General features: G+C 37.9%; 1 pseudogene; it reads left to right on the top strand.

Moving 5' to 3' along the window:
• The first annotated feature begins 36,023 nt into the window (after positions 1–36,023).
• Positions 36,024–47,004, top strand: LOC123833244 (annotated as a pseudogene).
• Positions 47,005–72,089: the final 25,085 nt, after the last annotated feature.

The raw sequence follows: 72,089 nt of genomic DNA, 5'->3' as shown, positions 1-72,089 counted from the left end.
CTTTGCTAAAATTAGGCTCCAAACAATTCATGGGCAGGCGGGCTTGGACTGCATCATCATGGGATGAATGGCAAGGCCATTGAGGGGAGGCAGGGAGACTGAGTAATATGACCTGACACTCGGCCCAAAGCACCTGATACCTCTTCCCTGATCCCACTGGCCCATATCACATGGGCACTGTCTGCCTGCCTCCCGTGACATCTGAGAACATTTGTTGGCAGTGCCTCCAGGATCCACCAACTCCAGCTTGTCAGATGAACCTTGTCATCCCTTGGCCTAGGCTCTCCCTGCTTCAGACTGTTCCTTTCTTCCTGCCCCATGCACATCTAAAATACCATTAAATACTCTATGTTCTATAATGGGTCAGTGAAATCCATTTCCTACTACTCAGCTCGCATTCTTGGAATCCCAGAGTTAAACAATCCTGAAGGGAAGGAAGGTCAGACACAAAGCCTGGGATACCTAACAGCAAGAGTGAAACTTTCCATTCCTCTCAGAAGTAAGAAAGGCCTGTCACCTACTTTATTCACCTCAGCATCCTCAGGGAAGAATCCTAGGAAACATCAAGAATCAGCACATTGGTGTTCTACATGAAGGCTAAGGAAGGCAAAACAAATGCCAAGCACAACTGAGAGGGAAAATCCAAATGCACTACAAACACCAGCAGAGACCGTCATAGCTGGCTGTCCTTGTGCCTCTTAGAACATTCTCTTTTTCCACCTTAACTTCCTGCAAATTAAAAATATTGTAAGTATCAAGACAACTTTAAAGTAGCCTGGTATAGCCATTTGAGACATTTGGGTTCTTGAGAGATTTTTAACTCCAAAGGCTTGTGGAAGGAATTTTAACTCCCTGGATCTCCTGAGACCACTGGGTTGGGGGGTTGAGGAGGTAGGGCAGGCATTTCTATGGCACAAGTTCCAAGGAACATAGTACATCCCAGAAAAAGAGAGGCTGTGGCTAACTACTTTGGAGTTACTCCATTAAAACCATAGAAGATGGTTTTTCCTTTTTGTGTTGCCTCTGCTTATGGGAGGCAGAGTTTCAAGGCAGAAGGCCTGTCTATAAATTAAGAAGATGATTTTTGGTGGGAGCATTTACCATGCTGCCTCTTTGGGGTCTAACACCATGAAAGGGACATTGGTCAGGGGCACTACAGCACTTCAATAGTTTCCATGAAAATACTTGACAGGGAGTTAAGAGAGGGAAATTATCTCCACCATAAATAATGAAAATGCTTCTTTTCAAGGCCCAGGAGAGACATAGAATGGCAAACTTACAATTCATCACAGCCTCTCAGAGTGTCATGAAATGTGAGTCTAAACAAGTTTATAGTATAAACAAAGTCATGTCAATAAAAAATATAATATAGAATATTAGTTAGTGGCTATTAATCTGATAACTCTTTGAACTCTCAAACAAACCAGCTTCCCAAATATCACACTTGAAGTTAGAATCCTCATAAAAGAGGATGGTGATGATGACTTGAAAATGTTGTTATAAACATTAACTGAGATAATACAGTGCCTGGCACATAGAAAATAACTAAATAAATGCTTTTTGATTTTCTATTAACATCTATTTCCTATCATCTTGACTTATCCTTTTTCCCCCGCTGCCTTAAAGTCCTGAAAACCCCTGATTTCATCAAAAACCAATGTTAGAAGGACCCATCACCAGATAACTAGAGATAGAGGCTGCTGTGGTGCCATTAACATTGTGGATGTGGGGTACAGATCAGCTGCAGTTACACTTGAATAGAAATAGAGATTCAGAGCACAGATTTAATAGCAAGTTAAGGAATGTCTAAAAAAGCAGCTTGTTAATTACATGTACCAAACGCTATAATAGCACAGCATCTATCCATCCAGGAAACATTCCTTTACTTGCTATTTGAAAGCAACGATTTCCATAGTTGACTTGTGTACAATTATTCCTTCAGTGACTGAATGTCTGCTTAAAGTAGCTCAAGAGCTCAGAAAATTCTTTCTGATGTGACTATAAGCAGGCATAATACTGAGGATATTATAAAATTGTCTTTAGAATTAAGATTAGAAAACATTTAACACGTGCCCTATTCACTGTCAGACACTACTAGTTACTATGAAAATAAATACAAATAGGACAGGGTAGAGTATGTCTTCAAGGTACTCAGAGAGACAGACAAACAAGCAGCCAACTTCAGCACCATGTGAATTCAAGTGTTGTGATGGAGAAGGGGCACCAGATCCAGTCATCCTGGGAGTGAGAGGCTGGAGAGGTGACTGCCTGAAAGAGGTGATGTATGAGGAGAGTTTAGACAGCTAATGACAAAAGCCAACCAAAACAGTCTGGAGCAAAATAGAGGGTCTGTGTCAGGAGTGGAGTAGACATTGGAGATTGGTGGAGATCATCATTGGCAGTCAGAGTGTGGAGAACCTTGCTGATATGATGTATAAGAATTAAGAACTCAAATAAGATAAACAGGGAGCTGCTGAGCAGCTTATTCAGAGGAATGTCATGGTTGAAGTTGTCCTTTACAGAGATGACAAGTAATCCATTTAATCAGATGTGGTGTTGCACTTTGGAGATTATTACAGCAACCCAAACAAAAGATGATAAAGGTCAAATCTCAGATGGGAGCTATAGGTTTGCAGAAGAGAATAAGAATTGGAAGTGTCCCAGGTTCGATTCCCAGCCAGGGTACATTCCTGGGTTGCAGGCCATAACCCCCAGCAACCGCACATTGATGTTTCTCTCTCTCTCTCTCTCTATCTTCCTCCCTTCCCTCTCTAAAAAAAAATAAATAAATAAAATATTTAAAAAAAAAGAATTGGAAACATAGGAAGTAAAAAGCATGGTACTTGGTCACTCGATGCATGGAAGACAAGGTAGAGAATGAGTTCCAGGTTCTTCACTTGAGTGGAATAGTGAAACCAACAAATATGACAGGAATACAAGATAATTCTCCACACTAATAAGCTGTCATGTAATACCAAGGACACTACAATGTATTGATAAATAGCAGGATCCTTGAGCCAGAGCTGCTGGGTTCAAATTCCATCTCCATTGTTCAGAACCTAGGTTAACTTTGGCAATGACCTTGATCTTCACATGCCAATTTCCTCATCTATATAAAGGAGATGATAACAGTAGTATGTGTCTTACAAGATTATTATGAGGAATATGCAAGTAAATACATTTAATATTCTTAGAACAGTTTCTGGGACACAGAAAACAATAAACAACATGTGTACACTCAAGGTGACAAGATGTGTGGTACAAAATCTGAACTTCAGGGAACACCAAAATTCAAGAACAGAGAATTAGGGGAGGAAGAGATAAATCAAATAGGAAAGAAGGAAGATACACAATGTGGTACCAGAAAACCCAAAGGAATGGACTTTTAAGGAGGAGTAGTGATACAGGTGAGACATCTAGCAAAATGAAGGTTATAGAGGATTTTAAGGTGGCATATACAATGAAATATAACTTCTCATATTCTTTATATGAAGTATAATTGTATTTTTGAAAGCATTAATTGTGACTGCTTCTCTCTCAGATATTGTCAGTTCTATTTCACTGAACCAATAAAGACATAAGAGTAAACATTTTTTGCCACAACTGGCTAGCTATTTAGGAAAAATAAAACACAACCAAACTGGATCTGTACATCACTCCTCATATCAAAATAAATCCAAGTTATGTCAAAGATTGATATCTAAAATATTAGGTCAAAATATATGAGAATAAAGACATGAACATTTTTTAATCTAGGGGTAAAAAAGTACTATTTTTAAACATGACAAAATGTGCAGACACTAATAAGAAACTGATTTATAACTTTTCTATAAAATAAAAAAGAAAAGAAAAGAAAAGAAAACCACAATATAAGTACCTATTAAGACTTATTTGAGTAAGTATATGGCCAAGATATCTAATATATAGAAAAATGTAACAATTTTTTTTAAAAATCTAATATCCCAGTTTAAAAAATGGATAAAGGACATAGTTACTCACAAGAAATAAAAAACAAATGAATAATATCTCTTTGAAAATATTCTTAATGTAAATGTAAATTAAATTCATGAAGCAACTTTATTTATCACCATCCAGGAAGGCAAAATTAACAAGAGATATAAATTTCTAGTGTCAAGGTTATTAGAAAATATTACTCACTAATATTCACTAGTATTTGGAATGTAGATTAAAACATTTGGGGACGATTTAGTAAAGACTATGAAATTTTAAGTGCAAATTTTAATTAATTCATCCTACAACATACTTGGTCAGTAATCTTTGGAACTGTCAAGGTCATAGGGAATAGTGAAAAATACTCCCAGGTCAGAAGAAACAGGAAAGTGATGAAATACAATTGTTATCCTCAATTGGATTCTAGAACAATAACAAAATACATTAGTATTAACATTAGTAATAATGTACAAAATTATTTGTTTACTTTTGACAACTAAGTGTAGTTTATACTACCATGATAATGGAAGATGTTAATTTTAGTGGAATGTGGGTAAGGGGAGTATTATCTTTGCAATTATTCTGTAAATCTAAAATAGTTTCAAAATTAAAAGTTTGTTGAAAATTCAATTAACCAGTGATTTCATTTCTGAGAATTGTATCCTATGGAAATATTGCAACCAGTATGGAAAACATGTACATAAGAAACTTCTGACCAAGACTGAGGCATAGGTAGATACACTTTGCCTCCTTGTACAACCAAAAGGAAGACAACAACAAATTTAAAAACAAAAAAATAACCAGAACTGCCAGAAAATCATACTGTATGAAGTCTGACAACCAAGGAGTTAAAGAAGAAACATTCATCCAGAACCAGTAGGAGGGGCAAAGAGTACTTGTGGCAAGGTGGTGACTGGAGGACCATGGGAAGTGAGGCAACAACTGGCAGACCAAGCAGTTTATCCACATGTGCATGTGGATAAACCAGAAAGAATAACTGGGGAGCAAGACAGATCACGCAACCCAGGGATCCAGTGAGGGGAAATAAAGCCTCAAAACCTCTGACTGGAAAAACCTGTGGGGGTTGAGGCAGTAGGAGAAATGCCCAACCTCACAGGAGAGTTTGTTGGAGAGACCCACAGGGTCCTAGAACATACACAAACCCCCCCACCTGGGAATCAACACCAGAAGGGCCCAATTTGCTTATGGGTAGTAGAGGAAGGGATTGAAAGTAGGGCAAGAGCCAAACAAGCTGCATTGTTCCCTCTAGGACCCCTCCCCCATATACAGTGCCACAGTGCAGGGACGTGGGTTGCCCCACCCTGACAAATACCTAAGTCTCCACCCCTTACAATGTAACAGGAGTATTGAGAGGAAAAAAATTTGGCCCAAATTTAAAGTACAGATCAAAGCTCCAAAAATAGAACTAAGCAATGAAGAGATAGTCAATATATCAGACGCAGAGTTCAAAATACTGGTAATCAGGATGCTCACAGAAATGGTTGACTATGGTCATAAAACAGGAAAAAGTGAAGGCTATGAAAATCAAAATAAAGGAAAATGTACAGGGAACCAGCAGTGAAGGAAAGGAAAGCAGGACTCAAATCAACGATTTGGAGCAGAAGAAAAATAAACATTAAATCAGAACAGGATGAAGAAACAAGAATTCAGAAAAATGAGGAGAGGCTTAGGAACCTTCAGAACAACTTTAAACTTTCCAAAATCGAATCATAGGGATGCCAGAGGAGAAGAGGGAGAGCAAGAAATTGAAAACTTATTTGAAAAAAGAACGAAGGAGAATTTTCCTAATCTGGGAAAGGAAATAGACTTCCAGGAAGCCCAGAAAGCTCAGAGAGTCTCAAAGAAGTTGAACCCAAGGAAGCACTCACCAAGGCATATCATAATTACATTACCCCAAGATGAAAGATAAGGAGAGAATCTTAAAAGCAGCAAGAGAAAAGGAGTTACCTAGAAAGGAGTTCCCATAAGGCTATCAGCTGATTTCTCAAAAGAAATCTTATAGGCAAGAGACTAGAAGTATTCAAAGTCATGAAAGGCAAGGACTTACAACCTAGATTACTCTATCCAGCAAAGCTATCATTTGGAATGGAAGGGCAGATAAAGTGCTTCCCAGACAAGGTCAAGTTAAAGGAGTTCATCATCACCAAGCCCTTATTACATGAAATATTAAAGGGACTTATCTAAGTAAAAGATAAAAAATACAAACAGTAAAATGACAACAAACTCACAACTATCAATAACTGAACCTAAAAAAAACAAAAACAAACTAAGCAAACAACTAGAACAGAAATAGAATCACAGAAATGGAGATCACATGGAGGGTTATCAGCAGGGAGAGGGTAGAGAGAAAATGGGGGAAAATGTATAGGGAATAAGAAGTATAATGGTAGGTACAAAATAGACAGGAGGAGGTTAAAAATAGCATGGGAAATGGAGAAGCCAAAGAACTTATATATATGACCCATGAACATGAACTAAGATGAGTAATGCTGGTGGGTGGGTACAGGGTGGAAAGGAATTAAGGGGGAAAAATGGGACAACTGTAATGGTATAATCAATAAAATATATTAAAAAGAAAAATATGTATATAAGGATATCCATTGCACACTGTAATTTGGAAAAAAAACATGTTGTAGGAAAGGAGATTAAATAAGTGAGGCTATAACTATAAAATGGAATTTTATGTATCCATTAGAGAGGTTGTGTTTTACTGGCAAAAAGTTGTTATGGTATATTACTAAAAGAAAAATTTAAGTTGCTATATACAGATAGAGATAGAAATAGATATTTATGGCTAGAGCATACATGTACGTGTGTATATATATATATGAAATCTGAAAAAAAATACATATTATTGATTTTTGAAGGATAGGAAAATAGACCTTCACTTTCCAAGTTTTTTCAAAAATTTCCCTCAAATATTTCTTCAGTTGTGGGAATTGTATAATAGATATGTTTTCTTTTCAAATATTATATTGTAATGGAAAGAATAATGGGCAAGTAAGAGAAAATTAGGAAAGTTGCAGCTTTGTAATTAGCTATATAATCTTGTGCACATGTTCTAATTCATCTGGACCCAGCATTTCCCCAGATAATAAGAAGAAGATGTTTAAAGGGGAATATGACCCCGTCTAAACATTTTCTCAGATGTAACTTTCTATTGTACAGCGATTTTCAACTGGTGTGCTACAGGAATTTTTAAAACATACAACACCTATTTAGTCAGAGACACTGACCTCTTTTCCCTTAGATTGTCAAATTAAAAAAGGACAACAGGCAACACAACAATAGCTGTCCAGTGTGAATGAATCAAAATTATACCTCTTTTGTCAGATCTGTAAAAAATATATTTTGGGATGTGCAGCAGAATTTTGGTAATTAGTTTGTGTGTGCCGTGAGGTGAAAAAGGTTGAAAATCTCTGTTAGTCTATTGTCCTGAAGGTTGAGCAATTCCCCCACTCTAACATCTGCAGAAATTTGTGTATTTGGTCTCACAGTATTTCTGTTCAGAGGTAATAAATACTATCTTTTAGCTGATGGAGGAGAAGGTGTGAGGTAAAAATGGGATATGTTACCTCATTCATTCAAGGTTTATGAAAAACGATTGGGGCTCTTCTGTCCAATTCATAATGAACACAGCTGGTTTGTAGAAAGTGAATTAGATTATTTGGAACATTATTCTTTTAGAAAATGGTTTTGACCAAATTACTGGACAGCATCAGCCCTGTAGACTACACATACTGTACTCTCTGAGGAGAGGGGACATTTCAAAGGCACCATGATTCAAACTTTTTTTAAACTCTTTTATGCACTTTAATGAGTTGCTCCTAGTCAACCTTGGACACATTTATTACTAAGAAGAATTCAAACACATACTTTCAATTCCTAACCATTATATATTTTTCTAAAATCTATTCAGTTATTGTAGGCAATGTAAGTTTATCAATTACCTCTCCAAGCTGTCCATTATCTATTCTGAGAGTATAATTTGTTTCCCGCATAGAATGTGTGTTAACAGCATGATGCGTTTTACATTTGTAATTAATTTTGAACTGACAATGAAGGTAGGAAAAATTCTCCCATAAATAAAAGTAATGAATGCAAGTATTTAAACAAAAGATCCTAGTAATTTCCAGCAACTTAGAAAGGGAAAAAAACTCAATCTGCTCTCTCTTGTAAACTAAAAATACCAAGATATCCTTTGTTCCTTTTTCAGGACACTGTAGAGATTTTGAAAGTCTGATGCTAAAAAGGATAATAAATGACAGATAGGTACACTATATTGAATCTGTGAATGAGAAAATGTTTACTTTTCAATAAAATTAATAATACCATTTTACCATACATGACTAATTGGCTAGTCCACACAAAGTTTTATCAGAAATCCATTTTTGTAGACATAAATTCCAACCCACAATGAAACTAAATATTTAGCTACACATAGCACTTTTAAAATGATAGAGAGCTTGAAATTAAATTACACTAAATGCCTTTATATTATTCCGCATTAAACCTTATTTTCCTTACTGTCATTCTGCCAGCGTGATATCATCGGTGTTGAAGAGGGATGCTAATGCTGTTTCTATTACACTGCACTGTCCTATAATTGACCTTGTTTGTGCGATGGAATGGCTGCTTTTCTTAAGCTGCCAGCCCTTTATTGCAGCATTTTGACCATGCACTAGTGGCTCTTTGTGCTGCTGCTGAGTTCAAGAATCAATACTACATTCCCCACAGCCAATAAAGGCAGCTGACAGCATGAATTAACTGAGTGTGGCCAGTTGCATGGAGGGCCATTGTCTTTAAGGAAAAGCTGGACGTGATTACCAACCTCCATCTCTGAGTGAAGGTTTTAATGCAAAGTGCGAGGTTGCTGTAATTTAATTTTGGCCTGCTGCTCTGACACGCTCCCCTTTGCCACAGCCTCATGGAATCCAAGCTATTAATGGCTGCAAACCAAAACACGTATGGAGACAAAGGCAAATACTCACAGTCATACCATAGCAAAGGTTTCACCTGTCTTGGCCATTCCTTTCAGATACTATTCTTATAACATATCTTATTTCTTTAAACCAGTATTCCTGACACAGTAATAGCCAAGCCAAACTCAAAAATTGGAGTTGTTATGACCTCCATTCCTAAAGGAAGTTTTCATTTATGGTACAGTTGAAAAATCTGCATAAATAACTCATGGCTTTCAAATACAATGTCAAATTATAGGGAAAAATTTTGTCTATAGTTCTTTATCTCCCACCTTACCAGGACAATTTTCATGTGCCCTGCTCCACTGAACCTATTTTTTCTGGAATAAAATCAAATTGATTCTTTTCAGCCCTTACCTTGCCAGCCACATTCCACATGAAACACTTCCACTTTCATAAAACAGTCTCATCTCTGGGATTCTGGTTCCCTTGACCTGGTGTCCTAGGCATTGGTGTTCCTCTCTTTTTGCCCCAGGCTGTCTTCTCTTCTCATTTGTTGCCCTTCCATGGAAGATCTCACCTTTTTTCATACCTGTAATTATTTTTTATTTCCACATATTGACTTCCTAATCTGTATCCCCACCCCAGGCCTCTTAATAAGTTTGGTTGTCCCGTTGGTGTGTTGAACTCCACGTACCTCAAACTGAATGATTCATCTACTGTTCGGTTTTCCAGTTCAGTAGATGACCATCTGTTACACACTCAAGACTAAGGACTTATTTTTTAATCCTTTTTTTTCCTTCACTTTCCACACCCAATTAGCTATCAAGCCCTCCTAATCTACGCCTTAATTCTTGTCTAGCCATCCCCTAATCACCATCATTCCCTCTGTCTCTGTAGGAGTTAGATACTTCTTTAGGGCCTTCCCAGCCCTTCTCCCTGATGCCAGGCTTGTCCCTGCCCCCACAATGGAACATCTCTACAACCAACCTGATCTTTCTGTTCACACTGCTGCTCCTGAAAACATTTCAACATCTTCACACTGACACTTCATTTACCTCTTTAGCTTTAAGTTTTACAGTCTTTTGCCTTTTGCCTCTCCCCAATGGCATATAGGTTGATTCAACTGGAATAACTCAAAGCTTTAAATATAAAAGCCTGGACCATGGCAGAGACTCAGTTTGTAACCAGAACAAAGGGAAACACCTATTGGGCACTCGACTGCAATCATTATGCTCCATGGCTGCAGTTACTGCCTAAGTTCCCACAAGTATCTTAGACAAAGAGAAAATCCGCAGAATAACAAAGTGGGATTTATATAAGCCTCTAAAAGAGGAAATGACATGTCATTTCTTGCTTTATCAAAAGACCTATATTTCTGAGAGAAGTTTGGTATTGAAAACATCAGTTCTGTTTATAACAGCAATGCTCTTGGTTGAAATTAATTCAAGCAGAGTTATTTAAGGGACAGTGTATTATACACAAACCATTTAACTTGAGCTTTAAAACCATTTTTCATGTCTGAGAATTATCAAGAAGATACCATTTGGATCAACACTTGCCATAAACTGGGATAAAACCTGTGGTTTTAAAGTCTTTTATTTCATTTTTTATTTATTTTTCTTTTCTTTTTATTAAATGCACTGGGGTAACACTGGTTAGTAAAATTATACAGGTTTCGGGTATGCAATTCTATAATACATCATCTGTATATCATATATTTTAAATGCAAGCACTTGTGAGACTCTTAAAAGCACTGTATCTGATCTATTCCTACTCAAAAATTTTGTTGCTACCAATTTTTTCAGGAAAGTTTTACTTCCATTATCCTGAAACATCATACCACTAAAAAACAAATTACAGTGTGTGATTCTTACATTTTCAACGCCAGAAAGGCTGAACTGGAGATAGTAATGCTACAGCTACCTGAGTTGCCTCTTTCTCTCCAGAACATATAATCATAAGCTAAGAAATAAGTGTGTTCCACTGAAATCAGAAGGTGATGCTCTTCCCAGGGCACCTAAGAAAAGATGTTTGTTCCTTTCCTACCCTTTCTCCCAACAGCTCTTCCATATTTCACATGCTGCACTTTCCTGGCCAGAGAAACTTCAAGGGTTAATGGTTTGGTAGCTCAACAACTTTTGATGCTGAGTCCAAGAGGCAGTTGAAAGGAAAGCATGCACAATTCTCCATCCTGCTCCCTATCTGTCAGGGTTATAGCACGGAAGGAGACTCAGGCTTCTCCACAGAGATGAGGTTACTGCTCTTTGTGATATATGATGAGATATTGCACAGAAGTGGGAGGGAGGTTCTATTTTAGATAGATACATTCATTCTGCCATTAAGAGAAGAGGAAACTCAGTCCAAGAAAGCCCAAGATGGAATTACCGAGCGCACATCTCTAGTTTACTCTCCTTTATTCGATCAGGAGCCTCTTGGCATTGAAACATTGTTACTAGTTTCTTCAAAGACATGAAGAAGGAAAAAATGTCTCATTTCCTGGATACTTGGAAAGGTACATTTTTGTAGCTGCTTCCCACACTTCAAAGTGACTAATTAAACTCATTAAGTATCTTTGCTCTTGATTTATTTTTACCTAAAAGGATTCTTTGGAGTAGCAAGGTGATTTTTACCAAGTTCCCTTAATCAAAGGCAACACTCCCCAGATTAGGTCTGCCTAAAAATATATTTCATAGGATTTAGCATACTTTACACCTCCCTGAAATAAACCTAAGTTTTTAACAACAATCGTGGTTGTCCAGCCTCTCGACCCAATATAAGAGCCATAGCAGCCCAGTTCTTTGGCACTCTGCCAGTCTGGATGGAGTCTGGGGAGGTGCAGAGCCGTCCATCAGAGTCCTCACTATGGGCATGTCCACAAGAATTGCTGTATGTCAAAGCCTGAAAATATACCGTTTTCTCTCTCTCTCTCTCTCTCTCTCTCTCTCTTTGGTCATGGACCACACCATGTTTATTTGTTAATATGTTCTTTACTCCATTCCCACTGCCATACAAAAAATAAAAAAGATGTCTCCATTAATAAGAAAATTTGCCTGCTTTTTGATTTTCAATATAATCCTCTGAGTGAATTATCTGGCCAAAGCAAAAGGCCAGGGGCCTCCTCAATGCTCTTGATGATATATGAGAAGCTGTATGGCATCAGCTGGGAAAACCGCAGCCAACATTGAAATAATCAAAAGTGACCTACATGCAATAATAGCCTGTGTGACAGTGAAGAGGGGACACCAGGAAGCAGGTGGTCTATATGACAGAGGATCAATACTCCCGGAGAGGGGCTACAATAGATTCCAAATGGAAAACAAACTCGTGGAGAATACGTACAGAAAGATGGGGGAGGGGAAATAAGGCAAACCTGCAGGAAACAACACAACAAAGAGAATGTGAGTGTGGGGAGGGGGCCCACTGATGGCACCAGAGTGCGGGAGAAGACAGTCCGTACGAATTCGCCTCCACAGCAAAGACAGGGGGCAACACAAGCACGCAGAAGTGTGAGCTCCCAACACCAGCCAGGATCTTCTCTATTCTATTTTACCATGGTTTAAAAATGTCATCATTTGTAAGAAGTGTTGACAGCCTCAAAAACTTGGTTCTATTTTGTGAGGCCTAGTTTGTAGTAAGAAAACAAGGGCAACCCATATTTCATTTCTTTTGAAAATATATTTCAATGAAATGGGAGATGGGGAGAGGTAAATCTAATTTGCATTATTTAGTTCAAAAGAAATGTTGCTTTGATGCCACTGTGTGCATCTGCAGCACTTCCTCGCTCTCTTGGGAGCTGGTGTGTATTAACATTCTGTTCCTCTTTTTCATTACTGCTATCACATACATTAAAATAGGCGCGCGCACATGCACACTCACAGTATTAGTTGATAAAACCATAACAGCAACCTCCAATATGAAAACTTTCTCTAGAATTCAATGCCAAACAGAAATAAACTAAAAACTCTGACAAATGTTGGTAAGATTTTATTACATTAAGGAAATCAACAGCATTGGCATTTCATGACGCTGTGTACCTATCATGACTTGTGGGAATCTGTGCCATAGTCAGGCCTGGAGAATGTTTCCAATCACATTCAAACAGAGGAAGGGTGCATTATCAATGGCATCATCTTGATTTCTTCTTTTATTTGTTAGAATGGAAATTCACCATGCGTCGTTGCTCCTATGCCAGGGGAGTAGTGAGGCATCCCATTCCCCAACTGCTTGCTCATTCTCAGGGAGCATTTTCTCCCAAACACTAAAGCCTATGTGGAAATCAGAAGTCAGGACTGTGATCTTTCCAAGGAAACAGCTTTAAAAACCTCTAGCTATGCCTGCAATGCAGCAGATGTGTGGGCTGCTGCCAAGCTCCGGCTAGCTCTCGAAAAATGCTGACATGAAGGCTGAGACTCTGCAAGGACCAAAGTAATGTTTACACAGAGCCGGCAGGTCCAGGCGCTGCCTTCCTGGGCATGCCCTTCAGCACTGCTTTCCACGCCTGCGCCTCCTCGTAGCTTCAAAAGGTCTTGCTTTCCATGTCTCTCCCCTGACTCTGCCTCAAGTCCAAGCTCCGTGGGGGGAGGTCTGTGTGCTCCTTTCACAGGGTTCCCAGAGTCTGGCACACAGTAGGAACTCTACAATGATTTGCTGGGCCGGTAAATAAAATGAGTAACCTTGAAGGAGCCTCCTAAAAGCGGAATCACTTCCTGAACCTGGCAGATAGCTCTCTTTCCCTACAGGAAGATGGATGATTGAGAATAGCTGACCTAGCTTCTGCCTAGAAGGAGAAAAAAGCCAAATGTGCCCTGGAGGCCGAGGACATGCTCCCTCTTTCCCTTTCCTTGAACTGCCCAGAACCTCAGCCTGTGGTTCTCAGCACAGCCCTCAGTTGTACATGCTGCCCTGTGCTGGTCTTTGTTTTCTGACTGAAAGTCCTTTGTCCTGAGGATGAATTTCAGCCATGGTCTGAGCCACTTGCAGGGCTCAAACTCAGCAGGTGAGTGTGATGTTGGTTACCAGTTTCAAATCAGGGACTTTTCCCTCTTGAGCCTATTATTTGAATTTTAACTAAGTAATAAAAAGCAGAGATAATACCTGGATGATTGGGGCTCCCCCTCAGCTCCAGCTCCAGCTTTAGTGCAGAGCTAAGCCCCATATGTATCATGACAGGCCTGGAGAGACTGTGGCTTCTCCTGCTTCCTGACCTCCCAGCTCCACCGGCCAAGCTTCCCCGCTTGCCCAAGGTGATGATGTGTGATTCATGGCTGTCTGCATGGGAGCGAGCAGGGCTTTTGCTGTAGTCTGCACATCTACTATATCCCAAGAAGAGCCCACATTTTATCAAGTCTCTCCCTTAGGAAGATCACAAACCACTCTATGCACAATTGTCTCTTCATCTGGCCCCATCACTTGGGAAGTGAACACTACAGGGAACCTCAGATAAAGAGGCTGTAATAACTCGAACTAAAATTTGACTGGTACATGGAGGGTTACTCTGTCCTCCTACAGAATATGCCATATGCTGTTCTGTAAGCACAAGTGACTGAATCCTCGAATTTATTCTTTATCTGAAAGATAGTTAAAATGAGTTGGCAAACACTTTCAGTTCCATACCATATTCAAGACTTCTTTTTTCAAATGGCTTTTTGGATAATTAAGACATTTTTAAATATATAAAAAAGATCTTTAGTCTGTTTACTTATGAGCCAATCAAGGTAGATATATACCACAGAAGTGACTTTTATAATTATTAAACAATGTGTTTAATCCCCAGCATAGATAGATCAATATTTTAGTCAGGGGCAGGTGCATGATGCTAGCAGCCCTTCCCACAATGCACAGACATGCACACAAATATATATACACACATATATGAACACATGCACACACATACTTTTTTCTTTCTGAGAACTGCTGTAAGCTCTCTTTTATGCTACAGCCTATAGGATATATAAAAGTAAGAATTAAAGTCCTTTCTAGTTTAATAATGAGTTAAAAGAAAAGAACCAGAGTTTTGCTATTGCTGAAACCCCAGCCTCTATTTATTCATCTTATGTGGGTTTTAAAAGGCCCCACTTCCCAGAGACTTACTTATGTAATCTCATTCTCTGTGAGCCACCTGCGAGAACCTCACCATGGGGACTCAAAGACTTGTGAGAAGTGTCAAATGTGTTTTACAAGAAAAACTGTTTTTTACTCTTTTGAGGCTATCAAACACAGAAAGGAGTGCTTTTCTGCATCATTTTAATGTATGAACCTAGGGATAAATCCCTTAGCCAAATAAGGGAGTTTGTCTGACTTGATTTCTGTGTATGTTTGAACCCATCCACCTGCTGTCAAATACAAATGGGTAACTTGGGAAATGTTCTGTTCATCAGAGTCTAACCTGATTCCTGAAAGAAATACATATTCTAAGGAAAAAATTTGAGGAAATGTCTGCAGAAATCCCTGTTTTAAATAGAGAACAAAAGACAGCACGAATGAAGAACTGACACAATAAAATTGTGGCTTTATAACAAGTTATTCACAACTGAGTAACAAAAGTGATCCCTAGTGAAATCTATTCTTTAGAAAAGTGGATGATTTCACTGATCCTGTAAACTCAAATTATATGAAGATATTCATGTGCTTTGTCTAGCCACCTGGATTAACTTTTGGATTCTGTAAAATTTATTTTTATTCACTCCTAAAACATCACTTATTTGTCTTTTATATCTTTAAAGGGAAAAAGAAACTAACAAAAATAAAAACTACTAAAGACAGAACATAACATCACATCCATAAATAGTAATGGTTCAGGAAAGTAATATTTCACATCTAACTTTTTTATCTAAGGGAAACAAAAACAAGAAAAAATTGAAGATATTTTTCCTTAAAATCTGCAAAATAATTTGTATTCTCAGAATTATCCAAATGATTTTACATTCTCATAAATATCAAACAAGTCAGAAAAAACTAGAACCACTAGCCTATTAGTAATGATATGTTAAACAGCAAAGGAGAGAAAACTGAGGAGAGAATTCTTCTAAAAATGTCAGTGTAAGAGGAGTGAAAAACTCAAAATGAGCTGTCAATCTTAGAGCAAGATTCTTGAAATAATAATTTAGCAACCCTGATCTCTAGAGCTTTGCCTTTTTATGCTAAGTGTATTATATCTATTTTCATTTAATCTTCCTTGTTCATAGTTTTAAGATAAATTTTTTGATATAACTACTGAACTAGACAAATGACACTTGTTTGATTAATATCTCTTATAAGCAAGGAATCCATGACCTCTGCATGTTTCTGGCAGGCATCATTTAGGATGCACTGAAATTTGAGCTAGGATGAAGGAGACACTAAACAAAGGCTTGACTTCACCATGGTGACGTGCCTTTCCTACTTGCAGATAATTAGTGTGAAATAATTTTTCAAATATATGGGCACCACAATAAAAAGAAGGGGACAGGCACAGGGTCAACTCAGAGCATATTTTATTTCAAAAATAAAATAAATTTGAAATAAGTTCCCCAAGACTTGTAAGTAGTTTTCACTCACCTGTATGGCAATTATTTTTTTTTGCATTTGTTTACCATGTTTTTGTTACTATGTGACCCATTTTTAACCAATTTAGATTGTTGTTGGGAAAGGTTGACCTATTAATTTGGATTGCCCCAGATATAATCTCCCTAATGTAACACAGCTGACCCTCAAACAACACAGGCTTGAACTATTCAGGCCCACTTACACACATATTTTTTTTCAATAAATACACAGTTGGCTCTTGGTGTTCCTAAGTTTTACATCAGCAGACTCAACCAACCACAGATCGAAACAATATTTTTGAGCTGCAGTTGGGAATTCATGAGCGTGGAAGACTGACTGTATGCATTGTTCTATGTCATTTTATAAAAGGGACCTTAGCACCCATGGGTTTTGATTTCCACTGGAAGTTCTAAAACCAATACCCTTTGAATATTGAGGTGATGACTAAAATTTGGGGGGAATCAAAAGTTGTACATGTATTTTCAACTGTATGTAGGGGTGGTTCCCCTAGGCCCAATTTTGTTCAAGGGCCAACTGTATTTTTGGTCACTAGCTAATTTGAATGGTTATTGTTAAGACTGTAGTTGTAATTAATCTCTTCTTCACCTGATATCAATGTATTTAGCTACAAGTAACAAAGTACTAAACTACAATATCTTAATAAAATTAGGTGTTGATTTTCACACACACACACACACACACACACACACACACACGCGTAATAGTGAAAAGGCAGCCCTGACCAGTGTGGCTCAGTTTGTTGGACTTTGTTCTTCAAGGCAAGAGGTTGTCAGTTTGATCTGGTCAGGGTACATGCCTAGGTTGCAGGTTTGGTCCCCAGTCACATACTAGAGGCAATTGATGTTTCTCTCTCACATCAGTGTTTCTCTTCCTCTCTTTCTCCCTCCCTCCCCCCTATAAAATTAAGTCAATAAAATCTTTTTTGTAAAGGGAAAAGGTATACCCTGGCTGGTGTAGCTCAGTAGATTGAGTGCAGACCTGTGAACCAAAGGGTCTCCAGTTTGATTCCCAGTCAGGGCACATGCCTGGGTTGCAGGCCAGGTCCCCAGCAGGGGGTGCTTGAGAGGCAACCACTCACTGATGTTTCTTTCCCTTTCTTTCTCCTTCCCTTCCTCTCCCTAAAAAATAAATAAATAAAGTCTTTTTTTTAAAAAGACAGTGAGAAGGCAGCCTGTTTCTGGTGGGTGCTCAACAGATCTTTGATGTCAGGCCAGACATTTCCGTCTTTCCTCTTATAGTCACAAGACGGCTGCACAGCTCCAGGCACTGCATCTGCATTCAAAACGGAAAAGAGGTAAAAAGTGGTGCCAACCAGGTCTGTTCTTTTTAAAAGGAGGAAAAATCCTTTCCAGAAACCATCTTAACAGACTTCTTAGATTTCTTTGGCAGAACTGAGTCTCTTGGCCATCCTTTATGCTGTGGAGACTGTGAAAGCAGGGAAATGCATGTCACGATTGGCTTTGACTGATTACAACTTTTATCAAATCCAGAGTGGCAAAACACACTGCCATTCTGAATGAATACAATGTCATTCGGTTAGGAAGGAAGGAGAGTAGATGTTAAGTGGGCATTAACACTCTCTGTCCTACATCCATAAATATAGATGGATGGTTCTCTTGCTTACTGACAAATATGCAACCTGGTATGTGGGCTTCCACCTTCAGACCCAAAGTGTTCGTCACATAGATAATAGTCAAGCATGTCATCTTGCTATGGAAAGAAACATACTTCTTACTCATTTCCATAGTATCTATCATCAGAACTGATGTCACACAACAGCAGGACTTAACTGAAGTACAAATAAAATCCTTTTATTTTGCTACCATCATTTGAAAAGGACCTCATGGGACCTCTCTTTGTCTTCAGGCTCCAGCTTCTCCACATTTGTTGTGTCAGGCAATGAGGAACAGTTTGTTTGGGGTGATCTAAAGTACCCAAAGGTTAATAATTGAGTTGAGAGAGTTTAATGAAATGTGCACAGACTTTGGCATAAGACAGACCTAGGCTTGCATCCAAGCTTCTTCTCTTACTTGCTGCTTGATCTTTAATAGGTTTCTTACCTTCTTTGTACCTCATTTTCTTCATCTGTACATGAGCATAAGCATTTCTAACTCACAAGCAGCCATAAGGATGGAAAAAGCTGTGTGGATGAATGATGGACACATCTTGGTGTGCCACTCTTGTTCTTTCTTAAAACTGTAGCCTCTCAGGTCATGCAACCAGTACTAAGGAGCTCACTTAGGATTTCAGTGTTGGTCTTAAATCTTGCCCTTAAGTATGTGAAGGAAAACCTTTTATTGCCTTCATTGCAAAAGCTCTTTTATTTTACAGAGAATTGGTTCAAAACCCTCCAAGTTTGAATCCACAATCCTAGAAATTAGGAAACAGACTTGACAGTTGGTAGAAGTTGGTCTGGAGGGCTATGGAAGCAGATACCCTAGTTGCTGGGGGTGAGGGAGAGAACTGAGTTACTGTGAGGGAGCAGGGGGCAGGTCCTGATGTTGTAGTCGTCTATCAAGGCTTGCTTGAGACCTCTTTGCTGGTATCTTCACTTTTCATTAAAGTAGTAGATCTCTCCCTTTTACAACCTCTTTGTTCTCTGAGTTTATTGTATATCCAATCTAACTGATCAGATTTACAATTATTTCATGTATGTTGTCTGCTTTCTCAACTATAAAGATAGAACAATATTTTTTTCCAGTAAACTTATGTGGGGATTAAATGAGATAATGAAAGGAAAGGTACCTAGCACAATATTGGACTCATTTTTGGTCATTCAAATGCACCAATATTTGAATGACCGAATGTTTCCTCGCTACCTACACATCAGAACTTTACAAAGTAATTTTCATCATTGCTTGAATAATTTGGTGATTTCTATAAATTTCTAAGTTTCTCCATTATATTAATTATAGTGTTTTGGAAATCTTACTGTAGGGTATAAGTCACTAACAGATGCTCTACCTTTACTGAACAAACAATTCCAAACCATTACATTTATATTAAAACCTGTTTTCATTTATTTGTCCAATGTATCTACAATAAAAACTGCTAAAGTTAAATCAATGGAAAATAGATTTGATGTGACTTGAGTCTAGAGATGTTCCCTAGAAGCAGCCAGAGCCCCTTCTGTACAAGAGAGTTTTGGCAAAGAGCCTTGCTGGGCAGAACTGATTATCGTATTTAAAAACTAATACCCGGTGTGCACCAGTAATTCCTCCCCAAACATTCATTTTATGATGGGTAGTCACAGCCTTAATGGCAAGTTAAAACTGTATTTGAGAGATTGTTTTTGAAAATTGAAGACACATTAGGTATGAATCTCATTTATGTAGAACCAGAAAGAGCAGCTATACCACTTACATAACATAGAACAAAATCCTTCTCATAAATAAGAAGTCAGACATCAAGTTTTAGAGCTAAATTGATTATGCTGATTTGGATATCTTTTCTTTCTTGTTCCGAAAAAATAATAAAGTTTTAATTGCTATCTGTAGAAATCAAGAGTCCTTGGGAGAATGTTGGCAAGCAAATAATAAATGACTCAAACCCACATATAAAATGAAAGCATGCTAAAATGGTATGATCGACGGTACATACAGATAAGTACACTGGAACCTTCCCTGCAGAAGAAAGTGAAAAAAAACATTCCTTTTAACACTGACATTTTTTTTCTGTAGCAAGGGAAAAGGCAGTGAGTGTTAGCAACCAAAAATTGCTTTTCACTTTGCCAGCTAGATAAATACAATGAAATTTCAATGAAAATAATGGGAAGATGTACATGATTGATGGTCGATTTACAAAAATTTCAAAGATATGGGTACAATTTGTCATAAAAATGATGTCGAAATCTTTGTGGTGTTGTCAGAAAAAAAATATGGAAAGAAAAAAATTGCCAATTTCCTCCTCCAGCTCTTGTCCTTGCCCGTTCTAGAATCTGTTTGCTTTTTGGGGAAAAGAGGTAGGAGTATTTTTACTTCTAAATCTTTATTCTGTTAATCACTAACCTCTGTGGCAGCCATGTTTCAGAGGGAGTTCTCGTGAAGTTGGTCAGAAGAGGACCGCAAGAGAAGCTGTATGTGAAAGTCCTTTGTAAACTTCAAAATGCCCCTAGTTCATTTTCCTGATTGACTAAATGCTAAGTTAGATACATTTAAATACTGTTTGTTGGAAAGAAAATGTGATTCTAAACTCTGACTCAAAGGAAAATTAGATATCCGTAAAAGTGAGGATAAAAGATAAGAAAAACCAGAATGCACTATTACTAAAATTTATAGATCAGACCTACACTCAGTCCTTATATTTTATAACAACAGCAAGTAACATTTTTTTCCAGAGATCTGAAGAGCACACACTTTGTCCGAATCTTCTCCGAATGCCCAGCCCTTAAAACATAGGAGGTCTACAGTAGGAGATACAAACACATATCCAGTGAATGAATGAATACTTACTAGTGAACTAGATCTGTGCAGACTCGGTTTTTGTTTCTGGTTTGTTTTTGCTTTTGTTTTTTACTTGCTATAGATTATTTAATCCTTGCACTAAGCATATGAAATAGGCTTGATCCTCAGTTTTTTGATAAGAAAACTGAAACTTGCCAGTGGCAGGAACTATGATAAGCATTTCACATAATTATGTCATTTAACTTTCGCTGCAGTCCTATTGGGTGAGCTCTGTTACTCCCATTTAAAGATAAGAAAACTGACACAGATAGAAGTAAAATTACTTAAGCAACAAAGGGGCCCCACTAGGCAGGATTCTAATCCTGGAAGTCTGACTCCAGAGACCTTGCTCTTAATGTTAGTATTATTCTGCCTTCCCTGCTGAGAAAATGGTAACAATATGATACAGACTAGATTTTGTATCCAACTCTGCTTGATGCCAAGGCCTGACCTCTTTCCATTCCTTCGTTCAAAAAGTTGCCAAAACAGAGAATGAAGCATAGAAGTATTGGGAAAGCCTTGATAGGAAAAACTGAAGCTGATAAACTTTGGGAGTCAGTTCTGCCAAAAGTAGTAAGGAAACAAAGCAGAAGAGACTGAACTGACCTGAAGGAAGCTTAGCAGACTCAGGAAACAACCTGAATTTCATCACACTGAACTCTCTAATGCAACTGACCTAGGATTCAGTTACTTGGATGAGAGTCAAGTGAAAGAGTGAAGCAAGCGCTCTTCTGCTTGAGCTTTATATCATTGTTAAGGTAGATGTATGAAGTTAGAAAATACCACTGTTAGAGAAAGTGGCATTACAGTATTCAGAAAGTGCATCCACCAAGTCTGGTTTGGTGGGAAGGAGCATGTGATGTTCAATCCTGTTTCACTTGAAGGCTCTTCTGAAAATAGACTCTAATCTTCAATTGGACCATAGTGACAGCTTCTCATTTTTTAAATCAAAACAGACTGCTCTAGAGTAAAGATCATTAAAAATTCATTTTATTTTCAAATCAGATATCAGACACAAGGTCATTTTTAAAGAAACAAAGAATTGTGACAATGAAAGTGACTTCAGAAACACATTTAATCCAAACCTGTGTCTTTAAGCCCTATTTCCTCTCAATATCTTTCAACTGGTTCAACCATGAGCCCCTTCAATGAACTAAAATCTATGGAATACATACTGTAGAACAACAGTTATCAAACAGTCCTATGTATTAAGTTCAATGCTAAATTTAACTTGGATTATCTCATTTAAGCCACATAATCGCCCTTCAGAAGGGTGCTTTTATTATTACTATTTCACAGATAAAGAGACTGGAACATAAAGATGCTGAGAGACAATTCAAGAGCAAAGAGGTTGTAAGCAGTCAGACCTGGGCACCTGTAACTCCAGAGCCCACAGAGCTAATCCCCAACCCATGGAGGATCTATATGGTGCTACGTTAATTTGTAAAATTCTGTTATTTGGAAACAATATTAAATTGATAGAAAAGTTAAAAGAATAAAAATAATAAAAGAAAAAATAATACAAAAAACACCATTACATCCTTTAGGTGATTCATCAATTAAAATTTTACCCAATTACTTTGTCCTCTGCATAGTAGATAGATAGGTAGATAATAGATAGATAGATAGATAGATAGATAGATGATAGATAGATGATAGAATGAATAGGTAGGTAGGTAAGTAGGTAGGGAAATTAGGTAAGTAGATAAATAAATAGGTGGGAATGGAAGGAAGGATGGATATAAATTTATAGATATAGATAGAGACACAGGTAATCTATAAAATATATAATATATATTTATGTATATAGTATATATAAAAAATTTACTGTGAACCCTTAGAGAGTGAGCAACATATGTTAAGGCCCAGTCCCTCTATTCACCTCAGTATCTAATTCTAAAGAATAAGATATTTTCTAACATCAACTATGATAATCAATCTCACTAAAATTAACATTGATATGATACTTTTTTCTAATCCACTGTCTGTACTACAATTTTGTCAACTGGCCCAACAATGTCCTTCATAATATTTTTTTCCTCCAGTGCAAGATCCAATCTAGAGTCAGATAATGCATTGTGTTATTACATTCTCTTAGTTTGTTTTAATTTAAAGTATTTATATACCCTTTCTTTGTCTTTTAAAAACATGATAAATTGGAAGAAAATAGCCTTTTTCCCATTGGGATAGGCTTCATTTTGGGTTTGTTTGGTATTTCCTCATAATTAAATTCACCATATGACTTCAGGCTGAAATAAAATGTAAGTGATGCTGTGTCCTCCTTAACCTAGAAACACATGAGGTTCATCTGCCCCTCACCGGTGACATTAATCTGGGTCACCCAAAGTTTGTCTGCTTTCACCATTTATATAGTTACAGTGATATAGTTACTATCATATAGAAACTAAATTGTATATAACTATACGTAGATGACTTTATGAGGGGGGACCTCCAAAATATGGAATTATCTTATTGAAGTGTGCCCTTGTAGTACTGATTCCCTAGTTCCTAGAACACTAGGTGAGTGTTCTAGGAACCCATCTGTAGGAGTACACCATCTGGCATTGTTGTGAGAGGCTGTGTCTGACTTCAGTGAAATTTTTTTTGAAGACTCTTCAATGTGTTTGCCCATTTCATGATGGCACACCCCCAACACTGTGCTAAGTGTTCAGCAGTTTTTGACCAAAAACAACATGACCCAAAATGCTCCACCCTGCCTATTAACCCAATCTCGCGCAGACTGACTTTTTTTATTTCCCCAGAGGAAAAAAGTCCTCAAAGGGAGATGGCTTGCTGATGTGGAAGAGCTGAAACATAAAACAGCAGAAGCACTAAAAGGCATCAAAACTGCTAAGTTCGCCTGGCTGGTGTAGCTCAGTGGATCGAGCACAGGCTGCGAACCAAAGGGTTGCTGGTTTGATTCCCAGTCAGGGCACATGCCTGGGTTGGAGGCTGGGTCCCTAGTGAGGGCCACTTGCGAGGCAACTACACATTGATGTTTCTCTTCCTCTCTTTCTCCCTCCCTTCCCCTCTAAATAAATAAATAAATAAATAAATCTTTAAAAGTAAAAAAAAAATAAAACTGATAAGTTCAAAAACTATTTTGAGCAGTGGGGAAAACATCTCAATAGGCATATTGCATCAAATGGAGAGTACTTTGAAGGTGACTAAAGTTTAAACATGTAAAAATACACAATTTTTATATATAAAATCTGTTTTAAGGGGGCCCCCATATAATATTTCTATCATATATGTGTATACCATATTTAACATATAGCTTTAATATAGTTACTGTTGTATTGGTATTGCTTTTCCTCTTACAACTATAAACAGCCTACAGGGAGACCCACTAACAGCATGCAAATAACTTGCTCTTCATCAAAATTTTCCTGTGGATCAATGATTTTTCACTGATCCAATCTTACATAATGCTTCCAAAATGTTGATATTCTAACTTCGACACTTTCTCCATACTTACCAATAGGTACTTGGGATTTACTGTAAGCAAAAGTCCTCCCTCCTTGCCCCCCATTTATTTATTTGTCTCTATTTTTGACATGATTTATTATTAATTTTCAATAGTTTATTACTGTCCTTAATTAATTTTTGATGCTCAGACTGTCTTACGTATGACCAGTAGAGGCCCCTTAGAGCTGTTCCTATGTTTCTGTATTATTGATGGAGGACTCAAAGGTTGGAAAATTTTGGTTTCAAGTAATGGCTAGTAAGTTTAGCAATCAATGTATGTAAAAAGCTATTGTTTCAGGAACTAAAGGTATGATCCACCCTGACTCCAGGAGACCATAGGCAGTTCCACCTTTGTGCCTCAGGAGGACTGCAGACAGTCAAGGTGGTATCTGAGCCATTGTGCTCCGGGGTGAGATGCTCACCACCCAGGACACAGGTGAAAGAATGCTGCAGCTTTCACCTGATCAACTTTTTCCCTGAATTCTGAATTCCTTTCTTGTGCTTTTATTCCCCTTATGAAAAGGGTCGGTTTAAAATGGAATTTAAGACAGTCTGTTAAAGTACAAACACACCATCTTCTCCACCAGCCATCTGAATAAAGCACCCATAAAGATTCAATCCCTGTCTCTCCTTATTGGATCTGGTAGGTGACAGGTAGCACCAATGCCTGCTTTTCCATTTTCATTATGAGTCTTTTTTGTGTGTGTGCACTTTCTTGCTTTGTGGCATAATAAAATGTCTTTAGCTCATCTTGCATTTATTTGCTCTGCCTCAACTCTAAAATCAGCCATTTCCTCAAGGAATCCTAATTCCTTTTCATAGAAAATAGTATTAGAGACCAATATGCTAGTATGATAAGCTTTATTTTTAATCTTTTATCATTCCTTAATGTATAATTTTTAAAAAAATTTTAGAGCTATCAGGAGTCGTATTAGTCCATGAACTCTTTCTTGTGTGTGGGGGGATGTTAGTGGGGTCTTGAAGGAGCCACAGGAGGGTAATGGAAGGGGGAGTATGGAAATGGGAAAGTCATAAAGAATTTTCTGGAATCCCATTCCTAAAATTTTCAACTGGGAAATTCTCAACCATGAACATAAAGAAATTGTTTTTTAGAACTCTGAAGCTCTACACATTACAAATAAATTTCATCTCTTCAGCTTTTGTTCTATAATTTGTATTATCATTCTCAAAGTGTGATTAGTAGAAAATAGTTCTATAAGATTTTTTTTAAACAAAAGGCACTGTGGTCAAATAAGTTTAGTCAATGACTCTTAAAACCCCCCTACAGAAATTAACAGCACACATTAGCAAGTAAAAAAATTCTTTTCAGCCCTGTGTAAGAGACAACTGGCTAACTTTAACCCAATAATGCCACCTTTCCTTGAACCCTCCAGTAACACCCATTATCTTGATTCAGAGCATTATTTGAAATGCAAATTTGTATATTTGAAGTGGATATTAAGTTGCCTTCAGGACTCGGTCCTCTTCTGTCCCTGTCTCCTCCCATAACCCTCTGAGCTTCCTTCTATTACAGCTCTTAGGAAATTACTTTTCAACCACTTATTTGCTTATCAAACAGTTCCATTTGAAAGAAAGGTCCTAAAGGACGGATATTTGTTATTCTCGAAATTCATGTTTCGGCTACTGTATCTGGAACTTAACAGGCTTTAAGAAAAATCTTGTTTAATTGAAAGCACAGAATTGCCTGAGTATCAAATTCACTTGAATTTTTATTTTAGCTCAGAAGTTGCTCTTCCCTCGTCTCTATCACCATCCAATGAATTGTGTTTAAATTAATTTCACCCTGAACTGTAACAATTACTCTCCTTCATCCTTTAAGAATAGTTGCCCAGTTGAAAAAGTAGGCAAGAAGCACCAGTGACTATTGAGAGCTCCTTTAAGCACTTGGAGCAGTGAAGTTTTAAGTGGTGGATAGCCTCCACCTCCATGAAGCTCGTGACTAAACTGAATCTAGTATGCAGAGCAGTTTGTGCATTACTTCCAAGTCCTTTCATGCTCTTCAAGGTGCTGACGTTTCAGTGGTGAATAAGACAGACAAAAATCCCTCCTCTCATGGAGCTAATATTCTAGTGGATGAAAACAAGTGAAAAAGAAGCAATCAAATAACTAATGAAGAAAATTCCCTAAAACCCTAAGCATTTGAAGACAATTAAATAATGTAATATGATAGAGGGTAAAGCAAGTGAGGCTAGAATTTCAAAGGCGAGAAGCATTCAAACTTAGGACACTTTGGAGCCTGAGAATCTTAGAAGGAGAAAGAGCAAGTGCAAAGGCCTTGAGGCAGAAAGAAGCTAGGAAGATCAAGCACCAGAACTGGCCTTCTGACAATCAAGCATAGGCAAAATATTGTAACAGGGTGCAGCCAAGAGGGGGCCCCCAGATAGGGATTTGTAATGGGGTCCAGAACTCAGGGTGTTCAGGAAATATTAGAGAAAAATATATATGTGATGTTCTCACCCCCACCAATCTGAGCTGGGGGCTGGGACACATGGAGCAGGGCCATTGAGAGATGTTTTGCATAGCAACAGCTTTGTGGCTAACCTCTGGCATGGTCATTTAACATATCTATAACCTTTAACTGGTTTCATAGCTATGTTAAATAGCTGTGGTCTTGCTCTGAGCCAGGGGGATGGAAGTGACTTCCACCCAAGATGTAACTAGGAGGCAACTCCCCCTGGTTACAGCACCTGAGTGAGAGCTTAGAGATGATTGGCTCCATGCCATGGGGCCACACCTGCCCAGACTCACTATGGCAGCCCAGTAAAACTGGAAGAATATAGGAATGCTGGCAGGTATAACTGATTGTAGGAGGAGTTGGAAACGGGGCTGCAGAGGAAGGTTGGAGAGGGGATTTAAACCCAGACTCGGCAGCTGAGCAAGGGGAGAACCACACAGTTTTGGTAGAGTGGGGACCCCCACAGCTTTGGTGAAGGAGAACCATGTGGCTTTGGCAGAGTGGGGACCATGTGGCTTTGGGGTGCTCCATTTTGCCACATGGCTTAGGAAGCAGGAGAGACTTCGCCTGAAAGAAAAAAGGTCAAAGGACTCTTGCTAGTGAGCCATGAGAAGGTGCCACATAGCTTTGGATTAACTGGAGATCATGGCAGCAACACAGCTGATGGTGCCAGGAGCCTGAATCATGGCCTTCTATTTCTTTTCCTGAGATATGGTACCCCAGACTAGGGCAGAGGGAGAAGGAAGGACTATGTGCATCTGCGGGTATCCTAAAAGACTTCAATATTTTAATGAAGACATTGAGTCACTACTTTAAGTCTGGATAGCTTTAAATAATTTCCTTTCTTTTTCACAAATCTCTGGCATTGAGGGACATTTTTCCTCTGGCAGTGGGCATAGCGAACCTATTGGGGGGTCCTTTCGGTAATAGTATATCGTGTCCCCCTTTGGCTCTGTTCTGTAACAATATGACATTCTATCGCTGCAGCATGAGACTACTCTTAGCACCAACTTCTGAGGGAGGAGTAGGAGGATGGAGTAAATGATGAAGAAAGGTCTGAGAGTGTGAACAACAATAAATAAAGGAGGCAAGGTTTTAAAGTTAAATGATTGATGATAATATACAAAACCTAAGTGAGCAACACAGTGGGAAAATCGTGTCACTGCTTTTACCTTAAGTCTCCTTGCTTCCTCTCACTTTGTTTCTTTGTCTTCTGCTATCAGTGTCTTGCCTTTGGTACTTGTCTCCCCAGCCCGTCAGCTGATCCCTCTTTTCTATTTTTGCTCTCCCTCTTTTCCCTCTTCTCCCTTTGCCTTTGCCTACTCTTCTGTGCATCATAGCTTCCCCTTCTGATTGCCTTTCTCATTTATATCCATTTATTTGACAAAACTTCACCAAATCACTTCTATAGCCAGTCACTCCTCTGAGTACCTTAAAAATATGCTAAGATGAATTACCTCAAGGAACTTGTGGGCTTCTATGGGAGATCAATGAGCACATTATTACAATGCAGCCTGCACTATATAATATATTTATATACAACATATATTATAAAATATATATTTTTATATATAATCTTATAAATATTTGGAGAGAGAGTTCTTCACTGCCATACCCCTTCCCCTCTGCCTTAAGCAATTACAATATAGCAAGAGTCTCACAACATTTTTGCTTTTGGCTCTCTGCTCTAAAAACTATTTTACATGCTGCCTTAAAATAACCTCCCTGAAACACTGTTTCATGAATTTTGGAATTAGACATAAAGAGGTTCAAGGTATGCCCCCCAAAATAAAAACTAAATGCAATGTGGAATCCTGAATAAGATCCTGGAACAGAAAAAGGGCATCAGTGAAGAAACTCATAAAAGTCAAAGAGGTCCACAAATTAGTTAATAATTCTGTACCAATGTTAATTTCCTAGTGCATCACTGTATTATGGTAATATAAAATGTTAACATTACAAGAAGCCACATGAGAGGTCTGTGGGAACTCTCTGTTTGATATTTGCAACTTTCTTATAAGTCTAATATTTATTTTAAATATTCATTAATATTAGTTAACTAACACTAGTTAATATTAGGACTTTTTTGAGAATAATACACACACATCATTCAAAATGTTCAGGGACAGGAAAAGAAATACAGTACTTCTAGAAGCATTGCTCTTAATAGCAAAAAAAAAAAAGAAAGAAAGAAAGAAAGAAAAAGCCTCATAAAACAAGCCAAATGTCAAACAGAAATATGTCAACCAAAAAATATCCATGCAATTGAATTCAGTCTGATGGGAGAACTGCAACTATACCCATCAACGCAGATGGATCTTGTAGACATATGTGGAACAAAAGAAGCAAACCACAGCAAAATATAAGTGATTTGAGACCATTTGTCTAAAGTCTGAGAGCCCACCAAAGTAAGTAAAATATTGCTCACAGACACGTGCATGGGCGGGTGGCACACATGCAGAGAACAGCAGGGGGAGGATGGTCACAAAAGTCAGGGCGGGCTACCTGGGGGGAAGGAAGGCAGGACCAGGGACAGTCAGGGAGGGGCCCTGCACTTGGCCTGGCGGTGCACACAGGCCTTTGTCTCACTGTAATTCTTAACTTGTGCATATGCATTTTATTATCCTTCTGAATGAACATTTGCCTAAGAGTGTTAAGTAAATACATAAGTTATATATCATTCAAAATTAAATGTACAAGCTATGCTGGGCAAGTTCCTTTTCTTGCTTATTTGTTATCCCATTGATTGTCAAGAGGATTAAATGAAATGATGTGTAAAACATTTAACGTGAGCTTGGCCAATAGCAAACACTCAGTAAATGTTAGTTTACAAATAAAATATGTGCATAACTATATATGTTTTTAATATATAACAAAATAACAACAAAAATAATAATAAAGGAGCATGATATCCTCAAGCCAGATGTAAATCACTTTATTATCATTATTTTCACTGTTATCAATATTATGGCATTAAATTAATAATAGATAACACTTATTGGGCCTCTGCTATGTTTCAGGATCTGTGCTAATAATTCCTAGGGGGCCCAGGACCCTGGGTGCTTAATTTGTTAGGTGATTCTACCCCAGGTGACTGCTAGATTGCATTTGGAGAAACAGAATTCTAGCAGCACTGTCCCATAAAAATATGATACAAGTGTTTTAAAATGTCATTTTTATTATTATTCAAGTGTGGCAAAACCAACAGATCAGGAAATGACTGCCATTGTCCATATAGGTTGTTATATTCACAGACCCCAAGAAGTGGGAGCACATCTTTTCATGGGGTAGGGGCAACACTGGAATATATTGAGGTTACTCAGGAGGACGGAGACAAGTGTGGGGGTGGGGACAAGTGGGCAAGAGCCTTTATTGTAGTTTCCACAGGAAGAAATGAGAGAGGCAGGGCAAACAGGCTTAGAACTGGCCACCATAAATACTTTCAGCAAGCTCTGGGGCACAGGGTCTGTCTCTCGTTGTCTGGCCCTGGGATGATTATAGCAGTTGGACAGTGGCCTGAAGTGTAAAAACCCACTAAAACATGTAGTTGGGGATATGAACTCTACATTGGTTGTTTTGCATATAAAAGGTGCTTTCATATGCAAGTCTTTTACTATGTCTAGAAATTGGCTGCTCCTGAAAGAGGTAGTCTCTTCAGCAAGGCTCCAAGGTGCCAGAGCACCAAAGACAGAACATAGAAAATGTGGCTATTGAAGCAAGCCACAGATGCGATTTCACATTTGCTAGTAGCCATTTTTAAGTAAAAAATTAAATTAAATTAAAACATGAAATGAATTCTGAAAATCTTAGACCAATTTCAACATGCAATTGATATAAAATTATTGACATATTTAGTTTTTAATACTAAATCTTTCAAATCCAGTATATATTTTACACTTAAAGTATATGTGTCAATTTTAACTAGCCACATTTCAATGTTCAATAGCCATAGCTAGTGGCTACTCTGCTGGACAGCTCAGAACTAGGCAGCCATAAAAAAATTCATTGAGGTTGATGAAGACTTGAGAGAAATCTCTGAGCATCTGTTTGGTGGTGGCAGCCATGTGGCTCATTAAAGTAATCTCTATCCTCTCACCCCCGACCCCGCCTCAGCATATTATCAACACTGCGCTTGTCTTTGGCTAGCCCATCCCCCGTCCTCCCCCTCATTACCATGTCCCCATCATTGCTGTCATCTCCTCATTGCCTGTCTCTGCCTATTAGTGGTCACTCCTGGGTTAGACAAAGGAAAGATGCTACTATGGCGTTTCTCAGGTTACTATCATAGAAATCGCTGCTCCTGGAGAGAGACCGGGAGTGATCTTGAGGGAGAAAGGGGAGCCAGAGAAACTGCCTGAACAGGATTAGGGTCCCTGCCCCTCAAAAAATAATCAGGGCACTGTATGAACTGCTATAAGCACAGACAATAGTTAACCAACAGTAAAACTTCTTGGTGATTTGTATATAAAGAAATAAAAGGTATTTTTGTTGCTTCTGTTATTGCCATCGATATGTCAGCTAAGGGTCACAATGAAAAAACTAAAAATAACAAGTTATATTGAAGAGTAAAGATTTTAAAGAACAAGCAAATACCTCACAAGTCTTTAAAAATAACTTCATGTCCTGTCTGCTTTTTCTTTGGGTGAGATACTTTTACATGTGATCATCTGATTATTTGGAAGTTTTACCAGTTCTCTTAATGAAATTTAATACAAATCCAGTAATTTTAATGCCCAAATCAGCAAGGTTCATGTAGCACTTCCCAAGCTAACACCACATGACAAGCTAAGTTCCCCCAGACACTGTTCCTTTGGTTCCAAGCTCACTCATCCTTGATCTCTATTTTTAAGGTGTTAATCTGGCACTCAGGAGAGTGAGAAATATGTAGCTTTGTCCTGAGCCAGGAATCCTGTGAATATATCTCAGGCAAACAATCTGCAGAGCTCAGCACACGCCCTGCGACCTGATAGATGCTCCTTTCTTCGCTGTGTTTCCTATAAATAGTGGTTGACGACAGAACTGTACAGAAAATGTCAGCTCCAGCGACATTTGCCAGGACTAAGAATTTAGGTCTGCTTTAGTATCTTCTGGAAGTTTCCTAAAAGATTAATGAAAATATGGCTGTGTATGTAATGAACGCTGTAACTTTGGCTAGCATGTTGAAACAAATTTTTGTTTACATTGTTATTTTCAGTTAAGTTACATTTTATAGTACCTCTAGTAAAATCTCCTGAACAGACAGAATGAAGTTGAACTTTAAATGGTCCTGAAAAATACGCATTGTTTCTTTCCTATAAAGTATTAGTTAAAACACACATGGGTTATATGAAATGCAATGCAACAATAACGGCTTAGTTCTCACAATTACTCCAGTGATAGAGAACAGGATGCTTCCAAAAATTTCTCAGAAATGTTCTACATCCATGATTTCAAGTGAAATCACTAGTTTGCAACACTAGTGCAAACTAGTGTTTTGAAGACACTAGTCTTCTGCCTGTAGTATCTGGAGTATCTGCCTGATGAAAGGCCACAACCCAGTACAAAGTAATCATTAGGGAGACATTATTATTATTTTGCTAATTAGTCAAAAATCATTGGATTTCCTGTGGCTTCTTCCTGCTGAGCAATCATTTGATCTTGCTTATGTTGACAAACACACACGTCACCAATTCTGCCTCATTTATCATTTGACAAGGACAATGTTTGCTCCTTCATGTGTGAAGAAAGGAAAACTAAGTGTAAGCAAACAGACAAGAGGAACCAGGCGATAACTCAAACTCACTTTCTTGCTTAAAAACAAACAAACAAACAAATAAAATAATGCAATGCCTTGTTGTCTGACAAACTGGTTTTTGTGTGCTCTGGCAAGTGCTAACATAGATTGCACATCCTTTAAGAATGAACCAGATCAGAAAGTGAGGGAAACTGGTGTACCACTTCGCACTGAGGGAGAAACTGATAACCTAACAAAAGACGAAAAATCTTATTAAACAGTCAGAGATGAATTGTTCTTTTTTCTGTTTGAATTAATAATATAGAACATACATTTGGCTAGAAAAAGACAAAAAGGACCTTCTCCTTTCCTCTACTTGGTTATAACATAAGAAAATGTTACATTCTGTGTAAGACAGACTTTCAAATTCAGTGTGACGATCATTTGAAATTCCAATCAGGCTGCTTAGATTCTGCTGCTAAAAAAAAAAAAGAGAGAAAGAGAGTCAGGAATTAAAATAAAGTATCTAATAACTACTTGGGGAAAATACAGTTGCTTCCATAGTAGTATGCATCATATAGAGCTTAGCAAAATCATGTGGTTTGAGCAGCTCTGACCAGGTGATGGAATCAAATGCTCGGTTCCTGAATGATTATTAATGCAGGAATCATCATCATCAGAAAAAAAAAAAAAGGACTTGAGGGTTTCCAGGAAGAGGGCATCTGTGTGTGGTTAAGGGGGCAGGTCAAGAAAAGAGTGTGGAGAGCGGGGAGCTGCTTCCATTCCAGGTTAGAGTGAACTGGGCAGATTACCCACATTTTTACAGGAAAGAGATAACTTGGGAGCCTGTTCCCAAACAGCACCCCAGTTCTATGTTATCTGTAATCTCAGGTGGATTAAACGTTATTTTCTTCAACTTAGAAATGGAATAACATTGCTATTTCACTCAGATATTAAGATTTCGCTTTAGGCAGACTCCCAAATTCTTTAAAATGCCAGTGCAGTAGCCCCTATAAGAACACTAGGGGAAAAAATGTACATAAAAGATTAATACTGAGACATGGAAAATATGAATCAAGTAAAATTCCCTTTATGTCATATGTTTATTTTTAAAGTATGTGTTCAGTGACATTGGTGCAATAAATTTGTTGAAGTGTCTGGTATCTTTTATTAGTCATTGCAACTCCACTTACATAATTTTTTTCAATTTTTACTGAATTTTGCTTATGATTTTAGTTAATGAATGTAATTTGTATTAGAAAAACAATAAAATCACTCATTAAAACATCTTTTCTCCTATTTAAAATTGTTATTTACAGCTTATCCTTTATATTTTTTAAGTAAGAGGCATTCCAAATTTAATAGCTTAGCTTCTTTCTTGACTAGTATGCCAGCAAATATTAGACTTTTCATCAAACAAGAAAAAATGATAAAATAAAAAATAATTCTAGTTTACAGATAATTTTCTTGGCAACTTTCAAGAGGTTAAACATGCTAGTGCCCTTTTATAGGAAGTTATATAGAAATTTTTAAAGGTGAGACCAATTTCTAATCCATGTGCTATTGACATATAAGGAATCAAGGTGGCCTGGATGTCATGCTTTAAATTAGAGAACAGTTATCAGCTCAACAGAAAAAAAGTTAAATTATGGTGCCATACAAACTTTATTTAAAGTGCTTTCCTAAGCCATTTCAATAAACAAAAGTAATTTACCATAATAAAATATTAAGCAAAAGCAAAAAAGTATTCTTTTTTTTCAGACAGTGATAACTCTAGGAGACACTAAGTTCTTCAGGCACCATTTAATGCTATCTCAAATGTTTTGCTTTTTATTAAATGATAGAAGTGGGCTTATCCACACAATATTTGTCTGTATTTATTGCTACCCCAAAATTTTGCAAGAAAAGCCAAGTGCCAGGACCCACATCTCCCCAGCTGACTCTCCAGGACACATTTTTGTCTATCTTTTTCAACCCATGCTTTCAGAAATAAAAGTGCTCCCTTAAGAATAAGATGCCTTCTTCCAAATGTTTGACATCTTTACAAAGGAAAAAAATCTATATTTTACTCACTATGTACAAATAAAATATACTAAAATATTTGTTCTCATCTCAGATGAATGCAAGATATTAGCACACAGAATATTCAAGGCTTAACTCAAATGATTAAAACTGTAGCTGTCTCATTAATATAGGATTTTAAGGTAATGGCACAATGGCTCATTGGTTCTTTGTGTGAATAATTCGATCAGACGAAGGGGGAGAGGAAGGAGAGGCTATGAGACTATGGGCTCACAAGAGCTTATTTTCATTGCCCACAAGGAAAATACATAGCATAATATACCAGCCCTTTTTCTTTCTCCTGCCAATGATTTTGAAATGTTGCAATATCCACTTTTGGGCTCGGGTTTGTCAACAGTGATGGCTACGCAATGTGCCTGAAGGAAAAAAAAATGTCTTTATTAACTTGGATCATTAATAATTGGTTGACCAAATTTCTTTTCCACTTGAAATTATAAGGGTTATATTTTTATTTTGATTAGAAGTGTTGTATGAGTCTTCAGGTATGATGAGGAAAGGGATGCATTCCTTACCTGCTGTCTTAGTTTATCTATTTTCAGCAGATCATCTCACATTCGCCCAGTCGAACAGCATCCTCAGGAACTATACCAATTAAATCTCATCACAATCATTCTCTTATTAGAAAGCATCCCATTTGCCAGATTGAAAAGTGAAATCACAGTGAAAAATGAGCATTTCAAACAAGAACTAAAAGTGGTTTTAAAAAGCTAACTCCTGACTCATTTTTTCTCAAGTTTCGAGACTATTTCATATCTCTCTCAAGAGTGTTGAAAATCTACATACAGGCAATAGAGTCTTTAAACCATGTTATATGAACATTCATCTACTGTGTAAAAAGAAATCTTACCCCATTCATTTACAGCAATAATTTCATGCTTTGTCAGCATGTCATTTATTATCAAAATTAGGGACAGATATCCAGATTAATTTGTTCAACAACAGGCTATCACTGCATTGCAACATAAGGCTTTTCTTTTCTTCCTTTGTATTCCAAATCCTATAAAGTAGAGCAAAAATAGACAAAAGAAATACATATGATATGCACACACAGCATAATCTATGTATTTAAAGAGGCAGAGTTTGTCACATAAAGGTAACCAGTGTTTTTCTAGAAAAACTGACTCAAAGAAAACCCAAATCAATTTTCAGAAGACAATGGAATGAAAAGAGCCATTACTGAATATGTCTCTGGAACTGCAGCTCGGGATATATGCTTAGGGTTAGGTGGTCAGCAGCCGAGCCGCCTGTAATCTGTGCATTCTGGAAAGCAGTAGCCTGCGAGGCTCTTCCTCCCCAGTTTAGGCTCTGCCACTGCTTTGCCCTGCCTCCCTGTGTCCAACATCAAAATCACACACAGGCAATAGAAAGAAAGCCCTCTGCTTCAGCAGTCATTGTGAGTAATGGCAATACACCAGGACGAAGACGAAAGTGCCAGAGAAAGAGTGCTACCTCCAATCACTGGCAATTACGGGAGAGGCCCCCTGAATTCCACACTCAGTCCCGGGCTCCAGGAGGCAGCTGCAGTGAGGAACAGAGGCATTCTCAGGAAACCATTTTGTCTTAAGATTTCTATAGCATGCATTTTTAGCCTCTTTTTCATGAGGACTGGAAAAATACTACTCACATTTGTTTCCTGTGAATGTCACAAATCTGTTCTCAGACTAAAGGATATCCTTTTCAAGAGAGGCTGCTAAAATCCCAAAACTGACAGTGTAATGTTTTTATTCCATTTAATTAAAAGCCTAAAACCCTAAAGGCATCCACAGTGTTCATTCTAAGAGTTATTTATCTAGATAAACTGTATATTAATGTAGGTGCGAGATGATCATTTTATCACATTTTATCAATTGCATGTGGCTACATGCCTGCATACCACAGTCTCCGCTTCCAACAGATACTGTATTTCTTCAAAAACCAAAGGCAGCATTTTAATTTTTAAACCATGATTTTCAGAAATATGCACTATCACACCATATTTACACTACAGATTATGTACCTAATTCTGCTGTGTAGAGGTATCGCTGGATAATAGTGAGATATCGAATCCATCTAAACAGGCTTAAAATTGCGAAAAGATGGATCTGTGCTTGAAGTTCTTGATAAGGAACTAAATGTATTTCGCAGCCTGTACGCATTCCTGAAGGCAGAGAGTGCTTTGGCCGCCTCTGGCAGCGATGCAGCAGGTGTCCCGATCTGCATGCTATGCTGCAGTGCGCCGGAGCGCTTGAATCAGTTCCAGAACTAGGGAGCATTTATGATTGGTCCAATTGATCACTGCAGTCACTTGATATTACATACATAAAAGGTTGGTGTTGAAGCATATGGATTGGATAATAATCAGAGTTGTCCTGACATGGTCTATTTAATAATTCAAAAAGGAAAATTTGAAAATGAGTCTGCACAAAGCTGCAGCACCCGGTGCACACTTTATTTATATCAAATGCCCTTTGTGTCATTTGTGAGCTGTGCAGATTGCCTGTTCAATGCAGTTCTTTCTCTGAAGCATCAATATTCCAAATCACCATCAGCAAACGATCAGGCACATCACCTGTCACTATGGAAGGGTGAAACGTTGAACTTCTCTCTACACTGATGTAGCAGAAACCAACCACTAGAAAAATTTCCCTTTAGGAATGTATCCAGAATGCAACATATGGCATGTAATGGGCTCTGCAGACTTAGTCAACCTGGAAAAAAATACTTATTGATAACATTCAGATATGGGCAGAGTGTTTCTATATTTTATATATCCTTTATGCCAATTCACTTGAAAAATACAAGGGGAGAATGCGTCTGGGTTAGTGATGCTCATCTCCTCTCAGGTGAGCATGGAGTGGAGCTGTTTTAATAGCTTGTAAATAAGAGCCAGAAGTTCCCGCTTCCACAGGCTAAGCCCAAACCTATAAAAGGCTCTGAGCCTCATGGGAGAAGGGCAGGCAGGTTTCCACACTCCCACCTGGTAGCTTCCACTACCATTCGAGACCCCCATTGGCAGGTGCCCTCGCTGGTCACCTTGTTGGCCCCCAAAGCATAACTGCTGTCTCTCCATCTGTGGATCACATTTCCTGCACCTGTGACATGGAAATAGTACTGCAATATATCACAGACCTTCTTCCTGACTACTCTAACCGAAGAGATTATTCTATGGCTCTGTGCAATACTTTAAATATATTTTGTAAAAAATAAATGATAATAATTTAAGTTATCAAAAGCAAAGCCAATCATTACTGCAAGTACAGGAAATATATTATTGTTTTAGGTTATGTTTGTATACTTATATTTTTAGTCTCCAAAATTAATCACAATACATAATCCCCATATATATATGTAAATTCACAATGCGTAAGAGCAACCCTGGCAAATAAGGTTTTGACACTGTAAATAAATGCAAATCACGTGTTGCTATAGCCATATGTTGTTTTAAGTGCTAAATTTGCCTCCTAATGTTTTTCTCATTTAAAAATATCTGAAATATTTTAATCTTGGAGAAAAACTTTAATCTTTAGTGTGTTTCCTAATCTTTTATATTTCTCCCTAATAAGAATCAATGCATGAAATGCTGACATATAACCAGCCTCAGGATGAACTAATTTCAATAGACATGGCCCATACTTCTCAGCAGCAACATCAAAAATGTACTCATCAGACACCTAGTTGTCAAAGGTAATGTTTTTCAAGGTGAAAAATCGTTTTATGAACATTTTATCTTTCTTGTAAATGAATCTAGGAAAGACAGATGAAATCAACATGTAAGGGAGTTCCTCACTGAAAACAAAACAAATTAGCTGTTAGAAAAGGACAGTAAAGGAAGATGATGAACACTCACAAAGGTCCATCTTCCTTGGCCTAAATGTTGCTGCTCTAAACTACTTACAACCTATCACTATTGTTACCTGCTGCAATCAACATTTGAGATGAGCAACCCAAGGTGGAGTGCAATTAAACATTTCCGAAAGTTATCGCCACTGGAAATAATGAACACGTATTTCTGGTTTACACATAACATGAGTAGCTTCAAAGTATCCTAAATAGCTCCTAGATGAGGAAGTGAGATCTGTGCTTCTGAATACAAACCCACAATTTCTTGCAAGTATTTCTTACCACGATGAAGCAGTTAGATTATGCATGCTGTCCTCTCACTCTCAAAGTTGCACTCACGGGCTTTGATTTCTCTGAAGAACACTGAGAGAATTTAATGAACAAGAAGGTTAGGGACCCATGGCATTAAATAAATTATAAAGAGCTGGGGACTGAAATCATAGGTCCTACCTTTCATTTCTAATCAAAACTTTTAACTCCTGCAAAAGAGGATGTAACCAAGTGGCACCATGAAAGCTCAAAGACAAGGGAAAGACCACAACATCCATATGCAGATGACCTTCATCCCAGGATCTCGGTTTAAATATCTCAGTACTCACAGGAGACACAAATGGCATTCTTTCTTGATCTAGTCAACCCACACAGCACTGCTACTTTGGTCTGCATGTCTCCCAAATGAATAAAACAAAGAGCAAGAAAAGCCATGCATTAGTTTACTTACTATTTGATATCTAATTTCATCCTGAAAAAAATTTTCGAAGTTAAGTATCATTAACCTCATTTTATTGATGATGAACTTGGAGTCTAGAAAGGTTAAATAACTTACATGGGGTCAGACCTCTGATAAAGTGGTAAAGCTGGGTTTTAAATTTTGAGCTTTAAAACCCAAGTTCAGTGACTTGTCCCCTTACTAAATTACAGATAATGAATGATAAATGAGCAATGAACATGTCAAAAACTTGGCTAATCAGTATCCTGACTTATATAAAGGACAGTCCACTTGATTATCTGTTATGTAATAATTGATTTAAATAATGATTAATAAGTATACTCATGTTGTCGATTGTGATTCATAGGACATAGCCCATGCCATAAAATATTAATCACAGGAATATGACGGAAGAGACAGGGGATTAGTCAAAGGCGTACTAAACCACTCTCCCCCAAGACAAAAGTCAACAACATGGAGATTATTTAATGACACTGTAAAAGCTTATCTCAGGGACAGGTCTACTATCACACCCTCCTCCCCCAAAGCTGGCTTCTAAAGGTAGGAATTTAAAGGATCTCCCATGGCCCTAATAAAGACCCATCCCATTTCTTGCTGTTTCCAGGTCAATGCAATGAGAAGCAAACTGGGCAGCCCATCTGAAACCCCTTTCACTCCTCTAGAAGCCACAGTGCAGCATCTTTAGAAGTAAATAAACTTCAGTGTATTCAGTACATCCATGCCTAGAAATGTGAATAGAATGTGCTTTTGTTAAAATAAAAATTTGAGTGCTATTTTTTTTATTTATTGCAATAGATAGCTGGCTAAAGAAAAAACACTGATGAATACTTTAAAACAATGTCAAATACTGCATTACAAAGCTAATGGCAAGAGCACAGTTCTTTCATAGTTTTTTCATAGATAATATACTGTGTAAAGTTTTCCATAAATTTGAAGGGTCCCAAAGTACCTCCCAATTTCCTCCCCGTTATTTAGTTCTACCTGCACTAAGTCTCTTCTCTCTCCCCCTATCTAGAACAACCAGCAAATCCACCCCGCCCCCACCCCAGGTACTCAATGAATGGCTGCGACCAGGCTCAATGCCTTTGGTATTTTCACTCTTCCCCAACTAAGCTCATTTCAGTATTTTTCAAATAATTATGATTCTACTCATAGGAATATTTTCTACTGTCAACTCTTAATATAAACTTTTTGTTCTTTATTATACGTATATTTAATTGTACAATTATTATATTATCTGTCCTATGAGGGACCATATCTGTTCTTTTTGTCACTGAATTTCTTGTGCTCATACATAAATTTTTAGTATTTATTGATTGAAATTAATAAATGAGAAAGAATAGGATCTAAAAATATAGGAAAGCAGAATACAGTGCAAGTAACTAGATTTACACTGAGTTCCAGGGACATTCTCTTTAGGTGTTTATGCTTCAGAAGTGGATTTCTCCCTATTTTCCACACTACTTACAGGAGGAAGGAGAAGAGGGGAAAGAAGAGGGGGAGGAGAGGAGAAACCAAATACTTTAATGGTCAATATTTAGATTGCATTGGATTTTTTAATGAAATGCCTATCATTTTCCTCAGAGAATTCTTAAATGGTATTTCTATTTAGTATATTTAGGGAGATAGTCAATGAACAGAGACTTCATGAGAGGTATACATTAGTGAGAAGTCACTGAAAAAAATTTGTAAAATGCTAGAACTTCTGAAACTGTATTCAGATACTTTTATTGAGCTTGAACAAACAAGGATGCTATTTATTGGCCTGAACGTGGAAATCAATAAAATCCATGTTGGTCCCTGTTAAGTTTCAAAGAATTTCCCAGTTTCTGGCTGGAATGAAATCAAAATTTGGATCAGGTGGTGTATGCTTTTTCTCTCTAGATGATAAGGAAACCTACCAAATGTCACAATAGACTTTAATATTATGGGAAGCGCATCTGCCACTTGGTCTACTTTCATTCTGATGAAATGGTTTGGGGTCAGCGCACAGTTGCAGCTCCTAAATGCAAATCACTGCGTGATCCTAGCACATGGGATTACATCAGTGCTTTTGATGAGAGGACAGAATCAATACAGAGGTCAAAAGTGCACCATTGGGAGGAGAGCCGCAATCAGGCACAGGGATTCCCCAAGCTTGCAATTCCCCTGACAGCGCGTGGCAGGAGCGTCCTTAATGTACGGGGCGACCTACCGACCATGCAAAGCACTGGCTCCTGAGGGTTTATCTCGACCCACACTCATCTCTGCACCGAGTTGATTGGATTATGTTGTGAAGTTTGCCAACAAAATGCTGACATGTAAAACCAAACTTTCAGAAAATCAATACCAAATAATTGCCCAGGTCTTGCTGGAAGATAAACTGATCCTGTACATTTTGTCCCTTCAATTCTAGAGTGTAGGAAGCCAGGGAGCGAAGAGAGCTAAGCTGTTCTTATTGTGCATAATATACCTTTATGTATCAGCAGGCAGCACAAATCATTTCCTTCCCCGCTGCTCAATGCCCAGTGATTCCATCTCTTCTATATTCATTTTTTTGTACCAGGCTGATGCCCTTAAATGCTATGCTGCTGTCAGTTCTTGAATATCCCTTACCTGGCAGCCAAAGGGAGTGCTTAGGAATGAATCTCTTGTCCCCACAGTAAATGTCTCCTGGTGGTGATATAGTTTGATAAGTTTAAGAAATAGACCACAATATCAACCACACTGTATTTTCCATAAAATTATGCCCTACAGAATGCACTTTTCAATTTATTTTTATACTGAATGGATAAGTGATGAGGTGAAACAGATACCAAAGGCTCTTTGTTATTGCCATCTTTCGGTAAAATGGTTTCTGTACCAAACAGTATTAAAAGTCAAGATATCAAGCCAATTATAAGCAGAGCATATGTGTTTGTTTATACTTCAGTGGCCAGAACTGTTCTGTTACAGAAATTGTAGCAAGAACCGTAGAGTCCTTCACATTCTTAATTTCCCCTCCCCCATTAAAAAAAAAAGATTTATTTTTTGGGTCATAGCTGTGTGTCTTCTATATTATTGGTTCCAAAATGTGATTTCAAGCTTAGACAACAAAGCAATGACCTAGGCAAAAGGCAGTTCAGTTGCCAAATATATTAACTCATAATTCCTACTCCATACTGTCTTTTTTATTATTGTGTAAAGAAAAATAGGTAGCTGAAAATATTTCAACAAAAATAAACAGGCATGCCTACTCAAAACTCTTTGGATGCTAAATTCCCACCAACCTTGTTCATCTCAAAGATGTTGTATTCCCATTTGTAGAAAAATCTGCCAGATAATATAATTTGGAGAGGTAGACAGAACAGAGAGGAAAGCAAGGGATAAAAAGAAACTATGTCAAGGTACTTTAGCATGAAATTGGCTTGAACAGGAGAAAAAAGAGGAGAGATTTTATAATAACTGATGCTGGAATGCATATTCGCCTCCTTAGAAATATATTAATTTTACATGATTGCTCCTTTGCACTTTATGACAGAAAGAAAGACCCTGTTAACAATATTCCAGCTTCATAGTCCAGCTTCATCTTTAATCACATTAATTCAGTAACATGTTGTAATTGGAAGATGAAAGAATAGTGCTTATTTACATAAATATAAACGATAAATGAGTCATTCCTGAATTGAACCAAATCGATACACACTGCATTGTCATGTTGACCTCACTAGTATTGAGGTCAATAAATGTGTGAATCCTGAGAATAATATCCCATCAAAACCAGAGGCAAATCTCCAAGTCTCCAGGGATGTTTCCATCACTCCTTTATCCACTAGTCTGAGGCAAGCTGATGAATATGTGACAGTGTCAGATAGATGGAATGCAATATTTGGAACAGAGAAAAAAAGACCTGCCATAGGGGTCCACTAGCTGATATCTAGCACACACTGTTGGCTGCAACTGGGAAGGGTTAGTTAGTATGCTCTTACTCACCAAGTAAGTGAACCACAGAATGGTGTGTTCACACTGACGTTTCGGCTTAGCATCCTGACTTGAAGATCAAGAATATAATTTATTAGCAATTGGAAATCTGGCACAGCCATGTCATATTTACAGCAACCCACTAGAATTTCCTGTTTTGTCACCCATTTGTGCCAGGTTATTGCAGATTGTGAAGATTATGTTTCTTGTACTTATTAACAACTCTTGATGAATGCAATTACTTAACATTATCTAGAATTGCCTTAAGAAATGGGACCAGTTTAAGATTATAGAAAAGGGAAAAAACACCCTGCAGCTTATTGAAAAAAGAAAGGCAAGATTGCTCTTATATAACTAAATTAAGATTTTTGCTTATATAGCAACTCCTAAATTACTATCAAAATGATGCTATCCCCCAATATCCAAATATCAGAGTAAAATAAAATCAATAAGTACTTATTGACTATTTACAAATTCAGGCTATTCATTAGAATGGAGTTTCAGGACCATTTACTCTCTGAAGGCAATTTATCATCTGATGGAAGATTAACAAAATGAGAAGACTGAGAGAGATTAAAAAAATGAGAAAACACCCCCCCCAAAAAAGGATAATGTATAAGACAAGACTGTTTGTCTATCTTATCTCTTAAGCAACTTGAAACGGAGTTCACTTTTGAAAGCTAAAATATTATCCAAGTTAAGAAAAAAAAATAGCCTCTATTTCTAACTACGTGGAAACTAAGACCTAAAGGTCAATTTAAAAAGAAGATAGGATGTGAAAGAGTTTACAGAGAAAGTATTTTAGATTCAATTTTTTAAAATATACACTTTGAAAACACTATATACTTAACATATTAAAGAATTATTATTAATATTAGGTGTAATATTGAAATTATGGCTGGTTTATTTTTGATTACACATTAAAATTTCAGAAAGAAATAGTATGTCTGGAATTTGCTTTAAAACAATCCTGACAGAGAGAGAAATGAGGGGTGCTGTCTGTGAAACAAGATTAACCATGAGTTGATAACAGTTGAAAGTGTTGATAGAGCCATGGAGAAGATTTATGAAATTCCTCTCTACTTCTGTACATGCTTGAAATTTTGTGTGATATTTATATGTATATAAATAAGTATATTGACACATATTTTAAATACATACAAATTGTAAGCAGATGTGCCCCTGTATACATAGGTAAGTTTCTATGTATATCTACATATACATGTAAATTCAAATGTATATAACACATGTTCATATTAGTTAGACTACCAAGTAAGTTTATCTCCACCCAGCACTGAACACTGGTTCTCCAGTTTATTTGTTTTTTTTGACAAAAACTTTACTTCCTTCCATTCTTTCTTGTAGAGTTAATTTACTTTACATCCGCTCCATGTCAGGCTTGTGCTAGGTTTTGAAGACACGGTGATCACTGACAAGGTTTCTGCCTTCATGAAGTTTTCATTCTGGAGAAGACACTCATTTTTCAAGCACACAAGTAATAAGCAAGAGAACTACAGATTGTGATCAATATTCTGATGAAAACAAACAGAGGTGGAAACTTGAGAAAGCCACTTGAAAGAAGGTGGTCGGAGAGTTCGTCTTCATGAAGGTGACACTAGAGCCAAATCCTAAATGATGAAAATGGGCCAATCACACAAATGTTGGAAAATATTTACAACAGCGGGATTAGCTCAAGCAATGATTTTAAGATGGGAATAAGCATGGTATATTTAAACAACTGAAGAAGGTCAGTTTGGTTGAAACATAGAACTGACAGCATGGGGGGGGAATGAGAAAAATATAAGCTTTGTTGTTATAAGCGTGTATCGTTGAGTAATGTATATCCTTTATATAAATGGATATATAGACCAAAAACTCACTCAGAGAGAGAGCCACAATTACCATATTATTCTTTCCATCCTTTCCTTTCACATTTTTGGATAACATAATGCAAATATATGTTATCCAAACACACACACACAAATTTTAATCTCATTTATTTCACTTAACAATACAGTGTGCATATTTCTCCATCTCAACTACTTATTATACATTGCATTGTGTGGGCAATATATTTAGTCCATTTTTCAACATTTGGCATGTAGATTATTTCTGGGGTTTTTTTTCCCACTATTATCCATAACACAAGATGAATACTTTTAGAAAGTTTTGTGTAAATCTTTAATGATACAATTCTTAAACCAGAATGCCCTAGCCAAACATCATGCACACTGTTCAAGGCAAGGTGCTTACTTTTCTTGGAAGAAATATACATCAAAAGAAAGGAAATTGTTCCCACATTCCAGAAAACTAATTTCTGTTTTATTTCAATTCTAGACCTTCAAACATCTGCCTGCTGGCTTAAATCTTTGCATAGTAATAATTCCCCCCAGGATGGCACTGAGGTACAAACTGACATGGAAGGATCTTAATAAAATGTACTGAATTCATCCTTCATGTGCAGAAAGGAAAGAAAAGAAAAGGAGGTGAGGGGTAGAAAACAAGGTGTTTATTTTTCTTTTTTTTACTTGGGGACCATATTTAATTTATGTGATAAAGCCTAAATTAACTTAGAGTCCAACAAAGTTGGAAGAAAACTTAAGAGTTTTCTTATTTAGATTCTTCTCTATTCAATGGAATTTGTCATTGTCCTAGTTAAATACAGTACTGTAAAATGAACACAACTTTATTTCCCAGGATCTGAATATTGTACATCAGTTGGTGCTGCGTATAATTGGAAACTTTTTCTTCATCTTGTCTTCAAAAAGTGAAAAATTAATTTGTTGTTATTACTACTACTGCTTTACTGGTTTGTCTTCAGTTTTCTCCTAATAATTTCATTTTCTCAAATTTTGTATCCCTGGGTCTACAGACCTCACACCCTAAGCTTACTGTCTCTACTGTTTTAGAATTCTTTCTAAAGTTAATCCTTTGTTCCTCTCACCTTTCTTATTTCTTTGTTTTGTTTTGTTTTACCCTTTTTTTTTTTTTGCAGCTTCTCTCTTGTTTTACTTGCATTAAATGGATATTTTCCTGGCCCCGCTCTTCTGGAAGGGCAGAGTAAATATGAAGCTGGGCAGGAAGAGAGTGCTCCATCCATTCTCAAGATGTGTTCTTGACTCTAGAACTTGCTCAGAGAAACTTGCCTTTACTCATTATGGGTGAAACAGCCCCAGTATCCACTTAAAAGCCAGGAACACAGTGACTCTTAAAACAAAATGTAGCATTTTGTTAGAACCAAACCATTTTAATGTTTGCCCTTTGAAACAAAGTCAATTGCACTTCTCAGGCAGGGACTGAGGATTTAGTCATGTATTTACAAAGCCCCCACTCTAAATAGAATGTGAGGGCAGAGGTGGGGAGGGCTGCCTTAGCGTGGCTGTAGCTCTGCGCTGAGGGTACTGAAGAGGCACCAGATCCAGGGCCTCGTCTCTGCTGCAAACCTGCCAGAAGGCTGGATGTGAGTCACTGCTTTGTGCACCACACCCAGTGGAATCAGCTTGCCCAGAAATGCTACGACAAAGGTGAAGCAGGTGGCCATGGAGAAGGTGAGGAGGAGGTTCATGCTCGCAACTACAAGGACCAACAAGCCCGACCTGCAAGTGTACCTGCCTCGGAGTGGAGATGGCTCTACCCACCCAAGCGAACCAGACTGTGAGGAGTTCAGAGAAAGTAGCAGTAGTGGTGGCTAGAAGCCAGAGCCTTCTCGCCGTCAATTCTTCTGTGTAGAATGGGAGACAAACAGCAAAGAGGTCACATCAGTCACCGTGTATCAGGACAACCATCAAAGAAGGGTGAGTGAGGAGGTGTCAGCACACAGGCCTCTGGATCCATCCATGCTAGAGGCTCTCCAGACGCACTTCAAGGAGGAGATTGAAAAATACCACAGCTGACATGTACCAGACTGAAGGCATTCCCTCCCAACCAGAGTCACTGCCCAGGGAGCTCACCCCTAGACTGGGGATGCCAGAAACAGTCTGGGCTGCCCACAAATACGCACACAGCCCAGAGCTGCTAGAAAAGGACGTTGCAGGGACTATATCTGACCACTTCCCTTGAAGCCAATCTTTCTTGAAAATTAGCCTATTTGACCAGCCTCATTTGGTCTTCTTGAGAATTTTGTTTGGCTAATGTGGTGTTCCAGAAGCAAGGACTCCAGGAGAGCGAAGGTTTATGAGAGGTTAGCGAACAGAGTGCTGCCTTCTCACTGAGTTCATACACCCTGGGACTCCTGGCCACTGGTACTCCACTCAGCTCCATCGGCCACTTTTGTTTCTTTCTGCTGTGCTTCTGCTCACTTTATTTCATATTTTCCTCGATCTTTTTTTTTCACCTCTCTTCCTTTGTTCTTTCCTTCATCATTTTGTCCCAGAGTCCATCAGTTCCACCCTGCCCCCCACTGTGGCTGTGCACCCCCAGATGCTCAGGACTTAGGAGATGTGGGGTCTTAGGGGTCTACCCTTCTGACAAGCTCCCCCAGTAATCCTGATATCAGTACAGTGAGAGATGTTCATTTCGAGTCCAGCTTGCAAGCATGTCTCCCTCTCCTTCCTTGGCTTTTCAAGTTTCTGTCAGGCCCCATTGCTTCTCATGGTCTAGATAAGGAGACTTAGGAAGATGATGCCAAAACTAAATTTCAAGGATTTCTTGCAGCAAAACTTGCCTTGGTTAAGGCTATGGAATCCTAGCTTTGAACCTCATCCTCAAAGGGGAATTATCAAAACGTGCTTGAAAGTGCCCCTCCAAATGTGATTTAACAGTCTTAAACTGTTAAAGAGAAATTCAATAGCAATAATTGCCTGTTTGAAACCCTACTTGCAAAGACAAAAAGGCACAACACCACAGAGGAGGTGAAATGAACCTCTCTTGTCTGCTGTTCCTCTGTCTCATTCTTTCTCCTTTCCTGTCTCCCAACAGATCCTTGGAATAAAGATCCCAGGAAGATCAGTACTTTCAACTAAGTGAACACTTTTCCTAGTGCAAGGTTAAGCTAAGTTCTGAGAAACCCACAAGGCACCCTGTTCCAAGCCACTTCAGTTTTCCAGCACATTAACCTAACATCGGCAACTTGAAATTGGGGGGTTACATTGCGCATGAGCACTGAAACTTCTTGAAACCAAAATCTCCTTGCCCCAGGGGCTTCTCCCCATCAGGGTCTCAAGATCAGTCTAGCTGGTCCATCTCAGCAGCTTTCTTAGAGGATACCTGAGGACACTCTTAAAGTACATTATTAAAATGCAGCTAGCCACCAGCTACAGTGACAGAGGAATGCTGGGAACATGAGTAAAGGGGATAACTTAGAAAGACCTGCTTGCAAAGGAACCAGAGTGCTCCTGAGTCACAGAGATGGCCAAAGGTTAAAAGGAAGCCTTAACCTTGCCCATCGTGGGCTCAGTTCTACTTTAAAGGAGAAAGTCTGCCTTCTACTTGTGCAGCTGGACTCCCAAGTGCCTTTTGACCTATAATGTTAACTACCCTCTAGAGCTTCCTGGGTCAAAGAGTCTGTGCCCTCATCCCAATCTCTCTGCAGCTCAGAGGACCAGTTAGTTTAGTCTTCCAGCTCTTCAACCAATTTTCTGACTTGGTCATTGGCTCTCACTGGAACTCTTGGGCTTCCTAGTCTGGAAATGCCTTGGGGTCCATCCTCTCACAGCTGAATGGTCTGCTTCCTGGATTTATTATAGAATTTAGAAACAAGACCAGATGAGGAGGTTAGAGACAAATTTTAGCTTCCACTGCTGTTTTGTGAGAAGGGAAATATGTACCTGTTGTCTTTGTGTGTTTGTCACATAATTCTTATACTCAGCCATAGGCACGCACCCCAAATCTCCCCGGTGATTGGAGTGATGCTAGAAATGAAAACCTGAGTAAATGCCTCCCCTGCCTTCTCACAGCCACCAGAATGACAGACTGGCTGTGCTGGATATGTTGCAACATTGAATGTATAAAGGCCATATACTCTTCTGTTTTCTCATTTCAATGTTTCTGCTATGTGGGTGAAAATAAAGTGAAGTATGCAAAGTATTAAAAATACTGGAAGGAAGTTACTTTTCAAAACAGTATTCTTTCTAACCAATAAATATTGTTCTCACAGCAATAAAGAAACAAAAAACAGTGAGTTCCTCAATGCAGGGGCTGTATTTTATTGATTCTTCTTTCCCCATCGCACTGAAAAGGGCCGGGCACAAAGGTATGCCAGAAATATTTGTTGAATAGGTGATTTAAAAAATAAATGAATGAGTAGAATTTGTGGCACTATTTATAGTATTTATAAGGTATAAAGACTGATTTTCAAATTTGTGGTTTCAGACTAAATTATGGTATGTAAAAACTGCCTGAGTCTCCTTCTGTCCCAGTGAGCTCTGACTCATTGATCCATAAAGGCCCCCCAATTATCTTTATTTTGAACTGTTTAAATGCAAAGGCCTATGCTTATTTGTTAGTGACTATCTAAATTTCTCTATAAAAATATGAATCATTGTTATACAAAACACATTTACAATTGCTGCCTTACTACTTCAACAATCTACTTTGAAATCCAAAAACAGTTTCTCAAATATAATATGCCATAAACCATTTGACCTATTAAGCATTAAATAACTCAACTTTCTTATTTTTCAAGTTGAAATTTTTTGACTAAATTAGATAGAAGCATTCTGTACTATTTTTTTCTCAAAATATTAGGTCATATGCCAAATGAGAATGAAAATAAATAATCTAGCTTGCTTTTAGAATTATTTTTACATACTTTTAAGAACAGTCTAATAATTCTACCTTTTGTTAGGTAGAAATTTTTATTTGACTCAAGGGGATGTCTTCTGCACATTAGAAAGGTTTAATTTGATTTATTTTGGTAGGTCCTTCTTTCCACTGAGTATCTGTTCACATGCAGGAACATAGTCTCTTGTCTATTTACAGCAACCTATTCATTTCTCTACCTCCACCCAGCTCACTTTCTAAGAAGTGCCCTCATACCTCTGATAAGTCTTTGCTTAGAGTTGAGTCTGGTATTTCCTTCTCCCAGAAATTTTTGTTCTGGACACAAATCTCTATTTCCCAACTACGAAAGCATACTTTCATTTGCCATTCAGAGGAGCATGTCTCTGTGCTCCCATTTTTAACATTATGAGAGCAAGAAATGCCATCTCATCTTTAATTCACATTTTAGAATTTCAAGGCCCAAAAATGAAGGCTACAACAGGGTATATAGGAGTATATTATCACTCTTTGTAGTTGCGGGAACAACTTCATTATGTTTATAAATGTGGCTAAAATTTGAAGCTTGCCTTTCTATTTTTCCATAGTTAGCAGAAGATAATAGATTTACAGTTCAATTATACCACCTTCACCAGGAATGTTCACAATTCTAAATATTGCCATATGATCTTAGTGAAATCCTATTCAACCTGTGGGGTCCAGCTCACCATGAGAGATGTGTTAGTCACTGATCGCTTGCACTGTCAAAGAGCTCATTTGTCAGTTTAGCCATCTTGATATCCTTGCTTCTTTCTCAGGATGACTGAATCCCGTATGAGCATGCTCCTCCCTCCTTCTTCCAATCCATGTGGTTCTGCTGGAACCCATCACATTCCTTCGGCAGTTTGTGACACAGGCCTGAGTAATCAGAGTGTTCCATTCCTGGGCCTCTGTGGTTGATTCAGGAAGGGGCACCAGGTCTAAACCAGGCCAACATGAATCATTTCAGGAACTTTTATTGAAACTCTTGGGAAAGATGCGTGCTTTCCAATAGGATTGCTAAATTGAGGATGATAACCTTCTGGAGCTGCTGAGGGTGATAAAGAGAGCCAGCTAGATAAAAAAGCTAAGACAAAGGAAAAACAAACTGAGACAGAGACAGACAGAGAGAGAACAGAAACTGACTGCTTAGCAGCCCCGATACTGTGGCATTTACTGGCAATCATCATTAGTGTTATTCGTTGGCAGGTCCATGTGATGCGCTGCACTGTGAGTTCCCCAAGTATCACTAATGCTCAACAGGGTTTTAAACTTGGTTTTCTTTTCACATTTTTCTCAACTATCAATCATAAACACACACGTGAAATGATTTGATGTCCATTTTTTTCAATTCATCTTTGATGGGTGATGTTTAATGTTATGTCTTAACTTGACTGGCTTATGGGATGTCCAGATATTTGGCTAAACATTATTTCTGGGTGTATCTGTGACAATGTCTTAAAATGAAATTATCCCTGGAATCAGTAGATGCAGTAAGCAGTTTTCCCTGCCCAGTGCTGGTGGGCATCAACCAGTCTGTTTAGGCCCAAATAGAACAAAAAGGCAGAAGAAAGAAGAATCCATGCCTTCCTGCCTGTTGGCTTGATTTCATGCATCAGTTTTCTCTTGCTTGACACTATTGGTTCTCAGGCCTTTGGGCATGGACTGACTGAGTTACACCACTGGCTTTCCTGGGTCTCCAGCTTGTAGGTGGCACATCATGGGATCTCTCAGCTTCCATCACAAAGTGAGCCAATTCCTTAAAATAAATTGATATATATATAAACTTATAAATAGATCTATATATATAGATCTATATTCACCTATAGATATCTATATATAAAGATATGTGTGTGTGTGTGCATATATATATATATATATATATATATATACACACACACACACACACTTTGTTGGTTCTGTTTCTCTGGAGAACCCTAATACAAGTTTTACATAAGTAATGCCATTCTGGAAGCAGACAAATGAAATTAATTCATTACATACAATAGATGCCTAAGGGCATTCAGGGTTAATTTTCTTACAGACCCTCCCCTCAAAAATGGTGTTAAATTTTTTGCTGTGATTTCTAATGATTTTTATATTTTCATACATAAAAATTTTCATTTCTTCCTACATCACCCAGATCTTGTTTCTATATTCTGAGCCCCAATAAATTGGCCTTCAAGCACTATATATGCAGATGTGAGGTTACCACATGTTTCCTCAGAGGCAATCCTCTCCCTGGTTTTCCCTGCAGTCAATGTCACCAGAAAATGACAGTCATTGTAGACTATCTCCTCCTCCCATAAACCTCAACAGTTCTCATTCCTATAGATTCTAATCCCCAAATGTTTCTTTAATCTATACTTCCAACTCAATCTCCATTGCCATGGCCTGAATTGGGCTCATTATTTCATATCCAGACTATTTCAAAATGCCCTCCATTTCTCCTGCTGCCAGCCTCTGTTTCATCACACCCATACTTCACAGCCATGCCAAGACCTTTTATCTAAAATACAACTCTTAATATGTTTTTCTTGTCTCCCCTACTCTGTCAAAGCCAGAGAGTTAGGATTCAAACCAGATTTGCCTGTTCCAAAGCCTATCTTCCTCTACATGCCATAGTGTATTCCCTGAGTTCATCAAGAGCAAGAGTTTTCAAACATTTTTTTTTTAGCTATGCAGTCCTTGGTTAAAAAAAAATAGGTAAGTTAAAAATGGGAAATATCAACTGGAGTTATTTTAGTTAAAAGTGGGGAAAAAGTACCTAGGAACCATGCAAACAGCATCTTGCGCCCTCAACTCTCCACAGTATTTTTGCAAAATACAGTCCCATTTTTCAGATGAACAAACAAGGCCTATCGAGATTCAATGCCCTTCCCTGTAACCATCATTCCCACCTGTGATTCAGTTCTCTTTCCATTCTGCCCTGTTGAAAGATAACATGTAAACTATTATTTTGAAATCTTGTATCATATATATGTTCATGAACATGGCGAACTAATAATTTTTAAATTGAAACTGCTGAAAACCTTTTAATAAAGCATATAATTCTTTGGTGATGTCAAATCGTCATCCTTTGGATTCACTCTTTTGGGAAGTTTTGTTAGCACTTATTAAATTTTCTTGTCACTAGATTTCATTATCACTTGGTCTACCTAGAGCTTGCCCTATGTTGCAGTCCTCTGTGACAGCCTGCTTATTTGTGATGAGCTCATTTGGCCTCTGGCTATATTACTTCTTATGGATAAGTATCCTGGAAAAAGGAGAATTGATTAATGGCCTTTACCTTTAAATCTCCTTTGGATATTTATGATTTTGTATTGAGAAAAATTGACCTATAAAATTATATTAGTTTCAGGTGTACAACATAAGTACTCAATATTTATGTATACTGTGAAATGGTCACCACAGTAAGTCAATAATTGTGTTAATTTTAATGGTTTCCCAGACCTTTTTCTAAATTCAACTAATTTTTTAACTTTTATTGAACTTATTGGGATGGCATCAGTTAATAAAGTTATATAGGTTTCACGTGCACAATTCTATCACACAATATATCATCTGTATATTGTATAGTGTGTTCACCACCCCAAGACTACTTCCATCACTATCTATTGTTCCTATACCCTCTTCTTCCTCCCCTCTGCCCCCTTTCTCTCTGGTAATCACCACTCTGTTGTCTATGTCTGTAAAAGTTTTTTTTTCTTCACTTAATCCCTTTACCTTTTTTAACTCAGCTCCCCAGCCCTCCATCCCTGATAGCTGTCAAATTATTCTCTGTATCTATGAGTCTATTTTTATCTTGTTTGTTAGTTTCTTTTGTTCATTAGATGCCACATATGAGTAAATCACATAGTATTTGTCTTTCTCTGACTGGCTTATTTCACTTAGCATAAAGATCTCCAGGTCTTGATATGGACTATGTGTGTGTAGATGGATAGATAGATCCCCCACCTTTTCTCCCCAAATCCCCAAATTCAGTTTATATGCATATTTTTCTGTGTTTAAAATAATATCCCTGTTCAGTAAAGGATAATGGTGTAGTTTGAGATACATAACATATATGCCAGACAGCTGTGGTTTGTATGGAGAAGAAAAACAAGGAAAGAAAAACAAGCTCCCAGAACACAGGACCCATGACAAAAAATGAGGAATGAGGATTGTAGACCAGGAAAATTAGGAAGAGGCTGCTTAGGAGGCAGGGATGGTGTCAAGGAACTTCAAATCCAGGGTCAGAGAGCAAATGGGAAAGAATCCAGAGTGCGGGGTTAGATTATGATAAATATGTGAGAAGACAACCTTGGCAATGAGGATGTGATTGAAACATGTCTCTGATGTATAGCATCTCTGCATCACCAGCATAGGTTTGGGCCAGCATAAATGGCTACACATTTGTCTCATCTTCCTTACTCCTCCACTTCCAACCTGCTGACTCTGTGGGCTGAGTCAGATAGGACCGACCACTCACTCCAACTTGCTTTGACTGCAAAGTCACAACATTCTTAGGTAAAATAATCATCTCAGCTAGAAATGTAATCTCATGTCTAGATGTGACTCTCAAATAGTCTTTAATTAAAATGATGTTTCATTCTAATCCTGGGTTATGAAGATATTTTAGTGGGTTTTTCTCACAAAAAGAACAACTGGACAAATTTTTTTTCAGTTCCTACCAAAAACATTACATATAACAGTATTTTTCTAAAATATAAAATACCCATCTTACTTTTTGCACAGTGAAGTAGAAGATATTTGTTATACATTTTCCCTATTACCAATATTAACTACAATACCTTGGAGTTAACATAGAGGAGGTGCTATGATAAACAATTCAAACTTTTTTGCTCTGTGCCTTTGGTGTAAGTACCAAGCCACAATGCCTGAGAGCCAGTCATCACACCAATTCCAAACATTTTGTGATTACCCTTAATAATATACTGTCCCGTATTTCCTACACAGTGCTGTTGGACCCAGAATTAAACTAAAAACCCATTGAAGGAAAGACAACCCTTGAGTGTTTGCACAGCCCAGGAAGTCAATATATACTTCTTGAATCAAAATTTAAATTAATTTGCCTTTTTTTCAAGACCTAACAAAATCAAATGAGAGAGAAATCCAAGCTCTAATTTAATCCAAGAGGAAATCTTAAGCTTTTTTAAACCAACAAAAAGAGCATTTCGTAAAGAGGCTTGGTACTAATTATATTTTGCTGACATATGCCAATTACATTCAGCAATATTGTTCTCCCAGCCGGCTGGGTCACGTAGCAGCCTGAGAGAACAATGATGCTGAATTAACAATTGCAGTGAAAGCTTTCAAGAATCTCTTACTCAATTAGATGCTGACAAATTTACCTGTAAATCATAAAAATTTTATGAAATTTAAATAGTTTCATGAAGTGCATGTACTTCACACAGTTAACACAATAGCTCTGAGATATGGAGTCCATTTCTATATTTTTATAATGTTCCTTCCTTATATTTAAATGACTTAGTAACCATGGGGTTCTTTTTTAGCCATTTCATCATGTGATGTATGTATTAAGTTGTCTCTACCAGACATTCAAAAGTAATATAGAAAATGTTATTCAACAATTCAATGGCTTCCCAGTGATGCCCAGTTGTTTTATGATTATGGAAAAATCCTTTAACCTTCAGAAGACTAGTTGTGTTATATGCAGAAGCAAAATTAACCACAAACACCAAAATTAAGCAAAAAGATAAATGTTTTTAAGGATTCATGACTGATAGCAATATCAATACTCTTGTTGAGGTACCAGGACTGAGCCCGACCATATGCATTAGAGTTTCATTAGGAATGCAATGCTTACATTTATAAAACAATTGCTTTTTATTAAATGATTCTTTTAAAAAAAATAAGAGAATGTTTCCATAGCCATTGTATAGACAGAAAAGTTGAGGCACAGAGCTGGGATTGCATGACAGAAGTATCATATAGAAAGTCCCACAGAGACGGAAATAGACTCCAAGAGCTTCTTTGGACTCCATACTGATCACTCTCCCTCAGTAGGGAGTTCAAAGTTTGTTCAAATGTTGAGAACACACAGCGACAAAAATCCTAAGTAATATAAGATCAGAATCCTATATACCTATATCTTACGCCTTTGGTTGACTGATTTAATATTTCTCCCTCTCTCTCTCTCTCTCTCTCTCTCTCTCTCTCTCTCTCTCTCTCTCTCTCTCTCTCTCTCTCTGTAAATAGTTATATAATACACATATAAATGACAAACTTCTTGAGAACAAGAATTGTACAATAGTAAGTCCTTAACATTGTCAATAGTTTCTTGAAAACTGTGACTTTACATGAAAAGTCATATAACTAAACCAAATTTTGCCATATACTAAGTGACAAGTGTTAATGAGAATTTCTATAGCATATTTCTAGCCATAAAGACATCACCAAACTTCCAAATGAAGACCCAAAATACTTCTAATATTAAACATCGATAAAAAATGTGAGCTATATACACATTTAATAAATATAAATAAAAATAAGTAAGATTATTTCCCAACCACTTATTCCATCACAGAACCACTCACAGCTACCCATGCTCACTCAGACGGGGACAATGTAGACACACCGATTCATCTCACATGCACATCTTTGGGATGCAGGAGGAAACCAGAGGACCCAGAGGAAACCTGCACAGATGTGGGAGAATGTACGAACTCCACACAGACAGTGGTCCTGGCCTGGGAACAATTTTTTTTTCTCATCAAGGTTATAATGGAACAATGTTGAATGAAATGATCTTATTCAAGAACCTGCTATATGTAGCTTGCTTAAATTACAAACAGTAAAAATATTATCATGTCTAATTGAGGCAAATTTTACTAATTCCATGTGAAAACAATTGTGGAAAATTTCTGATATTTAGCCTTTAGGCTAACTTGACTTAGCATTAAAATCACGTTGAGCAAGACAGATCTGACCTTCCCTAACATTTTATCTTTTAATTATTTTTCTTTTGACATTATCAAAGTCAACCACATTTCAGATCATTTTATGTATTATAAAATATATTTCAAACAAGAATTATTAGAGCAATATTATATATAAAGTCTTCAGAATAGCACAGGATTCCTTTCTAAAGCACTCCTGGGCTCCACCAAAAGGAACTGAATAATTTAACAGGAAGTTTGGGGAAATCCAAGCTAGCCATGTTGTTTCCCTTTAAAATAAGTGTATCTATATATTTCTCCATCTTATAAGCTCTTGTAAGGTTCCCTTGATACTTTCTATTTTTAAAAATATGTCAAATCTAGATCAACATAGATTTCCTGTCTATAACCGTTTCTTAAAACACAGATTCTGGCTACTGGTTCAGAAGTCAATTAGAATGTTTATGTGGGTTGTGGGTACCCTACACCTCATCTCATTTACATGATCTTTTTGCATTCTGGTAGATAAAAATGGCTTTGGAGCCTTTACTTGATTTTGTATCTTGACCTTGACCACTGAGGTTTCAGAAAAGCCCTCCTTCCTTGTGCAAAGCAGCCATTGTTCTGGCAGATCTTTTTGGCTTGAGGAGACTTAGGCCATGAGATATGACCCCTTTTCTGACCTAGTATCTTTGTTTGGTTTTTTCTCTTGTAACTACCTTATGCTGACTTCCATATTTGCACTATCATTCATTTTTTTCACTCTCATCCCCCCCTTCCCTTACTTGCACATACATACACGCATGCATACGCACACAGAGGAAAATCTATATGTGTCAGACATTCAGCAAGGGAAAGACAAAGGCACTGAGTTAATTACCCATCATTTACTGCTGCTGAGAAGAGCAGATGGCAGCAGACGATATGTAAATGGCAAGGGGCAGTGAATTATTCGATTTTTTTAGATTAATCGTCGATGACAAAGGAAGTGATTACAGGCTGTGACATTTATACAAATGTATACAGTACATCACACTAAAAAATAGAGCTTAATATTATTATAAGGATGTCAGGCATATGAACACTATTGTCACAATACAAAGAAACATATTTTACAATAACCCAAGAATATGCTCTCCCTTTGCTTTAAAATTCAAGGGACCCCTAAAAAATAAGATGAACTGAAGTCAAAATATCATGAAGTAGTCTCCCAAAACCTAAACAAATTAAAGAAGGTACAAAATATAGAGAATATTTATTAGAACATGAAACATAACTGTATTGTTTGCTCACAACAGATCTGGTGCCATATTAGTAAGTAGACTGTAAAACAGAAAAGGTGCTAATAAAATACAGACTAGAAATAAAAATTAAAATTAAACATGTTGTTCAGCTGTGAGGCCCATTTATGTGACGGGGAGGAAGAACCCACTAACAGGGAAAAGAAAAAGGATTATGTTTCTATTACACTGAAATTCTACCCTATCTGACATACACAGAGAAAATCTCCCAATAATTTTCAAGGTCAAAATGAAGAAATCTGTGTCCAAGTTTTTCTCCTAAGTGATATACACATAGGTATAAACATGAGCCCAAAGTACAGACAACAGGCCACACAGACACACACACACACACACACACACACACACAGAGCCTCCTCTTTGCAGGAGGGAAGCACGGTAGCCTGTATTTTCTGTTGCTTAAATAATTAATTGGTACATGAACAAATCAGATGCTTTCTTTTGCAGATCAGAGAAACTACCCCATCATCAAAATGTTTTCCATCACCCTGTTATTAAATCGATATGGTACTAATATTATTGAAGAGAAAGAAAGCCATTGAGCCACATATTTGTTCCCCCAAAACATTCCAGCCACTGCGCTTCTGCCCCTCTGGAAGAGAGGTTAGCCCCAAATATCAGCATAGAGAAAGGTGGGGCAGGAAGAGCTTAAGGCATGTTTATTTATACTCTTCAGAAATACTTTCAAAACATGCAAAGCAAACATCACCAAAATTACTGCTGAGTACGTCACCATTATGCATTCTGTGTGGACAATAGGGTCACTTGTGCCTGTGAGAGTGTGTGTGTGTGAGAGAGAGAGAGAGAAAGAGGGAGGAAGGGAATCATCGTCCCAGTATGGAAGGGTGGGAGTGGGTGGGGGAGGGGCATTATTAGTCAGCAGCAGCAGCACTAGATAGAGCATTTAAGTCTGCCAATCCATTTTGAATGAACGTGAGTTCAGGAATAAAGTGCAGGCAGAACCAATCTGCCTGAAGAAAAGAAAAGCATAAAATCTTGCACAAAGAAGGGAGAATTTCCAGGGTGGCTTTAATAACAGCCCAAACTGGCAGGTGTACAAAGCAAGACATTAGCTTTGTTTGCTAGGTTTAGAAAATATTATTTTTTTGTTGTTTTTTTCTCATGTAACCATATAAAGCAATATTCACAGATGCAAATAACGCTGATCTCTGCCTTGTTGAGACATGGTGGGGTACAGCACTCTACAACTCCCTTTTGAAAATTTACTTATATATACATGTTGCTGACATTATATAAAAGTATGCTTGGATATAAGTGATTGTTATCTTTAGTCAAAATGGAGCCTAAAATGTAACCACATTATCCTTACTCAGCATTTCGTATGTTTTTAATGTAGTAACCTTTTAAATAAAAACTTTGAAGTATTAGTAAAGGTTGACCACTACCTGGAAAAGTTATGTAAATACCTCGACCCATGACAAAACAGGACAATGATTTTAGCAAAGGCTGCTGTGAAGATGTGCTCCGCATGCACCCTGCCCTCTGCACATTAGGGCAGAGTGCCTATAAACTGAAGTTGACCATGGACAAGTAAAAATAAGCCAAACAAAATAAGTTTCCCTGTATATGAAAGGGGAAATAACCTAGAAGATTTTACGTGTAAGAAAGAATTTTGAGGATACAGGTGAAATTTTGCAATTTTAAAATCATAGCCCTGTGAAGTCAAAGTTGTTAGCTGTGGAATCTTGAGCAGGAAATCCCTGAAAAGTCATCCTGTTCCAGACAGTTTTGTTCTATACAAATGAAACAAAACTTAGAAAACACATTTATCCACTATGAAAATTATATCCAAAAAACCCTTTATTTAAAAAATACCTGAAAAGTCTGTAAGTAATTTTGTTTAAATTTTCTTTGGATTTTATTAAAAGTCTGTAAGTAATTTTGTTTAAATTTTCTTTGGATTTTATTAGAAGTCTCTCTTCCCCAATTTATACAAAAAGAAAACAAAAGATTAGTGGTAATCAGACTGTTCTATATGGACACCCAGGTTGTCACTGTGTTTAAAGTACTGTTTTAGCAAAATGTTTTATAAATGACAAACATTGAAAATGCTTTTATAGATAATCAAACCAAATTTTATTTGCTTGATACCAGATTATAGTAAGGACACATGTCATGAACATCTTATTCAAAATAAACAATAATGTGTTTATTAATATTATCAAATCAAAGCAAAATCTTAGCAGATAAAATCCATTATAGTAAAAACAATTATATGCCATTTGAAGAAACATAGATTATAAATATAGACTATATTAATATAGAATTACATAAAAACAGATAGATAAAATAAATTCATTATACAGAGTTTATGTACTAATGGCTTACTCAGAATATTAAATTATAACCTGCATTTGTATCTAAGAAGATCTAGAAGGAAAACATATTTTTTGAAAGTTAATATAGGCATTTATTAAAATGCCAGCATTTCTCAGTGACATTTAGAGAATATTTTAAAAGGGTAATTTTGGAATTTTAGGCAAATATATTTTAGAAAATATATCTAAACTTCAAAATTATTTATTTAAATCAAATATTAGTTAGTTATACCATCAAAGCACTTCTACATCAAATGAAATAAACATCTCCAACTAGCCATCATACGAGTCACATTTTTAAAAGCTGTCTGCTCGTAGAGTATGATGACCCCATGCATTCTAAAGAACATTGAAAGGAATCATATGAAACACAACATTCCCTAAAATCAGAAGACTATGAATGATAGTCCAAAAATAACCTATGGTTTTAGTTTATTTTTGTGTGACTTTAATGAATATATCGTAAGCTTCTCTGATCTGAAAATAGAATTAACAATAAGGCCTAACATGAAAAGGAATATTACACAGTGTGCACAGGTAGAGAAATGAATTTCACTGGAGCTTATTCTTAGGTCTTTGTACTTCACCTTTGTAAACAATATGACTTGTTTTTGTAAAATATTTTAGTAATATTTTGCATGGTACACTCATACAAACATATATTTTCTGTATTAAATATTTACAATGTATTTTATGTACATAATACATCTCCATATATCAACACTAAATTATTTGCGACCAGCAAAGATAAAAAGTCTCAAAGAGAGTATGAATGCAGTAGCTCCTTTTTTCTTATAAAATGTAACTGAATGAGGTAATATTAATAGTACTTCAATGCCTGCAATATCTCTAATTTGCCTACTTTCTTATTTAGAAATGGTGAAATGTATTTTGTCTTTTGAAAAGAACATCAATTCAAAGAATTATGAAACCTTGTCTTGTAAGAGTAGAACTTCCATTTAATCTTTGGATGATTCTTCCAGTTCAACTTAACTGACTCCATTTTTATCAGTTCTATTTTTAAGGATAATACAGAATTTACTATAGCAACCTAAACCCAAGTAGTTTTCTCATTTTCTTTTTGCTCTAACTCAAACCCATAGAGCCCTCTGTTGGAAGGATTTCACATTGCATTCCACTGCCCCTTTTTGGAGGACAGAACATGTTTGGAATGCTAACCTTTTTTTTAATTTTATACTAACAATTTTTATTTTAGAAAGCATGGGACACTAGATTACACGCTGCTTCCCAACACAACAGAAAATCATTTCGTGTCAAAATAATAAAATACGCAAGCACATGATACCTTTGTTCCAGAAACTCCACTCTGCAGCATCAGTTCGGGGAAGGATGTTAAAGTAGCAAGCAGATCCTCGTGCACCACATTCTTCAGTCAGTGAAACACTTGGATGCTGTTTTTGCAGAAGGGAATTAATGCAGGCGTCCTTTGGTTGAGCCCGTGAGAGCGATCTAAAGACAGGCGATGTACTCATTGGGCAAGTAATGATTTAAATGGGATCTAGAAGCTTTTTAAGTGTTAAAATATTTATACATTCATTTGCAACAACAATATTTTCCTATATTTAAAAAAGATGTCATCCAGAGGGAAGATTCCTGAACTCTTAAGGGTTATTTTTTTTAAATATGAGGCTTCTTGTTTAACACATTTTTAATATCAAATGGAGGAGAAAGACTGTTGACATATGAGGGTGCCAACTTCCTTGGACAGCTCAGGGCTTCCATATGCTGCAAACATCCCTGTGGGTCTCCTGTAGCTTTCCTCAACTTATCCAGACTCCTATTTGGTTTCCACAGTGGTAGGTTTCTCGTCACTTCCCACCATCCTTATGGCTGCTACCCTGAGCTTCAGCCACATCTCCTCAGAGAACTTCACTGATCCAGCACAGCCCTGCTTCCTCTCCCCAGAACACGACACATTTAACTTTATCCTTTCTACAAATCATTGTGGCTCTACATGCTAATGGAATGACTTTTATGGATAATGTGGCTGACTTCTTGGCTGGGTCAGGAAGCATCTTAGTTGGCATTGAATAAATAATTTTTAATGTGCTGCCTTCATGGAAGCTCCCTGTATGTGTAAGTGGCAGATCGCCAGATTTAGAGAACCCTAAAAGGTTACCCAACAATTTATAGAATTTTCAATCATATGAAAATGCATATTTCAATCAAATTTTGGGGCAAATTTTGACAGATAATCTATCCAAAAAAAGGGGGGGATATGTACACATTGGCTTGTCTTCTCCCAAAGACCCTTCGCTTATGTGATATAAATTTTCCTTTTACATCAAACTAATTTACTTCCAAAAGTGCTCTTTTTTTTTTTTGCTAGCCTCAGGCAAAGGGCACAAGGTCTATTTTTAAAAAAATTCAATTATCCCACATTATTTAAGAAGATATCTGAAAGTAGGTTTCAGAAACCTTTTCTACATGAAAAAAAAAAATGTGGATCTTACCCCTAAGCCAAACTAAAGCTTTTCTTTAAGACATAGCTGAGCATATCTAGCCTTCAACGCAACTAGTTGAAGGTTATATAATACCTATCTCTCTTTCCATATATTTTAGAGGACGTGAAAGAAGAAGCAGGAGTCAAGGGAACAAAACTGAGGTAGTCACGAAAATAAGCAGTAACCCATCAGTCAACATTTGGGAAGGGAGTTTTGGAACAAGCTCAAAAAGACCAAGATGACTGCTCTGCTGTATCTGTTCTGCAGAGACTCTCACATTCATTTGCTACAGGCATTTATGTATATTACCTCATTCTGTACGAAGAGAGGGGGAAGGTAGTGGGGATAACTGGTGAAGGAGGATTTGACATTGGTAAATATGGGCAAAACTGATCCAAGGTGTTTCAGACGATGAAATTGGAGTGAAAAGGTCAAAAGAGTATGTGGCATTTTAAAAATAATTCCAAGACTAATCTATAGAATTAGAAATGGGATTTGGAGAAAAGGCTAGTTTTCCTAACCTTGAAATCATTTGCATAATCCTGAAGAGTTTTTTTCAGTAACTGTAAAACAAGGATTCCAGCTATACAAAAAAGGATACTCCAAATTGCAACCATTTAAATTAAGGGGAAAAACCTCAAACAAAATTAAACTCTAAGGGTTGGTACACACACACACTCACTGATTTGGCTACTTGGTCCCAACTTCCTGAGCTCAGAGCACAAAAACTAGGGAAGGTGCATTTCTTTGGTGAGCAGATCCCCCTCTGTGGCCTCCTGGGTGACGAGAGAGAGGCATGCCTGTGGCCAGCATTCCACAAAGGCAAGTCATTGCAGCAATTCGACTTGCATCACCACCTGGACAGACCTGGGTGTCATTTGTGACCTAGATCTCACATTCTGAACTGGTGGACCTTCTAGATTAGTTTTCTAGAATGAGTCTCACCATGTTTTGCATGGATTTTTTTTTTACTAGTTAGGCTTTCTAAGTTGAGTTTTAGTTCAAAAATCAAATGGAGATGCCTTTATCATTTGCATCTTTGCACCCGAAGGTCATTATTTCAAGAAATAACATCACCTTTGGAAGAAAAAGTAGTTAAAGAATAATGTCTCTTTTAGGACACACATGAAGTGTTTATATGTGAGAAAGCATCACATGCTGAAAGCAGTTTGCTTACCACCACCCCAAACTCCTGATACTGAGGAGCAAACACCGCTCATCAATGATAAGGATGAGAGGCACATATGAGTGAGATCATATGGTATTTGTCTTCTCTGACTGGTTTATTTCACTCAAATGTGGAATTTCATGAACACACTGAACTAACAAGCAAAATAAAGACATACTTATAGATAGAGAGCAGGCTGACATCTAAGTGAGGGAGAGGGGCACTGAGTAGGGGGTGGAGGGATTGAGCAAAAGGGAAAAAGGACTCATGGACATGGACCACAGTGGAGTGATTGTGGGGGGGAGGCTTATAAGAGGACTAAATGGTAATGGAAAAGATACAATTAAAATATATATAATATAGGCCCTGGCTGGTGTAGCTCAGTGGATTGAGCACAGGCTGCAAATCAAAGTGTCACAAGTTTGATTTCCAGTCAGGGCACATGCCTGGGTTGCAGGCCATGACCCCCTAGCAACCGCACATTGATGTTTCTCTTTCTCTTTCTTCTTCCCTTCCCTCTCCAAAAAAAAATAAATAAATCTTTGGAAAAAATATACATAATGTAATACAGTTGGTACAAAGGAAAAGAAAAAAATAAAATTAAGTCACTGTGTCTAAAGAAAGTGGTTGCCAGGTGTATGCACCTACTGTCCTCATTAAAATGTTTTAAGATAAGATCTCAACTGACTGTAGTATCAAAGCATCTGATATGAACAGGGAGAAACCTGTTCTTGTATCAGGTGGCAAAGAGGAACACATAGGTTATCTATATCATTAACAGGGTTTTGCAAATATGCATTTTAGCTTCTTATTTAAGTAATAGGAAAAATTACTTTATGCACATACATATGTATTTTCAGCATCCTGTGAAATCAGTTTCAGGATTGGAGGAGTTGCCTGGGCCTCTTCTTTTTCAGTGAAAGTATTTAGTAAAATCGCTTGAGGAAATAACCAAAGCATCAATAAGATGTATGATGCTATTAGATTTCGACAGGCTAAATTTTAGCAAGTTAAATCAAATTTGATAAAATTAGATAAAAAGATGAAAATTGTCCTAAAATCATGATCTTAGAAATTTCTTTATCCAGGAAAAAAAAAACTGAGGATTTGTTTTCTTTTACTGAGAGAGTAAATAGACAGTCAATACAAAAACCTAATTTTAAATGGCAACCAGATAAATCTCTAAAAATGAATAAAAAGCATATCCTAGTGTTTTTCTAAGTTTAGCTAAAGAAATATCCAAGGAGAATATTACTATTCAAACTTCTTTCTTTTCTTTGTAGACTCTACATAAAAAGAAAGCAGTAGTGTTCCAGGAAACACGCTCATCACTAAGATTCATCCGCAGAATTCTAGAAAGTGCTGGGGGTTGTCCCCCTCCACTGATGATGTATAACATGATATAGTCCTAAAAGCCTGGATTAATGTTCATCAGAAACACCTTCCTGTTAGTCACTAAGCTTTTATCCAGCATCCTCACACCCCATTTTTTTAACTGCAGAAAAAAAAGCAAATATAACTTTGGCTCATAAGCTGTTAGGAGAATTCTGTCTGTATATGTGAGAACAAGGGCTTAAACTAGGAGAGAATATGCAAGGGCCCATCTTCCTGCCTCTAAGCTCTCTCTCTTCAAGCCATGCTGGCATTTTATCAATGATCTCTGTTAAAATGCTTTATTCATCAGTTCTTTCCTCTCTTTAAAAGTCTCAGTGATGTGAGGTCAAGGGCAGAATCCTTGGCTTGGCGTTTTAGGTCAGGTTGCCAGATAAAATGCAGAATACCTAGATAAATCTGAATTCCAGAAAAAAAACATCAAATAACATTTTCTATTATAAGCATGCAGTATTGCTGACATACTTAGACTGAAAAAAATTACCCATTGTTTACCCAAAATTCACATTTACCAGTGCATCCTAAATTATTTGCTAAATCTGGCAAAGACCCACTGTCCCTACATCTCTTGTCAGTTGATTTTCCCATCATCAGAGAACCAGTCCTCTGCTCCTGCCAAAATAGGCCCCCACGTTCCCCACACACCAGCACGGCCCAACTCCACGCATGTGTTCGTTGTTGCTTCTGTTCAACGTGCCCACCTTCCCCCACTCTCTACTCATCTTGAAGGCTCAGTTCAAATCACATCATTTCCATAAAATCTTTCTTCACTACTCCAGAGTGAAATTCTCTAGCACATTAATTCATCAGTTAGCTTTGCTTTGTGGTTTATCTCCCATTGTTTTCTTTCAAATTTGATTCAAAGTGCCGATGAGGTTTTAACTCTTCTCGGACTTGGGTTCACAGCCTCAAACAGTTTGTAGGCCCCATGAGGTAGGGTTGCTACTTCTATCGTACATTTGCATACTGACCCCAGAACATCCATTCGAGCAGAGTTTATGTTCTGGAAGGGAAGCAGAGGTGAAAATTGATGTAGGAGAGGCCTACTATGAACTGGAAGTTTTACATGTTGTTTTATTTCAGAATGACATTACAAATGATATTATCTTCCCTGTACAATTGAAAAAGCGGAGATTCTCAGAAGGATTCCACAGCTCGCTTACGGTGCCAGTAACAGAAGCAGAACACAAACCCAGGTCTGACTTGAGTCAACACCACACCACCACCTCCACAATTGCTGCTGTCACTCGCTGCTGCTGCTGCTGCTGCTGCTGCTGCTGCTGCTGCTGCCACTAGATTTTGAGCCTTGGTTTGGAAGGCTCAGGAAATGAAAGCTCTAGGCAGGGCAGCTGAGGTCAAGTAGGCAACAGGCGCATTGTGGGGAGCGCAGATTGCAGCTGGGGCGGACTCTGCCATCCTAGGGAAAGCGAGAACAGCTGGGGCAGCAGAAGAGGAAAACTCATTGCATGGGGTGAAGAAAATTAAGTGAAACAGGAGCAGAGCTGACTCCACATTTGCTGGTAACTGAATGTTTGCAAGCAAACAGCGGTCCGGAGCCAGCCCGGGCAGAGAGGCTGGCCTCATGCTTTCCCTGTGGGCTGAAGCGGTTGGGGTCTTGCTGCTGAACATGGTTGCTTGGAGAAAGGATGAAGGAGAGAAGCAGCAGGCAGAAACCCCAAGTTGAATTCCCAGCAGAGGCTAGGCATTTATGTGCAGTAATTGCCTGTAGGTCAGTAGATTCTTAGGCAGCATGAAAGCTTCTGAAAGGTCAGTGAACATTTTTAAAAATTTCAGTGCACATTTATGCGCCACTACAGGCTCCGGGCTCAGGAAGGGAGAAACGTGGTAACTCTCGGGTCTGGGAGCCTCCCTGTGCACAATGGAAAACACCATTTACCAGAGAAAGACACTTTCTTCACCTGCCTAGTTTCCTGGAAGGCTTGCCTAGTGATAAATTTCATTTATGCCTCCCTACTGCTCGGAGACCTGCGCAGTCAGCAGGAGTTGAGTAAGATAAGAGCAGCGGCGATGGATTTTCTCCCTCTTGCTTTTGCGGGTTTGTGATATGGAGGCCTATCATTTCACCATGTTTTGTGTAGCTAAATAGGAAACATTTGGAGGAACATTCCCGAGAACTTTGACCTGCCCATTTAGTAGCCTCTGTAGCTAAGACTAAGTGCAAACTGTGGTTGTCAGGATAAGCAACAATTCCCCCACATTTCCAAAAACATTGTTATAAACTCAGTATCAATAGGCACTACGAAGCAGTGTTGCTTTTCTTTTCAGCTTTGAGAATTCAAGGCTTCAGACTATCAAACTGGAAAAGCACACCAGTGATTGCTGACACAGCTACAATTAGGGCACCTACATGCAGCCCAATGATTCTAACTCTTCTTTGTAAAGCGTCATAGTTTCTTATGCTATATAGATAGCCACACCAATAAAACATCTCATCGTACAGAGCGTGTCTTTTGTCTTCACATATACCCAAGTACATTTCCAGTCCACAATTATGGAATATTCCATTTTATGTATTAGAAAACTAAAATCAGGTAATTTTTAAACCCTAGATATGGTTTAACCTATTAGTAGTCTAGACAAGATGAGTGGCCAAAACTGAATTAAATGTATGAGCTATTATTATTTTTCAAAGATGTAGAATCTGTAAAACCTCAACTGAGCTATTATTAATTTTCAAAGATGTAAAATCTGCAAAACCTCAACCAGCTAAACCACCCTCAGCAACTGACAAAAGCTTGGTGAGTTAGAAACCCCTGTTCGGTCATAACACTGCGATATCCCTACTAAGGTCCCCAGGAGTTCTGAAGTACCTCTGACCTGGAATACTTTCCTTTTCTTCCCATTTGTCACTTTTTCTGATGGCCCAAAGGATCACACTTGGAGCATGGACACAGGACTGTTTGGAAGTAGTATGAAAATAAATAGTAGTTGTAGGAAGGTGAGCTCCTTGAATTAAGCTCCAGTTTATCTGTTTTAGAAGCAAGAAAAATCCTTCAGCCATTTCAAGGGCACACAGACATACAGAATATGGAACCTTGCTAATAAACAGCAGCAGGCAGCCAATCACACTGGCTGGTGAGCAGCCACTGGAGGTGAAGTGATTCTCTCTGAGCTGAACTGTGAGCCAGGTTCATTCTCTCTCTCTCTCTCTGTCTCTCTGTCTGTCTCTCTCTCTCTCTCTCTCTCTCTCTCTCTCTATCTCTCTCTCTCCCTTCTCTCTCTCTCAGTGTGTACACCACCAAGTTCAGGCCTATCATATAATCTAAGATCTAGACATTCATTCTTTGCCTCTTTTAAGAAAAAATATGCTTACAGATTATAAATACCACAAAAAAATCATGTCTGCAAGACTAGGGTGCACAAAAGCCTAGAGAAGATTCCCCTAACTTAATTTGCTATCTTCATACACATGAAGAGGGTAAAGGAAGGGTGTTTAAGATGAGAAGCAGCAGTGTTGTAAGAGTAGGTTAGGAGGTGATCTGATTACTAGTCTCAAGTACACAAAGGGCATTCTATAAAGGCGATAGTGATTGATTGTTCTCCATATTGGCAGAGGACGTGACAGGAAGAAATGGGCCTGAAGATAGGGTTCAGTTCAACATAAAGAAAAATGAATTCAACTTCAGGATGATCAAACATAGAAATGGCTGATGGGGTGTGTGGAGAGCTCTTCAGAGCAAAATATCTTCCTGCTACCTGAAATCACACCTGCCTGAAAGAACTTACTGCTTATTCTAGGTTAATGGCTAGAAAATAAGAATGGAATGCAGAAACTAAATACTATGGTAAATTATATTATAATGCCTACAGTATTTATAATACATTGTTTGGTACTCATTTATTACCACCAAAATAAATCCTGTGATCCTGTGTCATCACTGAGCTCCATGTTGTCACTTGCCCTATTAGCTGCATTTGGTACAACTTTTCACTCCCTCCTTCTTGAAATCTACATTCACTTTGCCACTGAAACACCAACACTTTGTTGGTCTTCCATCTTAGTTACCCCCCAGCCCCCAAATGTGGATTTACTCTGGATCGATCCTTAGGCCTCTTCCCTTCTTGGCTATCCTCACCCCATAGTTGATCTCCTTTTGTTCCATGGTTTTAAATACCAACTACATTTTGAAGATACCTATATTTATATATCCAACTCATACTTCTCCCGAGCTCCAAACTCGTATATCCAACTGCCTACTCTATACCTCCCATTGGATGTCTAATTAAGAGAAGTCTAATAAAATCAATCTCCTAATTTCCCTCCTTCTGTTTCCCTCCCACCATCTTTGCCATCTCTCTTAATGGCAGCTCCATTCTTCCACTTGCTTGGGCCCAAGACTGTGGAGTCATTCTTATGCTCTCTCTTTCTCTCCATCCCATATCTAATCCACTGCAAATTCTGCCAGTTTTATCTCAAAATATGGGCATCACTTAATCCTGTCTATCTCTGTCATATGCCTCCAGCCCCCACCACCTCTTGCCTCGATTATTGTAATATGGCTCTAATTCATCTCCCTGTTTCCACCCTGCCGGCCTATGTAGTACGGGGTGATTCTTTAAAAATGTGTTAGTTCACATCACTCTTCTGCTCAAATTTTTTGTTGGCTTCCAATTTATTTATAGCAAAGCCCAAGTCCTTATTCACTGTATTACTGTGTCACAAGGACTCAGGTGACAGGGCCTCCCCGACCTCCTGCCCTATTATTTTTCACTTCATTCCCTCACCTCCAGCCATGCCGACCTCCTTCCTAGTTCATCACACCAAGTATGCTCTCACCCCAGCCTGGAACTTTCTTTTCTCAGAGATGTATACAGGCCTCACTTCCTCCCTTCAGATTCCTGCTCAAAGGACACTTTAATAGTGAGACCTTCCCTGAGTAACCATTGTAAATTGATAACCCCCACCCCAGACCGGTGCCCGTATTCCCTCTCCCCCTTGCCCTGCTAGTCATTCTCTATATCTAGGGTGACCATTCAACTTATCAGTGAAAGGGACACTTATGTAACTGAGAGGAGGCACTCTCAATAACTGTGACAGGTGACAAATAAGCCGGGACTTTTCCAGGCAAAGCAGGATATATGGTCCATACTACCATATCATCACCAATGTACCTCCAAGAATTCAGAAACCTTTTGTTCATGATATATCCCCAATGCCAAGAAGGTAACTGACCAAAGTAGGTGCTGAGTAGTTTGTTGATAGAATAGATGTTTTCAAAGGTCACCACCATGACTTGTTGACTTGTCGCATGGCCTATAATCTATGTCACAACCCCCTCTGTCCTAAGAAGTGTCTTCCTAACACACATCCCTATTTAGCCTTCCATGCCTTTTCATTGCATTCTGAACAAACCCAAACTCTTCCACCAGGCATCCAAAGCCCCTGCGGTAGCATGAGCCTATCCTGCCTTTTCCACTTCACTTGATGCTATGGCCCTACATCTCTTCCCACTCCATCTGATATGCCCATACACCCAGAGCAACTGCAGCTCCTGTTTGTCCCTGTTCCTTGGACAGGGCTAGTGTTTTAGCCTCATTCCTATGCTAAACCTCCCCATTCACCTGGTTCCCTGCCCCTCTTTCCATTATCAGTCAGAGTCTGACCCTATTCCATCCTAATGTCCCTTAATACTTCCCAAAGTCTCAAGTAAGTCAAGTTCTCTCACTTCCAAATTTGAGGATGCTTATTGGCACTTACTCTTGGTTTATTACAATATGCTTTATTAAAGCTGTTTATATCCAATTATTAGAGATTCACAAAGACAGAAGCCATGCCTAATTCCTCATTGTACCCCAGCAGGGCCCAGTAGAGGGCTTAGCTCAAAGAAGGAGCTAAAGTATTGATTTGGCTGGATGTGTGGTACGTGGATCGTTTAAGAAGCAGTTGGAGAGGCAGGGTAGGAATTGTATAACATTCACGTGTAAATGAAAAATACATGTGGAAGCAAACAAGAGAATTTTAAGAAAACAAGTGATGAGTGAGAAAGCCTTAAGAAATGTCACATTTAAGGTAGAAGTATTGAGTATAAGTAACTTTTAAGAACCATTTGCTATTCATAATCCTGTGTAACATGTAAATATATACAATGTGACATAGAATTAATGACTAAATTGCATAATATTAGAAATCTTTTCTCTTTTCCTGGCATACCTAGAATTGATTTCTTGGCCTTGATTGTTTGGTCTCCCTGTGGAGTTAGATTTCAGAGTCGATCCCATCAGAATCCAAGTGCAAGAAATACGTGTGCTATTATATGCAGTTCTATGCCAGTGACTTTAGGGGCAAACTGCACAGTGCTAAGCGAAATCATTCCTCCTAAGCTATTATACAAATTTGCTTGATCCACAGCCCTATTTGGGGGTGGGGAGAAAGGCTAGGTCCAAAACAAATTTAAAATGAAAATTAAAAGTTAAAATGCAGCCCCACACAAAATTAATCAATTTTTTGTTATATTAATGGTTATTGAGACAACATCATTACATATGGATTTGAGATAAGTCACAAAAATCTTGCAAGTGAATACATTTTATTTGTAACTTATGGGTAGATCAAACATGAGAAAAATTTTAAACTTTTGAAAACAGGGCACAGAAATCTCCATTATACTAGGACACTAGGTGAAGTTTCCAAGGACAATAAACCACTTTAGCCTGA

Source organism: Phyllostomus hastatus, unplaced genomic scaffold, assembly GCF_019186645.2.
Source record: "Phyllostomus hastatus isolate PE091 unplaced genomic scaffold, TTU_PhHast_1.1 phas_scaffold_21, whole genome shotgun sequence".
NCBI lineage: Eukaryota > Metazoa > Chordata > Mammalia > Chiroptera > Phyllostomidae > Phyllostomus > Phyllostomus hastatus.
The sequence above is the reverse complement of the archived record's forward strand: the minus strand, read 5'-3'. Positions and strand labels throughout refer to the sequence as shown.